Raw genomic sequence first — 62,651 nt, 5'->3', positions numbered from 1 at the left:
TCTCGGTCTGTTTCCACGCAGCCAGATCTCCCTAGCTCTCGGTCTGTTTCCACGCAGCCAGATCTCCCTAGCTCTCGGTCTGTTTCCACGCAGCCAGATCTCCCTAGCTCTCGGTCTGTTTCCACGCAGCCAGATCTCCCTAGCTCTCGGCCCGCTCTCTCTGGCTCCCGGCCTGCTTCCCGACGCCAGTCGTCTCCCGGCCTGCTTCCACGCAGCCAGTCGTCTCCCGGCCTGCTTCCACGCAGCCAGTCGTCTCCCGGCCTGCTTCCACGCAGCCAGTCGTCTCCCGGCCTGCTTCCACGCAGCCATCGTCGTCTCCGCCGCTTCCTGCTCCACGCAGCCAGTCGTCTCCCGGCCTGCTTCCACGCAGCCAGTCGTCTCCCGGCCTGCTTCCACGCAGCCAGTCGTCTCCCGGCCTGCTTCCACGCAGCCAGTCGTCTCCCGGCCTGCTTCCACGCAGCCAGTCGTCTCCCGGCCTGCTTCCCGCAGCCCCCCCGGCCTGCTTCCACGCAGCCAGTCGTCTCCCGGCCTGCTTCCACGCAGCCAGTCGTCTCCCGGCCTGCTTCCACGCAGCCAGTCGTCTCCCGGCCTGCCTTCCACGAGTCCCCTGCACCTCTGCTATCTCCTCGAGCAGCCCCTGCTGCTCAATAAAGCACAGTGTGCCCTGTTCCTCGGTCCCCAGCCCTACGCATCCGGTGGCCTCACTATGTAGGCCCCGTTCAGCCCATGGGCTCATCTCACTCCAAGCCGATGGGCTCCGCTCATTCCGAGCCGATGGGGGTCTCCGCTCAGGTCCGAGCACTTCCGCGCCAGAAGGGCCCCGCTCAGTCCGAGCCGATGGGTGTCCCGCCAGTCCGAGCGCTCCCGCCAGAGGGTCCCGCTCAGTCCGAGCGCTCCGCGCCAGAGGTCCCGCTCAGGTCCGACCGATGGGGGTCTCCGCTCCCTCAGTCCGAGCTCTCCGCGCCAAGGTCCCCCGCTCAGTCCCGAGCCGATGGGGGTCTCCCGCTCAGTCCGAGCCAGGGTCCGCTCAGTCCGATCCGATGGGGTCTCCGCTCAGATCCCGAAGCGCTCCGCGCCAGAGGGTCCCGCCAGTTCCGAGCCGATGGGGGTCTCCGCTCAGTCCGAGCGCTCCGCGCCAGAGGGTCCCGCGCAGCCGAGCCGATGGGGGTCTCCGCTCAGTCCGAGCCAGGGGGTCCCGCTCAGTCCGAGCACTCCGAGCCCAGGGGGTCCCGCTCAGGTCCGAGCGCTCCCACGTCTCCCGAGGGGTTCCCCACCAGAGCCCGGGGTCCCCCTTGCCTCCCGCCGCCCGTCTCCGCCGCCGCGCCCCGCGGTCGGCCTCCCAGTGTTCTGTGTCCTGCTCCCGTCGCCGCCGCCGGCCGCACGCACCCGCGGTCGCCTCCAGTGACCCTCCTCGTCGCCGCCACCCGCTTGGAGGCGCGGTCGGCCTCCAGTGACTCCTCCTCGTCGTCGCCGCGCCGCCGCCGCTGGGAGCGCGGTCGGCCTCCAGTGCCTCCTCCTCGTCGCCGCCGCCGCGGGGAGCGCGGGCGGCCTCCAGTGACTCCCCCTCGTCGCCGCCGCCGCTGGGAGCGCGGTCGCCTCCAGTGACTCCCCCTCGTCGCCGCCCCGCGCCGCTGGGAGCGCGGTCGGCCTCCAGTGACTCCCCCTCGTCGTCGCCGCCGCCGCTGGGGGCGCGGTCGGCCTCCAGTGACTCCCCCTCGTCGCCGCCGCCGCGGGCGCGGTCGGCCTCCAGTGACTCCCCCTCGTCGGCGCCGCCGCCGCTGGTAGCGCGGTCGGCCTCCAGTGATTCCTTCTCGTCCTCGTCGCCGCCGCCGCTGGGAGCGCGGTCGGCCTCCCTCGTTGGGATTTTGCTTTGTGGCCCCTTGGCCTCTGCGGCCTCCTGAACTGTGTGTTTTTTGTTTTTGGATTTCCCACTGACTCCCCTGAACTGTGGACTGTTTTTTTCCCCTGCTGTTTTTTGTTTTGTCATAGCTCCTGGACTGTTCCTTGTTTCGACCCCCTGTTTTGGACTGTCTCCGGCCTTGTGCCGTCGCCTTTTGTTCTGGTCCTGTGGTTTTGTTTTCTTCCTGTACGGGTTTGGTTTGTTTTGTTCGCGCCCTGTGATTTCTGTTTTGCTCCCTGTCTTTGTTTTTGTTTCGGGCCCTCCCTCCTGGTCCCCCGCCTCCCGCCCTTGTCTGGTTTTGTTTTCTGGTTTTGGCCGTCGGGAGCCGGCCTTTGAGGGGGGGGTACTGTCATGTCCTGGGCCGTTGGCCCAGCATTTTGTGTTAGTTTATTTCCTAGTGTTGTGATATGTCTGCGTCTCTGTCCTGAGTCTGTGCCTGTTCCCCGTGTTTAGTCAGTATGTTCCTTGGTTTGTCACTTCCTGTTTATTTTGACAGTCTGGTTTTCCTGTGCTTTGTGTTCAGCTTTGCTTCCCCTGTGTAATTAGTTTCATTTGCCTCACCTGTTGTTCCCTGCTGTTTCCTCTTGCCCTGATTACCCAGTGTGTACTTAAGCCCTCAGTTTTGTTTTGTTCTCTGTTGCGTCGTTGATGTTTTGTGCCCGCATGTTCCTGTGTTCCCTGTGCCTGCCCTTCGTCTCCCTGTGCCTCCCTTCCAAGGTTTTTGTATTTGTTTCCCCGTAGAAATAAATCCCCTTTTTAGTTATGTTTGCTTCTGGAGTCCTTCATGTGAGTCCTTCCTCGTCCGTTTTCCTTCCCGGCCATGACAAGGGGTGTGGTATAGCAAGAATGAAAATGTCATTTTCTAACACTGTTGGTCTGAAAGGAAGCGTAATGAAAGAAGAGAAAGAGATGGATGAAGAGCACTGAATTTTCAGCGAGCACCTATGGCCAGGATACACTAAGGATAGACTCAAAAATGTGAAATAATATATATCTAAGCAAATATATTTATGCAGTCAATTTATTGATCCTTGTGCTGTCAATAAGACGTGGGCAGATGACAGCGTTGATATGTTTAAATGTGATGTGCAGACATGTAAACACATAAGGGTGAAGTTTTTGATGTTTTGTCTTTTTAAAAAATGGTAATAACTCTACATTACGGTACTATAAACTGGGTCTGGGTCAAGATATAACAGTCAAGGCTGTAAGCTATAAAGACACTGTAACCAATGAGGTACTTTCAGAGAAACCAACAGATTAGTCAAATCATCTAAACTTTTATTTTGAGTTGCACACTTTGTTTTAATACATGTTTGCACAGGAAAACAGTGGAAACAAGGCGGCTGGTAGCTGGTAGCAAGGCAGCCTGTGCACAAGGCACACAACGAAATGATCGTTCTAGATCCAGAGACGAGCACCTGCGGTCATGCAGCCAGAGACGGGGGCTACCGTTAGGCAATGTGGTTTGAGTGTCTTGCCGCGGCGCAGGGACAGTGCAGGGACAGCGCAGGGACAGGGGCTCGAACCAGCAACCCTCTAGTTCCTCAAATTTTTGGTACTGCCCTTTAAACTTTATTGAGCTAAAACATATAGCTCTTTCTTGTAGATTTTTTTTCTTAAAGACACAGTGACTTTGTTCCAGGCTGTAATCCTGTCTCACCAAGTTATTTAACTCAAAGTAAGTAAAATTATCCACGATCCTTGTGGAGCTTTCGCCTTTGAGTCATCCAATCATATATTTGAATAACTTTTATTAAAACTCTTTTGCAGCTATAGCTATGCACATATATTAACCACAGCCTATACATCACATTGCAGAAGATAAAGATAAGAAGATAAGAAGGAATGATGGCACCAACTTTATATAAAACCAGTATAATCCTTTAATTCGGCCTGAATAACAGCATCAGCCAAATTTCTCCAAAAACACCAAATCACCTTGCAGTAATCGGCTAAACACTCGACTCAGTTGTTTCTGTATTTGCAGTTGTGTCACTCCTCTTCTCATGATGTCCTCTCTCATTTCCCTTTGTGCTTGTTGAACAGGGCGTAGAGGACCTTCAAGGTTGCAGTGATGTCCTGAGAGACGATATCTGTCACAATATTCAGAGGAGACATAATCCACATTTAGTGTCCTTAAGCCACTGAGGCAGTGAGAATATGAGGATGCTTTTACCAGCATTAGCTAATAGCTATTTGCACAATCCATCCTAACAGGTCATAGATCAGAGGACAAAAAAAACCATTAGATGGTAAAGTTAATCAATACGTCCTCGGTAAGATAAGATCCCTACAAAATTGCTCTCTGTTGTGAGATGCACTAACTGAATGAATGTGACATAAAGATCGACTTCACCACTGGCTAACCTAATTAATGCACGTAACACACTCTCATTTTAGGCCCTGAGAGCTGGGATTCCTCATTCAGTCCCTGCAATTATGCCGTTAATTAAAAAGACACTAAAAATGAATTAAATTACCCACTCGCTCCTGGCACAGATTAATTGTGCTAGTCCTTACATTAACAGTTATCGTGTTGAGGATTTATTTTACAATTACAGGCTCTGAGGCTGGGAGGCAATATTGTGGGAAAGCTTTAGTGATCGTGAGAGCCACATTCAAGCTCAGAGAGAAGTTTTCCTTGTCAATAGTGGATCTGCAGGGAAGTGGAGTTGATCCATTTGCCACTGATTGATTCACGCACTTAGAGGAGTCAGTAACCCACCCCAGTCACTCAGTCTATTTCACTCTCCTCCATATCGAGTGATGTTGTCTGCATGAGAGAGACCAATTACCCAAACACAGTTATTAAAACACAGCCGCCTTACCTACAACATGACAGTGGCCTACAATGTAGCCATAAAGTGTACACATGAAACCACCATAGAGACATGCTTTTAAACACCAAAGTAAACAAATCAATGGTATAGCAGAAAGTTTCTCTGGAATCTGAACCTAATGTGTATCCATGTGTTGGCTAGCAATCACATGCATGAATGAGAGTAGATATTTACAGGCTGAAAAAACAAAAAAACAATAGCAATGCGAAGGATGTTGTTGACATACATCTGTTTTGGGTGGGAAACATCAAACAGGGTTACCTACAAAACAAGAGTGTCACAAGCAACCAGCAGTTAGCTGTAAGTGCAATGGGCAACTGGCAAATCATTTTTATGTGGATGGGGCTTAAAGCAAGGAATCCAAACCTTTATAAACTGCCTACAAACACAAAAACATGCTATACACATGAAAAAGGATTTAAATTTAATCTATTTTTTAAAAAGTGACACCTCAACTGTCCAATAGAGACAAAAATGTCTACAAATACTGTATGAAGACCATCAGTTGATTACAAATGGTAAAATTCACTAAGCTGTCATCCATCCATCTTCTTCCACTTATTGGGGTCCAGGTTTCAGAGGGCAGCAGTCTAAGCAGCAGAAGCCCAGACCTCCCTCTCCCGGGCCACCTCCTCCAGCTCGTTCGGGGTTCACTGTTCCCAAGCTAGCTGAGAGCTATAATCCCTTCAGCTTGTCCTGGCTCTGATCTGGGGACTTCTTCCATATGCCTGAAACACTTCACTTATTAGGCCCAGGAGGGCATCCTGGTCAGATTTATCCCACCAGAGCCACTTACAACTGGTTCTTTTTCATGTGGAATATTACCAGAATCTGCTTTATAGCTGATATACAGCAGCAGTCTTCAGTAAGACAGATAGCATATCTTCCTTCAGACAAACACACAGAAAATGGCTATAGGCTGAAGAGTAAGGCTCAATCTCTGTGTCCAATCATCTACAGTGATACTCATCAAGGCACAAGTCACATGCATTCATATTCAGCAAGCTATTCCACCTTCTTTTCCAAACCCTCACTCCAGGGTGTAAAGCAGATTAACTCACACTACTGGAGCAATCCCCCTCCTCGCCTGACAAACAGATTTTTGCATTTTACTGTCATCCAGATGAATGCTCCTGATAAAGGGCTGTCATCAGTGAATTAGTTTGACATTGGTGTCTTGGTGCTCCAGTGGGTTTTATTTTTTTGGTTACAATGATTTTATCTACAGGCCTTTTGGGGGGGGGGGTTTTGGTTTGGTTTGGTTTTTTTTCTTTCATTGTCTGTGCCTGGCATTTTAATTTGAGTAAAACTGCTATAAACAAGTCAGTGTGTTTTGTGCAAAAAAACAAAAGTGGATTTGTCTCACCTTGTGGGTCAACACTGGAGAGCTGAAAGCCTGTATCCTTCAGCAGGTCCAAAGCCAGGGTCACATTATGAAGCTAGAAGTTACAATAAAACAAAACAAAAGTCACCACATTTAGCCAAATAGGAAAAATATATATGAAATTCAGTTATAAACTGCATTTCTAGTAAGACTTACATTTTTCCAACTAAGAAAATTACAGTTTTGAGGTTAACTTAACTGAATTGAGGATTTCCATTTTATAATACTTATATATTCTCTTCAACTACATTTATATATTGTTTGTATTTTATACTCCAGCGCATTTATCTCACAGCTTTAGCTACTAATTACTTTTGAAATCATCCATCTAGAATGCTTTTCCAACTAGCGCCACAGGAGGGCTGGAGCCTGGCCCAGCTAACATCTGTTAAACGCGTGATACACCCTGGAGTATTATGCAAACCTGGAAATGTCAGTAGCCCATCACAGGACTAGCACAGAGAAGCAGACAACCATTCTTATCTACTAAAGCTAATTTAGAATCACCAAATACGTATTTTTCATACAACATACAACTGTTGTACATTATTAATATTCATATTACATTTTTTTAATTTAAAAAAGAAGTTAGATTTTTGGTGTCACAGTGTCCTTGTTCAATAAGTTATTCATTAAGTCATATCTATGAAAAAAGAGTCATCACTTTTTCATAGACTTATTCTATTGCTTCGAGTTAAGACCCATGGCACAGTAGTGATCATGCATCCACTTTTGTGATGGGAAATGTAAAATATTAATTTGATCATATTATATCTTTTAATGGGCCCTGTTTTAGTACTGTATTCATGTGATCTTCTGCGAATTTGATTAGATTACTTCAAATTAGATATGAAAAAGTACACTTGTGGGCTGGAAAAAGCAATTTGTCTGAATGCTTACAGAATACCAAAAATGAAATAAATTTAAACAAAATTGTTTTGATAGCTTTTAACAAAATGAAGCTTTTAATGTGGCATGAAACCATATATGTGAATCTATACTTTACCATCTCAGAGTCACTGACAGGGGTCAGGTTGAAGTCAAAGAGTGGGATGAAGAAACCTTCCAGCTGTCCGATGAGCAGCAGCAGAATCACACCATCAGCAAACTGGACAGCAAACACACAGACTGGGACGTTGAGAGTGATAAGGGAAGTAATCACTGAGTCTGGATTTATTAAAAGGAAGCCTGTAACAGTTTCAACTGTTGCTGTATACCTGTTTGTCCATATCTGCCACCTGCAGACCCAGAGCTGCCGTGTGCTGGTTGACAAAATGTAAGAGGGCCTACAATAGAGAAATTATGAGACCATACAATCTGAAATGCAATTTGCCATTTAAAAAGGCATCATTTAAGGTATCTTCATCAAAACGTGATAAATTAGTTGGAATGATTAAAATATCAGATTCCTAACCACCAATTCAGTTCAATTCAATTCAATTCAATTCAATTCAATTCAGTTCAATTCAATTCACTTTTATTTACATAGCACCAAATTACAACAACAGTCACCTCAAGGGGCACTTTATATTGTATGCTAAAGACCCTACAATATAAGAAAGAAAACCACAACAATCAGACAAGCCCCTATGAGCAAGCACCTGGCAACAGTGAGAAGGAAAAACCCCCTTTTTATAGGAAGGAAGAAACCTCCGGCAGAGCCGAGCTCAGGGAGGGGCTGCCATCCCTGAGCCTGGTTTAAGGCATTCAGTTATGCAGACAAACATGGCCATCTTAGCCAAATATTTGAACATCAACCTCCAAAAAAGCCAAAATGCCAAAACTGAGCATTCACAGCAGGATTTCGTTAACCCATGAATGACGTCATGGTGGCTACTTCCGTCTTTGACATACAGCCTGTGGAAATTATTCATGTATATTGATAAATAAAGAAAATAATCACGTGCTGCAACAGTACGTGAAAATGATCTTTTGTAAGAGGGCCAAAAGGCGTTACATGCACATTGGATTAAGAATCCTATCCTACACTAGCCAGCTCTACATTCATCTGCCATGTATTGTAGATTCAGGTTAAGGCAACAAACACACAGGATGACATTTGTGTTAACACCACTAGATTCCCTCTCTCTCTGGAGATGAGAGAGTCAACACTTTTTAAAAAAATCTTCTTTACTTCTTTGGTGTCCTTGTTATACCTTTTTCACTGTGTTGACCTTGTGAGCCTCAAGCTTCAGCAGTTGCTCGATGGGATCTTCCCTGGGTGACCACACAGCCAAGAAAAAAAAAAAAAATGTGTAGTAGGCTGTAATTCTTTTGGATGACATTCAAGATGTCACATCAGCTCAACCTCTGACCACTCTCACTCACGCTCAGTACTGCTGAGGGAGTCTGTGTCGCTGCTGAAAAGGCAAAAAAAGAGTATATATATGAGGTGACTTTTTCTTCACATTCACAGAATCAAGCAAGGCAGAAATCACCTCACCTTTCCGCTGTTAGGATTTCCACTTTCACGTCTGATTTGATTCCACTTTTGCTGACCTGGGTGTACAACCAACCACAATGAGCAACAATTACACAAAATGTGTCTGAAACCACTGTGGAGCAAAGGAAACAAAAAAGGTGCTAAAGCCTTACAGGAATAACTTACTTCTACTTCTACAACTTCAATCTTCACATTAGGTGGCAAATCCAATTCAGGCTGGAAACATCTCACCATGGCAACCAGCAGATGAAGAGTGGCCAGAAGGTCTTTTCTGTGGATGACTGACAGGTAAACAGCAGAGGAGAAACACACACACACACACACACACAAACACACAAACCCATCAAATTATGTGACAAAACTCTCTGCTACCAAGTATGCGTACAAAGGAAGGGCATGAGTGTCTCTGATAAATGAGAAACTGACACTTGAACACCATCAAACAACAGCTTTTCTATTTATCTGTTTATGTTTTCACTCCGCAATTAAAACACCTCTCCACAGCTAATTAGAGCGAGAATATGAAGACCCTGCCATCAAGAACAACTTCATGACGACCCTGTTAGACACTATTACCATTTTAGGTCAACCTTATTGTTGTTAAATTCCTTACATAAATATTAAAGCTGCATTAAATTAGTCATGTTGCTTTAGATGAAAAGCATTCAACTGGTCATACATCACGTAGTATGACCTGTGATATGACATCAGAGGGCTGACTGTATTCATTCATGAATAATGCATTTAACATCCCTAATTTTAGATAAAAACAGAATGCAATGAGTTGCAAATCGCATAAACATATGTTTTATTCACAGTAGAACATAGAAAACATATCAGATGTTTAAATTGACACGTTTGACTATTTTATGGAAAATATGAGCTCATTTTGATTTTGATGGCAGCAACATGTCTCAAAAAAGTTTGGACATGTCAAAAAAAAGGGCTGGAAAAGTAAGTGGTACTAAAATGGCAGGTGGAACATTTTGAAACTAACTATGTTAACTGGCAACAGGTCAGTGACACTATTGGGTATTAAAATACGATCTTAGGGAACTGGAGTTTCTCAGAAGTAAAGATGGGCAGCGGTTCACCAATCTGCAGGAAACTGTGGAGTAGTTTCAGAATAACGTTCCTCAATGTAAAACTGCAAAGACTTTGAATATCTCATCATCTACAGTGCATTACATCATCATAAGATTCAGAGAATCTGGAGAAATCTCTGTGTGCAAGGGACAAGGCTGAAAAAATACTGGATGCCTGTGATCTTCAGGCCCTCAGGCAGTACTGCGTTAAAAATGGGCACACTTCTGTCACTGCATGGGCTCAGGACAACTTCCAGAAATCGCTGTTCAAATAGAATATAGTAAAACATATAGAAAAAGGCAGTTCACTGTGGCAGCCACAAATGCAGGTTAAAGCTCTATCATGCAAAAGAAGAAGCCATATGTGAGTATGATCCAGAAACGCTGCCATCTTCTCTGGGTCAAAGCTCATTTAAAACAGACTGAGGTAAAGTGGAAACTGTTTTGTGATCAGATGAATCAAAATTTGAAATTATTTTTGGAAAACATGGACATCAAACAAGGCACCATCAGTGTTGAAAGGCACATACAGGTTTTATAGCAACATATGCTCCCATCCAGAGGACGTGTCTTTGAGGGAAGGCCTTGCATATTTCAGCAAGACAATACTACACCGCTAAATCCTATGACAACAGCATGGCTTAGTTTTACAAGAGTCCAGGTGCTGAACTGGCCTTCCTGCAGTCCAGATCTAAACGGATTTGTCACCAAATCATATTTAATTTTTCCAGTCTTTTTCTATATGTTTTACTATATTCTATTTGAATTTCCCCTAAAAATATGCAAAAGAAAGGAATGAAAGAAATTGAAATAAGTGTAGTCAAGAATTTGACCTCTGCCCTACCAGGTTATGTTGTGTCAGCCCCACGCTCCAAGAAAAAATATTTAAAGTGAGCCAGGTGTTAAGTAGTCTATAAAGTGTCATGACCTTTCTCTGCATTCATAACCCACCACTATTTAAAAAAAAAAACTGATACGTGATTAAAACAAAACCCTATGATGTCAGGAAATTTTTATCTCCACTAAAATCCCGCACAGTTGGTCTAAGCTTACATGGTACCCTTGTGATAACATCAAATCCTGTTTAAATGAGAGACTGCCAGAAGAGAACATTTGTTGACTTGTTGCTTTGTTTGCGAAGCCCAGTCGGCAGCACAACTCACGTGTGACGTTCCATTTTATCTGACTGCTATCCTGCCTGCCCAGTCTCTTTTCCAGCTCCTCCATGATCATTTCCAGCTTGCGGATCTGAGCTGTGCTGGTCAGCGCCATCTCTTCCACAGGCAAATGCACATCGGCCAACCTGGCTGAAGAAATCAAGAAACAATTATGTAACAGGGTAGAGTCAGACTGATGGGAACCACATTTTTTAATATTACAACTTACAGCTTTTTAACTTAAAATCTCTTTGTTTTTTCATCTTCTGAGTCAAATAATTATCAAATAGAAGTATGACTAATGAAATATCAAATATTATCATTATTATATTATCATTATCTCACACAGCAGGTGATGAAGTACCAGTCCATCATACAGATCCTCCTCCAGACTCTGAACTACTATGTGCTCCGGTTTCAAAGTCTTATTGATCCAGTCAACCAATGTCTACAAGACATAATTCATCACACAGTCAGATAAATTATCCACTTTCACTTTTGCCAGTGTGGCAGATGAAGAAAAAAAAAAAAAACTGCATGAGACCTTTTTTTTTGTTTTTTTAAACTGTGTTAATCAGTTTTCAGAGATAAAATGACCCTGAAGGAGATAAAAAATAATGACAGATTCAACGTACTACTCTTAGCTAATCACTTGTTTTCCTCTCAAGTCTAAGTATACTGCAAGATGTCAGAATTATTTATCATTTCCATTTGTATGAAACATTAGAGCTGCCATCTTTATGGCAATATGTTTAAAATCCTGATCCAGCAGACTGTTGGTTCCTCGCCGTGATACTCTGATCTGTCTCCCATCATCTTCTATAATTATGCTCATCAAAATTTCACTGATCCTCACACCTTATTCCTGTATGTAGCCCACTAAAGACACAAAGGTAATCTTAGATCTGTGGTTGTCCAGGACTGGCTTTGATGTTATGGTAAATGTGAAATCGAAGAAAGAGAATCAGACATGTGGAAGGCAGGAATTCATTTCTTACCTCCTTTAGCTTTTTAAGTGTGGGGTCTTGTAAAGATGTTGGCTGAATGAGTTTCCTCTTCTCCCCTGTTATGAATATGAAAACAAACTGCGCTGGTCTTTTACATCATCCAAAGTGTATTTGATAACGCTCTTTATTATTTCTACTTTGAATATTTCATTTATAGATTTTGTACGTTTTGGCATTACCCCAATGTTTGTTACTTAATTACATATACTTGCATTCCCTTCATACATGTGCATCCAGTCCTCCTCAGGCAACACAGAAATCAGCAGAGCCCGTAAAGCTGTTTGGTTCATCTAATCTATTTCAGCAGAACTTCTGACTTGGCAATATAATTAAGCTGCTAGAATCATGATTTTATGTGGACTATAGATCAAAGAATTATGTGAAATGTATTGCAGTGCTTAGAATGACAAGCCCACTCTAACTCCGCTGTATGGAACGTCTTGCTATGCATATAGTTTTGAATTATGGTCAATTTGAGCTCTCAGTGGAGCTGCTTTCTTGTTGCAGTCGTTTTTTTATAAACCCATCATATGGTACAGAAAAAGTCTGATACTACTTGGATAACATAGTGGAAGATTCAGCAAATTAAGAGCCAGATATTCACCCCAGGAGGTGGTAGAGACCAGAGCACACCAGATTCCACATGAAAGTGAATACTGGACCTAAATTCATTTCCTCTATGTCTGCTAAATGTGTAAATGAGCAATTGTCGCCTTTCAAGTTAACAACAACATCACTGCCCCAAATGTTCTAAAGCTCATGTCCTGCAGGTTTAAATGATTACAGATAGACTTGGCACATCTACACTGCATTATCCTCATTATATAAAATTGGCAAACGTTTGATAAAAATCCACAGGGGAGATATGATGTTCAATATGAAGTCACTGGCATGAGCTTTTACGCGTGACACATGACTCAGTGATGACTGACTAAGATTAGTAAACGCACACATTACCCTGAAAAGACTCAAGATCCACAGTGTCTTCTTCTTTCTGGTATTCAAAGATGTCCGCCTCCATCACTCCTCTTCAAAGTGATATATTCACTTCAACTGGCCTGTCAACAAATTTGAGCAAAATTGGAACAAACTACAGGAATTTCTAATACGCTGAAACATGTTGTTGGCTTCAAATTCAAACTATAACACTTGATTTGATATATTGTCTTTGTACCCCAAGGTTCAAATGACAATGAACACAGTTTGTTCCAACTTTCTGGCGGGAACAGTGGGTTGTAAAGTGCAGCAGAATGAAGAAACACTTTCTCCACCCATATGTTTGGCAAGAAATCTCTCTCAGTAAGTGTCCGTGGCCATATTGCTGAATTTTCAGCTGGTACTTGAGACTGACACACTGACCAGCAGTGAAAAAAAACAGCCTTATGCTCAGCTCAACCACAGTGCACTTCTAATGCAGGTGATTTGCTCTGAATTAAGCTGTTTCTAAAAACCCAGAGAAACAGAATCTGATCTGGTCAGAAACATGTCAGACTGAAAAAAGGAAGCCATTTAATTCCCCCTCGTCTTTTTACTTTTTTAATGGCACACTCATCAGATCAGGAACTGCAGGTCCCTGCAGAGTTTGCAGGCCTGTACTTGTTTCTGTGAACATTTTGAATCATAGGGTCTGAGACAAAGCACAGCAAACACATAAAGCAACACATTCTGACAAAACAGACGTGACCTGGAGCTCGTCAAACTGTAGTTTCCTGGATCTGTGGAAGAGAAACGCCTCGGCGAGCAAGTTCTCCGGGTGTTTAAAGTGTGTGTGGCTTCCTTTTCCTGAGGTTGACAGTAACTTTCAAACAAGGTCATAAACAAAAACTCTTTTTTTGAATAAGCTTACCTTCAGCACTCTGGGAGCGACTCAACAGAATTGTGTGACTCCTGCTGAATTGAGTTCCTTAGCTGATGTCAACTCCACAAACTGTCAAAACAGCGATATATCAGAAGTAGAGGGCTGCACTCAATCTGAATAGAGACGCTTGTGATTTCTATCAATGCAAAAGGTCTGGCTGTACTCAATTTCAAACCGTTGGCTTAAAAGAAAATAACATGTCACAGGGTTGAAAAGGAAGATAAGCGCATGAGAGGATGTGGCAGAGAAGAAAATAGCACTTCCTCTTTTTTGATATTGGCCTCGCAGCAGAGCGTTTTCTGATAGGGGCGTTTATGCTCTGTGTCACGAACCCTGGATAAGACTTTAATAATAAGTACGTGTTGAGCGAACAAGAACAGGGAAGACTCTTGGGTATAAGTGTATTGTTTTGAAAACTACACTTCAGGAGGGCCGCGAGAAGCGTGACACTCAGAGGCCTGCACCACTCAGGCTCAACTCACACATCTCCATCTGTGACCGCCCGGATCAATTTGCCGTCATCTGGTCTCCAGCCTTCTCCATTACACAACAAACACATTTAAAAAAAAAAAAAAAAAGGGGGAAAGATAGACAACAAAACAACGACCTCTGTCTGTGCACCGGCCTTGTTGAAGAAAAGAAAAAGGACCACCCATCAGTCAGACGAGGGGCAATTTAGGGGATGTGGAAGGTTACCATAGCAACAAAGGAATGAGACAAGAAAATAAAGGCCTAAAATAAACCTATAATTCCTTTAGCTAAACCCAAATTGAAGGAATTGTCTGTTCAAAAGCCAATCTCACTCAAAAGCCAAAGCAAATTTAGCCTGTCTCACAAGCAATGGATAAAATAAAATTCTCATTCTGCTTGATTCCAGACATTTATTTTTTGATAGCCAAGATAAAACAGAAAAAAACACACACACGCACACACTGGTGAACCATGCACTGTTAACTCAGTCTAGATTGACTTATCTATTCTCTCAATAATTCAGACCGGCTCTAAAATGCACGAGCAGTCGTGCACTGTACATCTTAGCAGGTCTTGAGGTGGTACCGCAGGGCCAGCTCTGCTTCAGGAGAGCAGTAATAGGTCCAGGTCTCCTGTCTGAAAGGCTGGTCAATATAAAGATACTCTGACTGGGACTCCCCTGGGATGCACTGCACTTAAGGGCGAAAGCAACAGCATGAGCTTTTAAATATGGTTTGAAATATGGTGTGCTATGCATAGTTCAGAGAAAATCAGATTCATTCAGCTATTAAGGAGTATAGTATAGGAATAATATACAATTAATTTTTAAATAAACAATAGATTTTATACTGTAATTGTATAGTCATGGTAAAAAAGAAAGCTCACTCTCTTTTAATTTTAAGTTTTTAAGTATCAGGACAATTTTAAAAAATCATCTGGTCTTCTGTAGGTCTTACACTTATTTAGTTAGAGCCTCAGATGAACAACAGCATGACATACTACACCTTATCATTATCTATGTAACCAAAGCTAAGATAAAATGTGAAAGCAGTGTGTGAAAAATTAAGTACACCTTCACTGTTTCCATAGGAATTCAGATGCACTTGATTAATTAACAACAGAAAGTGTGAGCACCTCTATAAAAGCAGAAGCTTTGACAGTTTGCGGGTCATTCAGGTGTGTGTTAACACAATGCCACAGGGGGAAAGACATCAGCAGTGATCTCTGAGCTAATGTCGGTGCTCATCATTCTCAGAAGGATTATAAGGTCATTGCCAAACAATTTGCAGTCAATCATTGTACAGTGAGAAAGATTATTCACAAGTGAAAAACATTCAAAACAACTGCCGGCAAACAGCAAACAACCCAAGAGCTACATCTCAGACTCTACAGGCCTCAGTTAGCATGTTAAATGTTAAAGTACATGACAGGACAATTAGAAAAAGACTGAACCAGTATGATTTGTTTGGAAGGTTTGCCAGAAGAAAGCTTCTTCGCTCTAAAACAACAACAAGAACAACAACAAAAACAGCAGCACAGCTTAGTTTTTGCAAAGTCGCATCTGAACAAACCACAAGACTTCTGGTACAATGTCCTTTGGAGAGACAAGACCAAAGAGACCAGAGATGTTTGGCTGTAATCACATCACCACATTTGGAGAAAACCAAACACAGCACATCAGCACAAACACCTCATACCGACTGCCAAGCACGCTGGTGGAGGGGTGATGATTTTGCATTCACAAGACCTGGGCACTTTGCAGTCATTGAGTCAACCATGAGCTCCTCTATATACTAAAGTATTCTAAAGTCAAATATGAGGCCATCTGTCTGACAGCAAAAACTTGGCAGCAGGACAATGATCCCAAACACAGCAGCAAATCTACAGCAGATTGTTTGAAAAAGAAAAGAATCAAGGTGCTGCAATGAACCAAAGTCCAGACCTCAACCTGATTGAAATGCTGTGGCAGGATCTTAAGAGAGCTGTGCATAAATGAATGCCTGCAAACCTTGTTTCTAGTCTGAGTCTAGATCTTCTGACTCAATTCATGTCATTTTAAGAGGTTTTAACATGTTTTCAACTAACTCAAACACTGGAAGCATCATAATACGACTCCATCCAAAAGAAAAGGCAAAATTACTCAGTTCTTGGTTAAAACTGAGTTACAGTGTCACTTACTTGTAACTGATGAGTATAAGAGCATTCAGTGTCTCCTGGTTTTCAGGCAGATCCACCCCTGGTTTCAAATAACCAAGATACTGATGACCAACATGCCAAAGTCGAGGTTTTCCAAAGGGAGTTTCCATTTTCAGTCAGATCCAATCATCTTTTGTCACCAGCTTCAGCTTCATGTCTGAACACGGCCACTTCATGCTCCAAAAAGCCAAGAAGAAAACAACGGGAATGCCAAATTCAAGGTTTTAAAACACCAGGCCACAAATCAACTGGTGACATCAAAATCGCTACATCCACTTCTTGTCGTCAATGTCCTTCTGTGGCCTTTAAATCTATTTATCCATCCATCTATTTTCTTAATCGCAGTCAGGGTTGCAGAATGCATTCCAGTTGTCTTGAAGGGGAGAGGCAGGGTACACCCTGGATAGGTCGACAGTCTGTTCCAGGGCTAACACATAGAGACAGACAACCATTCACACTCACATTCACACCTATGCCCAATTTAGAATCACCAATTAACCTAGCCCCATGCATGTCTTTGGACTGTGAGAGGAAGCCTGGAGAGAACCGAGGCTGACAAAACGGAGAATATGCAAACTCCACACAGAAAGGCCCTGATGGACTCAAACAATTTGAGCTTTTCAAGTGATAAGATAGATAATAGATTATCCCTCATTATATAATGATTATCTATAAATATTTAGCCTTAAAAGAGAAAAAGCAAAGACAGCACAACCTTCTAAAACATTGTTTTTTGTGCAGGTTTAACAGGAAATATGTGACTCTTCTGGATCTTTCAAGTGTGACACTGGCCAATATTGTCATCTAATTCTTTGCAAGAAAATAGCTTATTTCCCAGATTATCTAATGATTACTTTAATATTTATAGAAAGCGTATTGAGACACTTGATTGATTGATTGCAGCACTTTTTACTTAGAGCAATGAATATAACACACAAACATCTTCCATTTTTAACATTTTCACATGCTGACTATGTATTCAAATGCAGGGCTAAAGGTTGCAGAGCTTCCTGGGTTGCAGTTAACATTCGAGGAAGGAAAAAATAAATACTGACATTTGGGGAAGATTAAATAGTAACATTCAGAGGCTTTTTCTGGCTAGACCCCCTGGGGCTTTTTAAGTCCCACATAATGATGACTTTCAGTCCCAGTTGGTCTCCTACAGTGTCCAGACAGTAATGAATAGTATCAGTGCAGGCACAGGGCAGTGTTCAGAGTAATACTGGGCGTTAAAAACTGGGAAAGTTCACGCAGAGGTTTTGTAGTTGGTGAATAGGTTGTAGAGGACTCTCAGGGTGGACTTCAGGTTCAGGTTGACAACATCTAGCAAAGAAAAAGCAGAGATTATTCTAGTTTGATTTCCTTGAACTGGTTTGAGGAAGAAAACGTAGAGCTTTGGCATGTTCAAAAATTATCTCAAGAGGAAAATTGGAATGCCGAAGATCAAAATAAATGCCTTTGCTACCATAAAATCATATTTAACATGAAAAGGAGCCAGTTCTATTATTGCTGTTAGACCGCTTGCCTCAAAAGGTTATTTGTAATTTTGGAAACTAAATCGTGCCTAAAATAACTCCCAAAAAAATTGTAAATTATCATCATATGATGTATTACATCTTACTAAGAGATTCAAAGGCACAAAAGGACTTTCTGTTCTCTCTGCAAGTACCACCACAATGTTCTGTTTAAGGGCTTATTTGATTATTTGAATTTATCATCATAACAAGGTCTATTTGAAGTGAGTCCAGCCAGACAACAGTATTTTTTTAATACAATTTAATTACCTGTTAAACTAGCCTGCCTTGAGAAACATAACATCTGCCTTTCCCTGTTTAGGGCTCCTTCTATTGTTCACAGAGAACTCACAGATGAATAAAAACCTTGCAATAAATGCTGTATAGAATCTTGTCTATTCAATCAAATCTAAATACTACTTCTACATCAATGGTTTTATGCTTGTGTCTTTGAATGGCCACTTTATTAGGTACACCTTGCTAGTACTGGGCCAGGCCCTCTTTTGCTTTCAGAAATATCTCAATGTTTTGTGGTGGTGTAATTTTGGTGACCCTGTGTGAGTTGCAGCCTCAGTTTCCTGTTCTCAGCTGACAGGAGGAGCACCTGGTGTGGTCTTCTGCTGCTGTAGCTGTTGAAGGTTCGATATGTTGTGCATTCAGAGAAGCTCTTCTGCCTACCTTGGTTGTAATAAATGCATATTTGAGTTACTGTTGCCTTCCTATCAGCTCAAAGCAATCTGTGAATTCTCCTCTGACCTCTGACACCAGCAAGGTACTTTTGCCCAGACAACTGTCACTCATTGGATAAAACCCTCAAGATGGTGGTGTAGGAAAATCCCAGTAGGCTTCTGAAATACTCGGATCAGCCCCTCTGGCATCAAAAACCATGTCGTGTTTAAAGTCACTTAAATCACCTTTCTTCCCCATTCTGATACTCGGTTTGAACTTCGGCAGGTCAGCTTAATCATGTCTACATGCCTAAATACACTGAGTTGCTGCCATTTGATTGGCTTTGTGTGTTAACAAGGAGTTGAACAGGTGTATCTAATGAAGTGGCAGATAAGCGCATTTGTGGATTTGTGGTCTCTCACAAGCTTATGCAGGCTGGGTATAGTTACATGCCTGACCAAACAACAAGAATTCATTAATCTGTTCACTGATTAATAACAGGACTAAGAACAACTTGAATAACCACTGAAGGGAAATTCTTCTGTAACAATTGCAAGGACTGCAGAAGGGGGTCCAACTCCATGAATAAACAAAACAAATCATTATGACTATGAAGTGCAACTTAGAGCCAAAGTAACTCAGCAGCGTCCATCCAGATTTAGAGTGTAAGACAAGGTTTCCACCTACTGGACAACCTTTAAAATTACTGCTGCTGGAGTACATCAACCATGCTGTTGTTGATCATGATTTTTAAATCATGTGATTGTGTAACATAGTAACAAATACCTTCTGGTCTGGCTTTGGGTTTCTTCAGGCCTCCTTCCTGCATCAGCTCAAAGGCAAATGCCACATTGTGGACCTGAGGGGGCAACAAAATTGACATGTAAAAGCCTCCTTCATTGCCCATAAAAAAAAAAAAAATCCTGTTTTAACTTTTTAATATAAAATCACCTTCTGCTCGAAACTCTCAGGGGTGAGGAAGAAGTTGTACAGTGGGACAAAGTAGTCTTCCAGCAGCCCCATCAGTAAAATTAGGTAAACTCCATCAGCAAACTGGGAACACACACACACACACATACACAGATACCACATATGCATCTATTGTAGACACATAAATAAACACGTTTGATAAAGTGCATGAATAATTCACATTGTCTTCTGCTTGAAAAAAAGTATTGAATTATATGAAAATCACAATCTGGACCATGCATGCAAATGGATAGAAAATTTCAAGATGAGTCCCTGTTACACAAGGTGCAAACAGCTGATGAAAATATTAATAACTTATTATATTATCTTATGACTTTTGATAATAAGAGCCTACAGACTCTGTAGAAATCACTTACCTGAGATTCCAGCTCAGTAACCTCCAGGTTCAACTTGTTCAAGTGTTTGTTCACAAAGGTGATAAGTGACTGGAAACATATTCAAAACGTTATGAATTATTACAACATAACTGTAAAGATGTGGAATTTCTAGACACCAAAGAAAGGGTATCTTTTTTTTTTTTTTTTTTACCGTTTTTACCACGTTAAGTTTGTCAGGTGCGTGATCCAACAAAGTGTCAAAAGCATCTCTCTCTGTTGTGAAGAAAAAAGAAATCAATCACAGTTAAAAATGCTTAAAAAGTTTGATATTTTAGGAGCTGTCAACCATGTCAAAAAGATGGACGATTGTTACCGCTGTCATCTCCCACTTCTGTGTACACAGACAGTAGCTGACTGGCTTAGATCAGGAGCTCTGATTTATATGTGGTGTCAAAAGGTCTTTTGCATGTCTCATTTAATTTTTTTTTTCTATTAATGGAGTTTTCTTTTGTGCCATTTTGATCTTGATGACTTATTAATGCCATGATATTTATTTTTGAGCTATTTTACTGTGATTAACCCAAGGCCTCAGCCCAAAACCATAATCCTAACCCTAAATTTTAGAGTTTACCTTATTGTATCTTATCTTCTAGATACAGTGTTGTGCAAAAGTCTTGAGCCACCCCTCATTTCTTTATAGTTTGCTAGGAAAATGGGAAATAGGTAATTTATTGAAGCATCTGCAAGCATACATGAAAATACCATATATCAGGCAAAAACTGAATCTCTACAATTCTAACAAGTTTAAAAGTCAATATTTGGTGTGATAACCTTTACTCTCCAGCCTGAACTCTCTAAAGCAGCTTTCTTCAATTTCTTTAAGTATTCTTCAGGAATAGTTCTCCAGGCTTCTTGAGGGACATTCAAAGCTCTTATTTGGATGTTGGCTGTTGCTCAGTTCTCTGTCGAAATGATCCCACACTGCTTCTGGGCTGTGGTGGCTGGCCAATCCATGACTGATAGTTGTTCCACTGCGTGTTTTTTTATCCAGGTGTGCTTTTAGTGCGTTAGCAGTGTGTTTGAGATCATTGTCATGATGACAAATGAAGCTCTTGCCAATTAGATGCTTTCCAGATGGTATTGCATGGTGTATCAAAATATGGTTTACTTTTCTGCATTTATAATTCCATAAATTCTGACAAGATCCCCAACACCACTGGCTGAAATGCAGCCCTGAACCATGGTAGACCCTCCACCATGTTTTATAGATGGCTGTAGACACTCACTGATCTACTTCTCATCTCCTCAATATATATTGATGATAATTTCCTCAAAGGGGTGGCTTGTTGACAGCGACCCATGCACTGAGACCATTTCTGATGAGGCTTCAATGAACAGAAGATGGATCAGCTGAAGGGGCAGATGCATCCCTGAGGTCCTGTGTCAGCTCTTTACTGGATTTCAGGTACTGTTTATCTGTTTTATTTATTTTTATTTATATATATATATATATATATTTTTTTTTATATATATATATTTTTATATATATATATATATATATATGTTTTTTTTGTTTTGTTTTTTTTTTCTTCTTTTAGGCTTGCAATTTCTTCTTTTGTCCCCCACTTGCCCAGTTTCCTCAGTTTTCTTAAGAGCACATTCACATCATGACAAGATGTGTCAATTCTCAGCAAATTTTTTGAGAATGACCTTGTTGATGAAAAAATACTATTTTAGGCCTGTCAAACTGTGTTATCTTTGGCGTTTCTCATAGATTCAACTAAAGAAATGGGAACAAATGACGTATTTTTGTGACAGGCTGCTAATTACAAAATGCCCTAAGATACAATTTAAAATCGGTTCTTTGCTAAGTTGTTATGTGTAGACATAACACGGGTTCATCCCTCAATTTAGGTGCCTTTTTTTTATGCTTTAATGATTCATAGGTTAGTGTTAAATGGCTTGACCAAAAAAAAAAACATCCTCAGGGACGCCTGGGTGGCTTAGTGGTGAAGCTGGCGACCACATACATATGCCGCGTTGCGGTGCAGGCGGCGCGGGTTCGCATCCTAGCCCGTTGCCAATTTGCTTGCGTATCTTCCCCCATTTCCTGTCTCTCTCCACTGATGATAAAAGCTGCTGTGGCCAAAAATGCAAAAAAAATTAAAAAAAAAAACACCCTCTGAAAATGGTCAGGTACACAGATTGGATTGAAAATTAGTGAAAAAGCAGCCAATGTCCAAAGGAACAGACCACTTTAAAAAATTACAGGGTCCTTGGAAGCAAAATATAAAGAAATAAGAGGTGGATCAGGCCTTTTGCACAGTATTGTATGAATTTACTGAATTGACATTCATGGCCAGTTGTTCCCTTGTTTATGACTCACATGCAGTAAGTCACATACAATATGATCCTTTAACCTTTCCCATTAGGTGAGAATGGAGCCAGGCTACCTACTTCCGCTCGTTTGCAGCACCGGGCTAAGCCTCTACTGAGATAAATATTACAAAAATAGTGCAAAATTTTTCCAAGATGATGAGCTATTTCTTTAAACAATTTAACAACAAAACAATAAATGCCAAGTCGCAGTATTTCTATAACATTAAACAAATGTGTTTAGAAACTTACCAAATCTTCCCATCATCATCCTGAAAAACAAAAAATGGAAAAAAAAAAATCAAAAACTATGATATAATTATGTGTGCCAAATTCTCTTGCTTGTTATTACTTTGTACTACATTAGATATTATTAATATGTTATTATATGGTGTTGAAAAGAAAAGAGAATAACTATTGAGGATCAGCTCTTACTCTGTGGTGCTCGTCAGCTCCTTGGTCAGGAGAGCAGTCTGCAGGATGCCTTCTCGTTTCTGTACAGACATGCAATACATTTTACTAATTAAGTTATTACATAAGAGAATAACTAAATTTGTTGCTACAATAATGAAAATCACATGGACAGTGAAAAAAATGAATGAGCGATGGAAACTGTTAGCTAAGATGTAACAATCATCAGAACAGGTATTCATCATTAAATCGTGTTTTGGATTGGTCTTGATGTAAGGTTCCATTAAAGCAATTTCTAACATGAAATAATTGCATTGTAATGATTTATTTGGGATCTTATGAATAAATCTCTGCTTCTTTCTCATTTTTTTATTATTTTGTCTGTAATTCATCTGACATACATATTAAAACTTCCACATGCCAGTATCCATCCCACTGATGTAGGGATATTGATGGGAGACTTTACCTTGACCACCACCACCTGCACAGAGACATGCTCAGGCAGCCTGATGGGGGCCTGGAAGTGCATAGCGAGAGCCACCAGAAGATAGACGATAGCCACCAGGTTCTTTGAATGGATAGCTGTAGAAGGAAATCAAGTGGCGATTATACACTCTTTCAAAGAGCAAGTTCACGTAAGGATGTGAGCGATTTTCTGATGCAGCTGGCTTCTGAAAAAGCACCAACTTTGAAAAAAAAAAATAGAAAACGTGCAGGTGACAAAATAATGACGCACAACTCTATACAATAAACTCACTGTTCATAATGTTAACTAAAAATTCTGATGGAGTGAGACAGCCCTTTAGCACATACTGCCACATGTGAGGAGGAGCTCTGACAGTCAGTCTGATGAAACATTGGCCCCAGTATTTCTGAGCATTGCTTGGGACCAAAATCCAAATAGCTCAACCTCTATTTCTTCAAATGTGGCCATTATTCGTTTTTCCTAATTTTATCAAAGTGCAATAGTTCATTGAGGAAGCACCATTTAGGGCAGCAAATCATTGAAATCAACAAGAAAACTCACAGTCCACACTCCACTCAACGGTCCAGCCATGAGGCCTCAGCACATCGTTGACAGCCTCTAACACCGTCTGAAGCTTCTGTTTCTGGCCAATTTCCGACTGGGTCACCTCCGCAACGTTCAGCTTCCTGCCTGACAGCTTTTCTGTCACAAAAACAAAAACAGTTGTGTTGTACCGCACAGGAAAAAGCAAGAAAGCATGAAAGCTAACAGATTTAAAAAAAATTTACATTAGAAAATACAATTTAGAAAAGCATTTCAAACTACAAGTGTACAACAATATGTTTCTTTATGCCTGCACTGGTGTGGGCTTCAGTTATGTGTAAAACAGACACAAAGATCCTGAGCAGACAACAATGCTGACCTACAAAGTCAGACTACTTCTGTGAGGCTAAGCTCAACCGCAGAGCTTCAAATGAATAAAGAAACTAAGATCGCACAAAGAGCAAAAGTGATAAAAGGGTGTGAAAATGACATGCAAGAAATCACACAAGAATTCACAGAAAATATTTGCTTGCTGTGCGTTTTTAACACTTGTTCTTGACACTTCAGGAACATATGCATATAATTGTGTATTTTGTATGAACTGTAATTTAAAGATGGACGCGCACATTGATGTTGATGTTTAGTTCTTGCACATGTTTGTCCACTGAACGCACATATAAAAAATAAAAAAAATACACGAATACATGATCAGCATAAGAGACGCAGTTATGGAGCAGAAAAAGTCGTGGATATTAAGAAATGCATTGTTTTGTTACCATCAGACAAGTATATATACTGACACTGGATTAGTTAAAAATGCTGATTTATTGGTGTTTAACAGTGTTATGTTGCAGTAACAAGAGGCAGTCACAAGGGGGAAACCCCAACAATCCAAAGACACCTTATTAGACAGCAGACACTGCAGCTCAAGAAGAAAAATCTCAGCCAACAAACCCAGTACATTAAACGCCTGACGTTAATGTTTGTGAAGTGCTCAGAAAATTGTTTTCCCGTGCATTCATGCTCAGAGTGTGTTTAATGCTAGATCAGAATAATATAACTGGGGCAGGTATTATAAGATACTACTGCAGTAATACGCCAAATCAATAATAATACTCCAAATTGATAAAATTCACCTGATAAACGGATGAGAAAACAAAATGATGCGAAGGGAAATTCTTGCATTCAGCCAATGCTTAGTTTATTGAAAATGCATCATTTAGCAACTTTACTAAAGTAACAGATTGTAACAACCAGTCAATTATACCATCAGCACTGCAAATCATATGGGTATGTGGCAAATAAAAAGCTATATGATATAACATTTTGAGTGTAACCACTTTCTCACCAAATAACTTCTGGAGTACTTGTCCATCATAACAGTCCTCCTCTAGGTCCTTGACTATGATCCTCTCTTCCTCCAACTCATTGTTAATCCAGTCAATCAGGACCTGGATACACAGCAGAATGCAATCAAACTTTCTACAGTTTTTAACTTAGTGTATTCTCTCCTGTCTTTTGTTGTTGTTCTGATCAGACAGAAGCAAAACCACATGCTTATGCACAGAAAGTTAACCCAAGTCTACCTTTAAAAGATCTTTAAATTTAGGATTATCCCTTGATGTTGGGTCCAACATGATCCTCTCAGCATTTTCCTCTGTGGAAGACAAAATAAATGTTTCTACTAGCATGTAACTTTTCTTCTTTCCAAATTTACATTTTTTTTAACAGCTTGTCAAATATAGGTACCATTTTGTCTCACATAAGTGCAAATTTAAAATCGCAAAAAAATGAACACACAATGTTTCCCTCACACTCCTGTCAACGGTGATTCACAACGAAGACAAAGGCGATCCACTCCACCCACTTTCATTTCCTGCCGCTTCACTTGTCAAAGTCCCCATTACTCAACATGTGTAAACAGATTCATATTATGATCTGTAACCCCAGTAACCTCTGACACCCAGCAGAAAAATCTGTCTTCGAGTGCTATTAGCAGTATATATATATATATATATATATATATATATATATATATGTGTGTGTGTGTATGTGTGTGTGTGTGTGTGTGTGTGTGCGCTTAAGGGTGGACATACCCAGCAGTGTATCCTCTGGATGGATGTCCGTGCCTGAGGGAAGCAGTGGGGCATTGATGGCATTCTTTCCATCCTCATGGAGATCACTCACTTATGGCAAAAGAACAACACACAAAAAACTGTAAAACGTTTTGGCAAACAGACAGTAGGTTTGCTGACAGAGAATGATAAACGCAAAGACTGTGGAAGAGAAAAGAAAAGAAGGAGAGAATGAGAAAGCAGAAAGCAAAGAGGCTGTGAGGGTTACTGGTAGCAGCAATAATGCACGATCACCACAAAAATTCATGGGGAACTTGTGTTGCCAGTTTGGCATCTACTTGTGGGGCCTGCTCCTCCCCCACTGTAATGCGTTCAGTATTCTAGGCACTAGTTTCACTTCCACGCAGTTCTGAGGTATCACTTCTAAACATTTGACTTTTTTTTTTTTTTTTTTTTTGACAGAGATCTGATCAAAGAACAACATAGTGAATTTCCAGACACACATAATCCTTCAGTTTTATCCTCATCATGTTGTGAGGAGTTGTTAAAGAAGCGCACTCTTGGGACATTTTGTTGGTATCAAATGTTGAAATTGATTTAATTTGAAACTGCTGCCAGAGGTCTCACATATCTGTCACTTCCTCATTTTTTTTTTCACCTTTTTACTTTAAGACTACATTGTGGGAATCAGTATCCATAGAAAGCGAGAAACTCCCCTTTTGGCATACATCTTTATTTTCAAGTAAAGATTTCAAACATACTGGGGGAATATGGTTAGGAATAATTAATCAGTATAGCTAACTAAAACAGGCTGGGACTCAAAAACTAATTAATAACACACACTTTGAGTCTAGCTTTTAATAAAATCAATTTCTGCTGAGATGCTTTCACTGCTGGACTACTGCGATACTCCAGGGATTTAAAGGCTTTCTAGCCCTAATGGCCACACTGCTTTTATCTTCCTGCAATTCCAGTTTGTAAGTCCCACAACAGGCTGGACCCCAATCAGTGGTCTCAAATCCATCACTTCACTGACTCTCTATTTATAAAGCAGGTCAAGATGGCTAAGGAAAAGATAGAAACAGGGGGGAAAAAGTCTGTTCTTTAAGTGTTTCATATTAAACGCATTCAAACTCATTTCTTAAATTGAGAATAAGATTAAACAATATCCACAGCAGCGTGCTACAATCTGAACAAAATGACAACTTCAAAGCATGAGTGAAGAGAGGATAAACACAATTAGGCCAGGAGGACGGGTCCCTGCAGATTTACTATCTGATTCAGCCTTCTCATAAGAGCAAATAACTGGATGAAGCCAAGAATCTCACTGCAGATCAGCAGTTTGCTTTGTAATTACAGAACAGGCGGGCTGCCTTTTAACATAATTGTGCTACTTCCTCTTCTCGTGTACATCTGGTTCCATTACTGCCACTCTGGACACAGCTTTGGTGCTTCACACAGTCACACGGAAAAATCTGTATTTAAGATGGTTGAATTACAAAAAATAATTACTGCAGCAGATCTATATGGAAAAGTAAAAATACATCTTGTAGGGCCTCTCACAACAACCAACACAACACACTGCTGCATTTAAACCAACACTGCACTAAGGTAACAGGTTCTGCTTCCCCATTTCCACTTCCAAGTTCCCTAAAGTCCTGCATGAAAATCACATTACCTTGTTGCTTCCTCTTAGTCCCACACAGCAGACCCGCCATGTCCTCACAAAATCAACAGAGTTTTCCGAATGGCAGTGAGGGAAGGTAGAAAAAGCAGGAGTGTATGTGTGCTCCGCGTTTGTGTATCGGCGTGTTTGTGTATCGATGTGTTTGTGTATCTGTGTGTTTGTGCATGTGTGTGAGGTTTGCAGTCGGTGCAGCTGAGTGGCAGGGACGTCATCACGTGTATTTCTGTCACAACCCTCCACCCCACCTATGCGGTCCAGTTACAGGAGAAGCTGAACGGGCTGTGTATGTGTGTGCGTGGGACAGGAAAAAAGATGCCACAGTGGACCTAAACGCATCACTTCATCCCGACACACCAGCTACAAGCAGTGGACAAAGGACAGATTTCATTGACTGATGACAGGTATTGCAATCACTAATTTACTGTGCAATCTGTATTATAACTGCAGCATGGTGCTTTAACTCTCAAAAGAGCATTTTTCTAATTTGTTTCATGTCTACCAGTCAGTTAATTAAAGGCTACAAGCTACAGTCTAATCTTTGCAGAACAATATAAGAAGAGTACACTGGTTTCAGGGCTCCATTCTTGTGCTGTAAATGAGCAGGAGAATGGAGCCTGTTGTAATGTAGGAGATAATCAGTCAGGCAATGACTGTCTGTTAACAGTGCACTAATTCAATACAAACAAAGCCTGCAGTCAAGAACACTTATCTCGTGCCGGCTTCACCGCACAAATTCAAGCAAAATTCAGCTTTATTACACTGCATGCACAAAAGGCACAGAGATTACTCAAAACAGCAGGACCATATGGTCGGATTTCTCTTGCTTTAAAGAAACAAACAAAAAAAAAGAAATAAACTGTTATATGGATAACCAGCCTGCATCAAAATAACAGCGCAAAGCAGACTGAAATCAACCTCGTCTTGTATAGTTCCACTACTCCTGAGGGGGGAGGAGTTTTACTGACTCACAGGGGGAAAGATATAAATAATGTGGCAGTATGGAGAGGACAGAGTGGGCCTTAAATATAGCTGTGGTTATTTACAACAACACTGGCACCAGTGAGTAACAGCAGCCAGGAGATGACACTGTCAATGAGTCTGCTACAGGGGGGGAGCTGTTCTGGTTATTAAGCATGACAGTTTTTCTCTATATTCTATTATTATTTAATCTGTCTACCCTTACATATACCACCTCATGCTCTTCCTGGGTTGCTCTATTCATTTTCTCTCCTGTTAAAGGGCTTTTAGTGTGTTGTTGTTGGGTCAAAGGGCAGAAAGAAGTCAAATGCTGTTTAACTTTACTGTACTTTCTAGTGAGGAAATTGTAACAGAATGAGTGCTTTGAATCTCCCCATTTTGATACTCATTGTGCATTGCCAAATGGCATATTTCAAAATCTCCTCTCAAGAAACTGACAAAGAAACATATTTTTCAAATCTTTTTATGGAAGAGGACACACCCCACTGTACTTGCACAACTACCTGAAATATTACATGTATTTCTGTTCAGGATTTATAGTAACATAAACATACTTATTTTTGCAAGAACATGCCTCCACAGCAAGCTAAACTTTTTAAAAAAAGATCGAGCATTTAAAAGCATTTCTTTAAAAAGAAGCAAATGACTGAAAAGAGCAAATTGACATTATGAAAAATACATACTGCATTTAGCAATTTTTTGCATATGCTGCACCTTTTTTTAAAAATATATACAGGTGCTGGTCATAAAATTAGAATATCGTGAAAAAGTTGAGTTATTTCAGTAATTCCATTCAAAAAGTGAAACTTATATAACTGACAACTAATGAAAACCCCAAATTCAGTATCTCAGAAAATTAGAATATTAAGACCAATACAAAAAAGGATTTTTAGAAATGTTGGCCAACTGAAAAGTATGAACATGAAAAGTATGAGCATGTACAGCACTCAATACTTAGTTGGGGCTCCTTTTGCCTGGATTACTGCAGCAATGTGGCGTGGCATGGAGTCGATCAGTCTGCAGCACTGCTCAGGTGTTATGGGAGCCCAGGTCGCTCTGATAGTGGCCTTCAGCTCTTCTGAATTGTTGGGTCTGGCGTATCGCATCTTCCTCTTCACAATAGCCCATAGATTTTCTATGGGGTTAAGGTCAGGCGAGTTTGCTGGCCAGTTAAGAACAGGGATACCATGGTCCTTAAACCAGGTACTGGTAGCTTTGGCACTGTGTGCAGGTGCCAAGTCCTGTTGGAAAATGAAATCTGCACCTCCATAAAGCTGGTCAGCAGCAGGAAGCATGAAGTGCTCTAAAACTTCCTGGTAGGCAGCTATGTTGACCTTGGACCTCAGAAAACACAGTGGACCAACACCAGCAGATGACATGGCACCCCAAACCATCACTGACTGTGGAAACTTTACACTGGACCTCAAGCAACGTGGATTCTGTGCCTCTCCTCTCTTCCTCCAGACTCCAAAGGAAATGCAAAATTGACTTTGATCAGAGAACATAACTTTGGAGCACTCAGCAGCAGTCCAGTCCTTTTTGTCTTTAGCCCAGGCGAGATGCTTCTGATGCTGTCTCTTGTTCAAGAGTGGCTTGACACAAGGACTGCGACAGCTGAAACCCACGTCTGCATACGTCTGTGCGTGGTGGTTCCTGAAGCACTGACTCCAGCTGCAGTCCACTCTTTGTGAATCTCCCCCACATTTTTGAATGGGTTTGTTTCACAATCCTCTCCAGGGTGCGGTTATCCCTGTTGCTTGGACACTTTTTTCTACCACATCTTTTCCTTCCCTTCGCCTCTCTATTAATGTGCTTGGACACAGAACTCTGTGAACAGCCAGCCTCTTTAGCAATGACCTTTTGCAAGGTGTCAAAAGTCGTCTTTTGGACAACTGTCAAGTCAGCAGTCTTCCCCATGATTGTGTAGCCTACAGAACTAGACTGAGAGAACATTTAAAGGCCTTTGCAGGTGTTTTGAGTTAATTAGCTGATTAGAATGAGGCACCAGGTGTCTTCAGTATTGAACCTTTTCACAATATTCTAATTTTCTGAGATACTGAATTTGGGGTTTTCATTAGTTGTCAGTTAAAATCATCAAAATTAAAAGAAATAAACATTTGACATATATCAGTCTGTGTGTAATGAATGAATATAATATACAAGTTTCACTTTTGAATGGAATTATTGAAATAAATCAACTTTTACATGATATTCTAATTTTTATGACCAGCACCTTTACATAATTAAAAAAAAAATATTTATGCAGACTGCAATGATAGTAATTTAGGTAAAACTGATTTAGAAAAAGGGAAGAAAATTGAAGCAATATACCTTGGTAAGAAAAACTGGTAACTTACTGTTATCCGCATCCATCCTGCAGAAACGTGCAATTCGATTATGCTGCCTATGTTCGGTTTAAACACACTCTTGAATATTTAGGATGTGACAACACACAATCGTCTCTTTCCCTGTTCACTAAGCTATCATTATTACAACATGCCTTGTCAGAGAAATGCAGACTTCCTGTCAGTTTATCAGAGTATGAAGAAAAAGCCACACATATTTCTGTGAGACCAGCTCTAAAACTGCAGGATATGAACTAATGTTAGAAATGCAGATGAACTCTGCTGAAGGGAAAGACTTCCATGATTCCAATGGATATTCCCTAATTTGGTGTTTTGATGATGGTGGTGGTGCAAAGGATTGTATTAAATGCTTAAAATCCACAGTGACCAGTTTGAGGTTAGGGTTTGATTCACATCTACCACTTTGATAGAATCTTTATCTATTTACAGTTCTTCTTAAAAAATGAAAATCTTTTAAAATAAGAACTGTAAAACCAAAATGAGTCTATCCTTGAAGAGACCACTCCCATCTGGATAAAAAAAAAAGTCTTATACAATAAAGGAACTTATAGTTGTAGAGACACTTTTTTTGTTTGTTTTTCACACACGTTGCATTATGTGCTTTAAAGCACCTTGAGATGACTGGGTTGTAAACTAAGTCTATATGAAAATAAATCACCATACAGCCTTAAGCAACATATTTTAATTCAGTAAAGGGAGGAGGAGGACTAGGTGCTGAGGAATGTAAACTCCCATCACTGATGGTAATTATTCATCAAAAGTGAGGTGTTTTCTTTCCAGTGGAAACTCATCTCTTGGGCGTTTCCTTTAAGGAAGATCAAGTGCCACACCCACAAGTAACAGAAACTACAACAACATGCTGTGCTCATTTGGCAACACTAACTTCACATGCCTTTTTTTTTTTTTTTTTATGCCGACTGCCCATTCTAACATCACTATTTAGATTTTCTCCCTGTTTTATGTGAGCTTTAATACCCACTGACCACACAGAAGTACTGCTCTTTCACAAGCAGGAAAGTGCTGGTTCTGTGGCTTTAACTGGACTGGCTGTCCACTCTGAAATATTCATCACATGCTTACAGCACTGAGAGGTGTATGTTGGCTAAATTGGGAAGTTCGGATGTTTATAGGTAAACAGATGCACTGTTATGCAGTTGTTAACATAACCCCCAGCTTTCTCTTTCCACACTCTCCTATTGAGTATTAAAAATTTGATGGGCACAGTTTAAAATCTGGGCTGTAAGACTCTGAAAAATCTAAATGAATGATTTGTGAGAAATGCTTGTTGCCCAAGTTGATTCTTCAGGTTATATGGATGGGCAGCAAATCTAGGAAATCTAAAATTGTATGAGTGTGATTAAAACAACAAATGTGCATAAGTTTAGACATTTTTACTTAATCAGATTTCTTACAATTAATAAATAGGCCAACATGAGGCTCCTAACCCATTAAAATACCTCTGTGCGCCTTCTGGTGACCGTCCTTGAATGGAGATTACAAACACATGGCTGAGAGCACACATACAAAACACACACACACACACACACACACTCACACACACATACAAAACACACACACGCTGTAACACACAGTTTGGGGTTAAACTTTGCAGCTGTCCCTGTGACTGTCGTGGGAGAGCAAAAAATAATTGTGAAGAAGCCTACAAGAATAGTAGCCGTTATTTTCATAAACTTGTATTCCGGTCACAGGACTCTCGGTTTATGATCTATTTATGTTTACTTGCCTCATGAGCCAAGCCCGTGCACTTGATGTTAAGCATTGTGTCACTCTTCATCAGAAATGAAGCCGTCTTTGTTTCTTTTACTCTTATTATAGACGCGTTTAACTGCATCTAAACTACAAATAAATATAACTTAAAAATCAGTGAATTTGTGAATTGGCGACATTAAAATGCATTAAAACCCTTTAACAATCCTGGATTCTTTTGGCAAATTCTTTTGGGTCCGGATACGGACCCTAGTATTGTTAAAGGTTTCAATTAAATAGATAGAAAAGCCCACAAGCCAGGATAAAGAAACACTTAAAACCCGTTTGTAGTGAATCGGCTGCCGTTGATGGAGAACATTTTCATAGCGCAGATTGCAGCACCATGGACAGAAACACAACAAGGATATATAAGGAAATAGGAGCCTTTCATCATGTAGAATAACAATAACAACAAATAAATAAAACTTCAAATGGCTCACCTTCTTTGGACTTTTTCTTCCGGACCAGGGTTCCTCCTAATTTCCCGAGAAAGGACTCGTCCTTCTTCATTTTTGCGGTCTGCGGGTTCGCAGATGCGGTCGGACTCCCGGACATGTTTCTGTACCGATCCTCTCTCTCCCGGTGGTCCGTTAAGCTCACTCCTCCCTGTGCTGCATTCAGGCACAGGAGGAAGGTCCAACCACAGTGACAACAGACACGCACAATAGGGGTATCCACACAGTCCTGACTCACGTGTGTGTGAAATCTTCATGAGCTTCGCCGGTCACCAACAGCGCCACGCACAGGCCCGATGGGAAACAATGTGTGCGTGATGTCAAACATGTGGCCCCGAGGCCAGAACAGGTACGCCAACAGGCTCGATCCGACTCACCAGATGGCTCAGCAAAGGCTGAAAATTGCAGTTGACTCACTAATTATTCTTTCTTTCAATAAAATTGTTATTGCTTTTGTGGCAACGGTAGCGTTTCACAGGAGTGAAAATTAGTGGGAAATTAAAAGTCATTCTAGTTGTTTGAATCACCAAAATATAAAATGCCATTGTTCACTGTGACTTTCTACTGTGATCTGTAAACTGCAATGCTCAATGTAATGACAGCCTCAACAAATGTGGAAACAAACAAATGTGGAAACAAATATATTTTTGGAAACTGGAAATAGATCATACACTCTTAACCCAAATTAGTTGAGTTTACTAGAAAATCGCGTGGAAACTCGTTGCCTTAAACCATTCTAGTTTTTACACAAAGATGAAACTAAACATGTTTAGTAGTCTTTACTAAAATTGATTAGCTCATATAAATTTCTTCCTATTTATGAGAGCTAATCCATTTTAGTAAATACTACTAAACATGTTTGATACATTGTACTAAGGTTCTAAGTTAACACAACTAAACATGTTTAGTTTCATCTTTGTGTAAAAACTAGAATGGTTTAAGGCAACGAGTTTCCACGCGATTTTCTAGTAAACTCAACTAATTTGGATTAAGAGTGAAAATTACTTTTAAGCTAAACTGTAAAGCAAATAAGCAATTTAACATTTAAAGCTATTTATATTTTGTTAATATGATTAATAACATTTCCTCTTACCCTCTTCCTATTACCCTTTTTATGTTCAAGTTGTATTGAATGTAACACTAAATTGTAAAGAGAATAAATCAAATACATTTCAATATTCCAATATTTTATTTTTTGCAGAATACTTACGCAAAAAGACAATTTTAACTATAGTTTGTCATCATGCTTTTCACAAGTATAAAAAAGTATCAAAACAGTAGCCATTCAAAAAAAAGTTTGCCATCCAAAAGGCAAGTAAAAATAGGCATATGTGCTTGAACTCAATTCTAACATGTTTAGAGGAGGAATACAAATGCAGCAGCATTCAACAAAAATATTTGCATCCTTTTGGAAAAACTGGACACCTTAAAATAGGACACAATCTCCAACTTGGAAAATGCACAGATCAACTATGTTTAAGGGAAAATTTTGCATGTTTTATGTAAATGTACAGTCTGTGTTGTTAGTAAATGTAATCAACTGAAGCAATAAATTCCTGTGCTGCTATTGACTGAAAAAACCTGTAAAATAAGCGGTAATGTTGCTGTTGAGGAGGAATTACATTATTTTGAATTTACTGCTTCAAATGACTACATTTACCATCAACACAAACTGGACATTTATATGAAAAGTGCTGAATTTTCCTTTAACTGTATCAACTAAATATTACTATGGAGCCCTGAGCATACACGTCTAAATCCTGTTTTGTAGAGTACAAGTGGCCTGACATTGATGTGTCTTATAACACTGTAAACTGAACATTACAAACTTTCTTAAGAAATAAAAGTTGAGGCAGTACTGCTGCACTGAACTGCATTAGATAATGCAGATGGAGTTGATAAAGTTGCTCAAGTATATTTTCAACCCCCTGACTGTTCACTGACAACAACACACAAGACATTTCTTTACATCGCAAGCTGGTTTTTCAATGTTTGTAACTTTGGTTTTAGTTCAACGTGGCCCAGCTCAAGAAATATCTGTTGGATGAACTGGAACGTGAACTTCATAGAAATGGGGTAACTGAGATGCATTGCATATGCAAGTCCAAAGAGAAGACACATAGCTTTTGGCAGGTCTTGAATGTTGTCCATCACCACTTCTCCCTCAATGACAATTTTTAGTGAGGCTGGACTGAGATGCAGGGAGGATGAGGGCACAGCACCTTCAGGTTGAACGAGGAGGATCCCAATGTCAATGTTGCAGAAAGAGTCATCGTCATCTGAGTCCTTTATAAATGACAAGAGCACAACAATGATATTTCAGTGACATCAATAATTGATAAAAAGAAATAACTTCCACAATCAAATTGAAATTTCTGTCATATCATCTGTTTTATCATACTATGCAGCCCTAGTTTCCTAGTGTAAATGTTGAATGAGTTGGAGCTCCACAAAAGAACATCTATCTAGCATCTTCATGTGCTAGTGCTAAGTGGAACAATACCTTATCCTTTGAATTATTTAAAACTATGCTCACAAGTTTTCTTTAATCACTGGAACTGCCATCTGTTTTCCCACGTCTGTCTGTCTATGCCCAAATCCTGACATGAACCCAACACAGCATAGCATAAGATATAAATTAAGATAAAAAAAAAACTATCCCTTTAAAGTGGGTTGCATGAGGTGCTTACAGATGCATCAGCATATTTACCTACAGTAGATGGTGGTCAGCCTTTCCCCACTTTGGAGAAGCAGCAGGTGGATCAATGTAGGTAGATAAGCAATTACTGCTGCAGCTTGTATTTTTAGATAAGTCAAAAAATTTATATCAGTTTTAGTGGACGCATACTATTTTCAGCATCTCAAACTGCTGTCCAACGGACCTATCTGACTAGAAAATTAAGTTACAGCACTCTCTTCATGCCAACCAAATGCCATAGGAAAAATTAGTAATTTTACCTCATAGAACACAAGAGTTGTTAGTCTAGCATGTCCTTGATCCTTAAATGTGTACTACTGTGTGAGTTTAGTGAACTCAAACCAACCAAATAATAACACAATCGAACAGACTGAGGCAGCAGTAGAAGAGCCGTTCCTCTGTTCAGCAAAGTAAACAGATTTTGTCTATGAAGTTTGGCAGGAGAAATCTTTATACAACTTATATAAAAGTAATTTTATGTCAGAGGTCTGACTGACAGTAATGCAGTGAAAATATTCTATGTATAGTGTACATTTCACTGATCTAGATTTTTTAGGTGGCTAAAATAATGTTGTTAGAAACACTGATCACAGCAGTATATTGCTTAGTTTCCTACACCAGTACCTCTGCTGCTTTTCCAAACAGGGGCCATGTCAAATGGCACTTAATGCAAGTAATACACTGACTTTGGATAAATAGGTCATACAACACAGCTGCAAAACATTATTGCAAAGTAAATATTAAAGAATTTAAAGTATTTCAAAGACCCATGAGAACCATGTATAAGAGTGAAAATTCAAGATTGAGTTGTTATTGTTCCTTTAGGTAGTCTTTAAGTAAAATTACTTACAAAGGCTGGTTTGTAGAAGTCTGTGGGGTTGTCACCAAGGATAACAGGAAGTCCTCTGAGCACCAGTGTTCGAATATCAGTTGGCTCTGCAGTCTTTTGGGCAGTAAAATGACAAAAATAAGCAAGTAACTAAGCACAATTGATTGTATTAAACAATATAAAGTCCCCACACCTTCTTAAGCATCGTTATTACGAATGTACAATATATCGGCATTAACATCGGTATCAGCCAATATTAGTCATTTGTTAACATGTGAGTATTGGTCCGATAAATAAAACTGGGTCAATATTAACAACCCATATCTATTTCCATCTTCTTGACGGGCAGGGGAGGAGGTTGGTCATGTGGTATTTGTTTGGTCATGTGACAGCGATGCAGCGCAAGATTGTGAGGAGTTCATCTGAAGCAGAGAATCAATGTCAGCGGTGGGATTGTTTTGTTTTTTCCAAGGTGTCGAAAGGGTAGTGAAATATATATATTGTATACATTATCAGTTATCTGCCATAACAGCAATATTAATATCGGGTATCGATATCATCCCACATTTTAATATCAGTGCATCCCTAATGGTAATCAAGGACTTTTGAAGGCACATTCCCTAAAATTTAAGAAATACATGGCTCATGGTTAATTAACCCACTGTTACAACACTGAGAAGAACTAGCAGGTTTTACTGAAGTTCTCTGAAGGTTTTAGTGAAGTTCAGAAACTCAGCCTTGTTTTTCCATCCCTAAATTCAAAATCTTTTAATCATTTCAACAATCTATGGGAAGCATGAAAATGAACACAGTTGGACTTAAAGCCAAGTCATTACATGAGCTGTTGCACACAATGCAAGTGCATAATAGGACCAACCTTTGTTTGTTGGGAAAGCTGTGTCAACATTTGGCCAATGTTCCCTCTCTTGGATCGAAAAATCTCGATAAGACGAGGACTGTGCCGATCAATGCTCTCATAGAATTCCTGTTTGAGATTCTTGCCAACAATCCTGTTGAACTCCATGCATACCTGCAAAATACAGAAAATGCTCCAATATTACATCTTTACAGCTAATAACTGAAGGTGGAAGCACCAGAGTGAGGCCAGCAATAAAAATTGCACAGGTGTGGACATGGTCAGCTGTAAAACACAAAGCCCCCTTCAACTCACTCACTTTACACTTTAAATTTGGGGATATTTCAGTTATTCTAGTCAAACGTCTTTGACAAAAACTTTGTACCGCGCACAACACAGGAGTTGCTTTTCTACTGCCCTGATTGTTTGTGGTATTGTGTTACTTTTGTGTAGCAGACCATTGCTACATATAAACAGACTATTAATATTTTGCGTCAAATTATATATTTTTGTTGGCAAGTAACCTTTTAATAAGCAGGATAGCGTACTGTGAACAGGGAATTAATAGATGATAAACCTCTTCAGAATAATCTGAAATCAGAGTTCTGCATCAGGGTGTTGGGATTGATTTCACAATAATGACTAACTCAATATACAATATTCCTTACCAAAAAAGATAAAGGCAGCTGTAGATAGCAACTCCCATGTCCTGCATGGTAAAATTACTTTTTTTGCTGACAGTGGGAATGGCTAACAGATAAATATTTTTAGGTTTTATAAAGGCAGTTTCCTAAGAGAAACACAGACACATATTTAAAAAAAAGTTCTCATTATCTTAATCATGAATGAACTAACCTGATCTTCTGTGAAAAGAGCAGGCCAATGTTCCACCATCTCACATACAGCAGGTTCTGACTCCACCACCTCTTTTCTTCTCAATGCAAATGTCAGATCCATCTTCTCTTTCACAAGCTGTCCATTTGGTGTTCTCTTCTGCATTTCATTAACCAAGTCTTTGTGGGCACCCTCAAGGGCTACCTGATTAAATCCCTCTGGAAAGTTGGGTAAGAAGTTGATCTCGCCTTTCTTGATGTTCTTGTTGGCTGGTTCTCCTTCAGTTGAATGCCCTCCTCATTTCCCTGCATTTACTGCTACATCAAGGCACCCTGATCTTCTGCGCTTTGTTCTGTAATTAGCCATTTTAAATTTTAGACTATTTTTCCAGCCACTACAGCGACTGGTTGAGCCTCGCTCCTGGAGAGAGGGGTGCTTGCTTATGAGGGCTTGTGCAACACTTTCAAACTGAGCATTATTTGGGTATGCTGTGCAACTATACATGCTCTCTGCCAATCTTTCAAGAATCTCATGTTTCAGCTCTTTTGTTACTTTCAGGTGCGTACCATCACGAAGAAACTGATGATCTGCTTGCCTAAGTCTATATGCTACATCAACAGAAAAATCTGGGATATCAAAACAATCTGGCCACTGTTTCTGTCGCTCCTGCGAGGATGTAGAGAGGATCTCTGTATCTGCTACACTGGGTGTGCCACTCAAGATTTCTTCAGATGTTGAGACAGATACCAACTCAAGTAGAGGGATGACCTTGACTGTTGGTTTTTCAGGAAGATCTTCGATATCTGTCAGATTGCACACTTCATAATTGAATTCAGGATCTTGGTACTGGAGACTGAAGTTAAAATTAAGTCCCAGTGATCTTTAAGCTTGCCTATCAAATCCTCCACTGTAGTGGGTCTCGTATTCAGAACAACCTTTCTTATATCCGTCTCTGTGAAAATTACTCTCAAGGTCATCTTCTGGTGTGCTGCCATCTTGGAAATAAAAAAAATAGCTTATTAGAAATATATACACAAAGACATAGATATTCAGTTTAACATAAGGCTTATCAAAAAAGATACAAAATTACCAATTAGGCTTACATTTAGACTCTATCTAGAGCAATGCTAGGACTGACAACACTTGTGGTTTCTCAACACAGAATATAACGAGTGAGTGTCACTACTGAATTTTCTCCAAATCTGTATGCTGACAGAGGGAAAACATCATTCAGCTCTTTTAGTTCCACCACACATAAAGAGGGATTTGTGCTGCCACAGAGTTCAAATGATCTGACATGTTCATGGTACCATGCCATCATTGTATTGCAGACAAACAAGATCTCTGTGTTTATTGCCACAATCTGCTTGATCTGTTTGAAATTTGGGGAGGCCTGAACATGAACCAACAGAGTATCATATCAGCATAATATCTAATTCCATCTACAGAGACTGATGATGCAACCATAACCTTTGTAAGTTGGGGTACTCTATTGCAGAAAACTTGTTGGACATTCTCGGGGAAAGATGTGATCAGTGCTGTGGTAACCTTGTCCAGCTCAACTGAGGGCTTGAAAAACGAACTTGTGTCCAAACAGTAAGCCATCATTTTCTGATGCTTTACAGCCAGTGTAAGTGCCACATGTCTGAAGTTGTGTGCATTACGAATGACCCGCTTGAAGAATTTATGTTTTCCCTCGAAACGCATTGTCCAGACATCTGACAGTGGGCCAAATGCCTTAATCATCTCAGGATAATGCATAATGAAGTGGTGTTTTGGACGCAATTTGAAATTTGGGAATGTAGTTTGCAACAGTTCTCTGTGTTCTGACACTTTGCATTCAAAGAAATGTATAGACTCTTCAGTGTGCCTTGTTGCTACAGCCAATTCAACAATATCTTTAAGGAGCATCAGAACGTTCCAGGCATCGTCCCCCTTCAGGCACTTTATGGCCAATGAGAAGTGGGAGCAACCTGATTAGAGCCCAGTTCTCATGGCCATTTCCACCTATGGTCCCTTTGGTAGAGAAGCCTTGGGCAATAGGCTGAGGCTGGTCAGTTTTGTCATGAAAAGCATATGCAAAAGATGTGATAGCATGGTTCAGTGTTTCTAATGTGAAATATTTCTTAGAAATCAGTTCTGAAATGCAGAGTGATAACTCAACAGGAACAACCCCTTCAAAAAGTCGTGTAGGATGTCAGGGGGATAGCCATGAACAACATGAAAGTGCTCCAGACTGTCAGTTAGTACACATCGTCCCTTTACACCATACTGTTTTGCCAAAGTGGGATCCTGCTGTACCTCCTGTACCTGTTTGTTGTGAATGTCTGCAGTTCGGGGTTCAAAAGAGCCTGAGCTTACCTCCTTGTCTTGGATCTCACTCATCGTTGCCATGCAGAACCTGCAGAACTTGTCCACTCCAAAGCTCTCAAAGAATCCTGCAAAAGAATGAGCAGCCAAGTTATCAGCAGCCACATACAACACTGTGCCTTTGACACATGCTCCCAACTTCTCAACATTTAGGCCATCTTGCTCCAAAGAAACCAGATCCTGATCAGAGGATGAAGAGTTTTAGCATAGCCATATTCTTTTACATCAGAGGCTTTACATAAAAGAGCCAAGTTGAATGGACTGGAGTGTGGACCTATATTTTGATGGCACATTGGCAAGCACCCAATACACTGCACTCATTTTATGTTTTTTCTTAGATGTCCCGAATGGATTAGACACTTCAAAATCATCTGTGTAAAGTCCAACAGCGATTCTGAATTCCTCGCTGTTAAGGGGCCATTTTCTTTACAGTACAAACCATCTCTGTATGTACTGTACTCATGTGGCACATGTTTTTGTACTGGAAGAGCTTTATCTAAAATGTCTGCCCTGTTCAACATTTTCTGTAACATGGCATTTATAGGAACATATACAGCACTGGATTTATTTTCCCTGGCAATAAAGTACTCAACTGGCATAACCACATCAAAGTTTTTGTTTACATATGCTGCTCTCCTTTTAGAGGTTGATAAGGAGCCACCCTTGCCACAATACTTTAGTATGATATTGCTCTCTGAGGCAGCCCTGACTACTTGTTTCACAGTTGAATCATCTACATCTGTGTGTAGCTTCAAAATGTCCTTGACTGAATTGTGCAGCAGTGGTTGGGACAGTTCACGTAAATGTAGGAGCTGTTGTATAACTTCATCGATAGAACTTTGTGGAATGTGGAGGATGGTTTGCATCTTTAAAAAAAGAGCAGCTAGGTTGTGCTCCAACTGTTTCCCAAGATCATGATGCTCTTCATCGCTGGACTCTTCGCTGCCTTCTAAATCAACAGTGTTGTTTGGGGGCCCAGGTTCCTCTTCTGCCACTTCATTGGTTTCACTACCAGACACTATTTCTGGTTTGAACATCTTCCAATTGCCTGTTCTGTGCTGTTTACTTCTGTGTGCATTGAATGTGGAGTACACAGTAGTATTAAAGTTACACCCATTATATGGACAGTGGACTCTGTGATTAACTTTTAAATGTGTACTCCGCAAGTGAGTGATAAAAACTACCTCTGTGCAAGCAGCAGAAAAATCACAGGACTGACAGTGAAAGGTCAGTGTTTCACACAGTTGTGCATCTTGGTCTTTCTGGTGAATTTTGGATAAGTGGACCCTAAGTGCACTGATGGACTTAAATGTGCATAAACACTCTTGGTGTAAGCAAGGAAATGAATGGTACAGTTCTGGTGTAGCTTCCATGTTTTAGCCTGTAATGTTTTAAGAGGTAACCCCTTTTCTCTGATGTAAACTCACAGTATTTGCACTTCCACTGCATCTTCACACGGACCTGTAAGAACAAAAAATAATAAAGATTTTAGCACACTTGTCCACAACCATGTCATCAGCGATCAAGGAAATATGGTACTTTTAAATACTGTCTCCCTTTGAAATTTCTGTTCTCAGCCTGAAAATTTTGTTTTCCCGTTTCACATTAGAGTTAAAATATTGCCGAATGAGTTAGGCTTACCCTTCTGTCTGCAGACAACTGACAGGTTTAATAACGTTTCTAACTTGTTGTCAGTTCTGTATTTTAAGAGTCTGCAGAGGTGAAGAAGAACAACTGGCGATAACCTTAGCCTCAGCTCTTTAGTCATACAAGATTTCAACCTTTGTGTCTAGGGCTGCATAAAACGATTATTTTAGTAATCGAGTATTCTATCGATTATTCCAGCGATTAATCGAGTAATCGGATAAGAAATACTTTTTTTTATTAACAGTTTATCTGCATATTTTAACTTCCGTACTGCAGTTTTTCGCCTGTGAACAAACAGCGGTGGATGGAGCAGCTACAAAGTTCTCTTTTCTTCACCTTAACACTTGCTGATCAGGTGCTTGATGAAGGACCTCCAGCTGTTTCACAGATTTAATGGTGGTTACTAAAAGAAAAAGCTGCTGTTTTGGACGCTGGAAAAACGTTTCCTTTTTCACTACTTGAGCTCACCGTCACAGCTTCGCCTCTTTGCGCTTGCGCAGTTAAAACCGCTGCCTGCTATGAGTGTTTTGAAAAACTAGTGGCTGCGGGAGCCATGGCGCATGTGTGAGTAATGGTGTAATGCTTTGTATTCACAAGCATTCTCGAAAATACGTTTCTACTGCAGGTCTATATTTAGTCACTAATAAGGGATTAAAGTATAAAAAATATTTTGAAGGAGCCCCTCGGTCCTGGGGGGCGGGCCTTCCGGTACCGAACCATCGCTAGTGCTAATAGCCCGCGCTCGCTAGCAAACCAGTTCTGGTAGCTACAGCTGAAGTAAAGACAAAAATAGCAGCTGAAATTCTCAGCGAGCAGAACACACACAGACACACAGAGAGCAGTGGAGGCGTGGAAATGCATGTCAGCGACAGTTGCCACCCGTCCCGTAAAGTACGGAACACGGCATGTTACGGAGCCGTATTCCACGGAGTCCCGTAACATACGGGGTTCTGTATTTTACGAGACAGGTGGCAACTCTAGTGATGATCCACTCTGTGTTAAATGAAATCCATCGCAGCGACGGAGAGCTTTTTAGAATGTGTGCTTGTGTATACGTGAGTGATTCACACTCCAGTCCAGTAGGTGGCGGTAATGCAGTTCTATGTTGGTTTGCCAGCCCCCAATAAACCCACAAAAAAACGTCAGCACTAATGCTGCTAATGCTAGTGAGGAGCGCCGCTTACACCGAGACAGCTGAGCGCTGCAGAGTTTAAACGAAGCATCGACACAGTAAATTTGTGTCGATAAATTTTTAGAATCGATTTAATCGAGTTAATCGATGAATCGTTGCAGCCCTATTTGTGTCCGACCATTACATTTCAGTACATACGAAACCGTATAGAAAAAAACGTGTACTATGTTAACACAAGCACATGCTGTTACGAACGATGTGAAACACTAAGCTAACGATAGCATTTAGCTGTCTTGACACTACTGGAGCGGCTTTTTCAATTAAAAAAAATTACTCTCAGAGACAGGATACACTCGGCTTAAACTTGGTGTAGTAAAGGTTTATTTCAGCAAACTACATCTCTCCTAAAGTAACTGTCCGTTATAAACTGAGACTCGTCAGTACGCTAACACTAAGCCAATGCTAACATTCGCGCTCGCCACTCCACTCGCGATATTTAACTTCGATTCCAAAACCCCTCACTTTACCTTTACAAAGTGTTGATAATGGTGGCAGTAGGCTGTAACTATAATTTTCAGTTATAGCTGCACATGGAACTCAGCTATCTTTTAAGCAAAGAAATAGCTAGTATTATTTAAAATAGTTATTCTTCACACTTAGCAGTCAGGAGCCGTTGAACTTGCCACGGTGCATGTTGCAGCAGTTTGAATATGCCCCGCCCCTTCACTTCAAAAACATAATATCTTTAGTAATCTCTGCTTAACAAGTTCATTACACTCTATATTTGTGTAGAAAGGTACAGTTAACTAATTTGATTTAGTAATGGGACAACATTTTTACCAAAGACGAAAGAATAAGTAATGATTACTAAAACGTTTAATTACAATTAATATCTGGGTTAAGAGTGTACAGCACGGTGGTTAGCACTGCTGCCTCACAGTTAAAATACCATCTGGAAGGCCTGGGTTCGATTCCACCTTGGCCCAGGCCTCTCCCTCTCTCTGTGTGGAGTTTGCATGTTCTCCCCGTGCTTGCGTGGGTTTCCTCCGGGTACTCTGGTTTCCTCCCACAATTCCAAAGACATGCACTTACTGGGGTTAGGTTAATTGGCTACTCTAAATTGCCCATAGGTGTGAATGAGCGCATGAATGTGAGTGTGAAAGGTTGTTTGTCTCTCTGTGTTGGCCCTGCGACAGGCTGGCGACCTGTACAGGGTGTACCCTGCCTCTCGCCCTATGACAGCTGGGATAGGCTCCAGCCCCCCCCGCGACACTGAACAGGATAAGCGGAAGTGAATGGATGAATGGAAATGGATCACCTGCAGTAATGTATTTGTATTTCTTAATCCTTTCATGCATGAATTATGAGAACCTCAAGATTTTATTTTTTCCCCTGAGTGTTTTTAATTCCTCTTTAGGCTTGAAAAAACAATGCAATTTAAATTTTGTTAATGAACCTATTTTTCATGGAGTTACAAACATGTTCACTCAGCTGGATACCATGCCTTTGGCTTTTGAACCACAGAAATATGTATTTAAAAAGCCAATAACAGAAAATGAAATTGCATCCTCAGATCCAATGTCACTACTGCTAGCACTGACTAATCCTGTTAATTACATTCAAATAACAAATATGACTGGCCAATGGGTAGCAGCTTATGGGATGATGCACAAGCATGCATATACAAGAGTACAACTTTTGAATAGCTGCCCACTGGTGTGACCACTATGAATAAAAGAGTTAAAAGTACAGAAATGTTCTTTGCTTTTTCTTTTAAATGTATGTTTTTATTGGTGTCAGGACGTGGAGAAGGAGGGGACACAGACAACGCTTAAAAAGGTGACAATGATTTATTGATAGTGCGTAGTGAGTGAGAGTTTCCTGAAAGGGGCTGGGTGGTGACTGGTGGCGTGAGGTTTGCCGAGGGAAATCCAGAGAGCGTGAGCGATGGCTGGGGTGATGTGAGGGAAGGCAGGCAAGACTCCGGCAGGGTTGAAGCGAGGCAGCGTGGCAGGCGGCGTCTGGAAACGAGCTGGCGGTGGGGGCAAAACATGCAGGAACTTCCACACCGGATCTAGGGCAAGGAGCGAAAAGCAGGTAAGTCAAGGAACAACGAGTAGAGAATCAATATACAAGCGGCCAACACTGACTGTGACTTAGTCAATGATCCAGCGAAGACTGAAGGTCTGCCGGCAGCTTAAGAAGTCTGCGTGATTACCCAACGCGGCACAGGTGTGGAGCAGTGCCGCGCCCAAGAAGAAGGAGTCTCAGGTGGTAGCCGCCCCGACGCCCGTAAGCCAGTCTCCAAACACGCCCACATCACGGAGGAGAGAGAGGAAAAAACAAACACATACACAGCAACACACACCAAAACCCCCGACGCATGACAATTGGTCTGGCCCACTTGAGATCAAACTGGGATATATGTGACCCATGGACTAAATTGTGTTAGATGCCCCTGCTTTAAATCTCCACTTTGTGTTCTTTAAGGCAACCAGATTTCCCAAGCATTTTTATCCCTTGTTCCTGCCCCACATAGAGCTAGAATCTAGATCTATGCATGTAAGAAGTTGTTAAAAAAAAAAAAAAATTAACTAAATTAAATTACATTAAATTCCAATGTATGACATCTGCCTTTATTGACTGATGCCAAACCTGTAACCTGTATAGTTATTTTGCTTTATCAAGTTACCCATCCATCCATTTTCTTATCTAATTCAGGGTCATGAGGAGGATGAGACCTGTCACTGGTCTATTAGCCAGTAATCCAAAAAAAAAAAAAAAAAAAAAACAAAGCATAAAGCTCAAAGTGAAAATAAACTACTAAGAAACTCACCAGGATTACTAGAAAAACACACTAAGGCTGAGACCTCTAGGGCAAGAGGAACAGGAACAGATGCTCTGACAAAGGCCAACAACTATATATACACACATAAGGGTGATTAAGGGAAATGGAGACAGCTGGTGAAAATGAGATTCAGCAGAACTGAATCACAGCGAATGAGACAAGGAAGCAAAACTTAAGGCAAAACACAAAGAACAACTAACTCACAAAACAAAGCAGGAAGTGCAAAACTAAATGGGGAAAACAGACACATGAATGAACTTATTACAGAAGGCTTGACACAAGCGGATGGGACACTGAGGAAAGAACTAAAGCAACTGGAACTAGAAACAAAACCAAATACACTAAGAGTAAAAAAAACAAACAAAAAACAAACAAACACATGAACCAATATATGGTAAAAAATAATAAATAAACCCAGAATCAAAGAGAATTGTTAAATAAACATTAGAAAGTCCAAAAACTCTGAACCACTGAGCCAAATGACCCAGTATCATGACAATCTGTCTGCAGCCAGCGGATTCAAACCCAGGACCCTCCAGTTTGTTGGGATCTGGTCATCCTATTTCCAGTTTTATTTATATAGCACCAAATCACAATGTAAGTCATTTCACCGCACTTTTTAAAGAGTTAAGGTCAGAAGTTTCTCTCAGTATTAGAGAGAGAATCCCAACAAATCTCTTTGAGCAAGTTTGGAATGAGAAACGAGCAAAGAGAAATGCCAACATAATGTATAAATGACCAACATGTCTACATAAAAGTAAGTAGCAAGACTTGCCACAAAATAAATATTAAAAGCAACTTCTCAATACAAACAAATATTCAAGAATAAAATAAGTGTAAGAGAATGAAGGCTGAATTGTGACTAAAAAGCTGAGAATGAACATCCAAACCTGCTTAAAGCTTCCCTGGTGGTCAAAGAAACCTCTGCAGGGATGTTCGAACCATATATAAAAGCATTAGTGACACCTTGAAAACTAACTATTTGGCAGCCATTTATTTTAAAAATTTAACATTTATTATAGAGAATATCAAATGCTATACATCGAAATTTTCATAAACGTACAAGATTTCAATTTACAGCTGAAATCAGTCAAATAGTCAATCAGCTTGTCAACGTACGAAGACACACAAAAAAAAAACTGCTCAGTGATTCTTTAAATAATCATTTAAGCAGCTGTGAAATTCATTAGGTGGTGGCTCTTCATCACACTGTTGTCAAATATGTGACTTTGTATGGCTGCTACTTTGGCCAGGTCTCCTGCGAAATACTATCAACGGAACTTCCTGTTAAAATGAAAACTTTAAAAATTAAAAATGTAACCACCATTAAACTGTTGTAACAACAGGGACAAATATCAGCTGGAGATCAGTAAATGTCACCTTATTTGCTTTGTCAACAAGGTTGAGAGGATGTTCAAGTGATACAGCAGCTCAGCTTCTCAAATAACTTAAACAGAGTTTTATGTTACAGATGGAAATTTGTTTGAGGTGATACAAGCTTGCATTGATAATGGTTTTGCTTTCATTCCCGTGAACATGTATAATTTATAAGCAGTAGGACATTAAAAACAGTCAAAAGTTACCCCAAAAAAAAAAAAAAGTATCAAAAAGTCAATTTGACATCCTCCATCTTCAGTGTTTATCACTTCTTCCAGTTTCTGGTGCTGTTTTGAGAAGACAAAGTTCAGTTAACCTAGTGCAGGTAATAATGTAGACATTTATTTATGTTTAAGGTTGAAATGTGATGCTGCTGCACTCACCTGTCGTCTGAAGGAGTTTCCAGTCTGCCTGCAGCCTGTGTCTCAGCCTCTCTATGGCCTCCACATCCTCTGTTAGCGGGGACTGAAGTTGCTCCAGGGAAGAGACTGGGTGACCAAGGAGGGAGGAGGCTGTGAGTCCAACACATGGCTTGTCCTCCTCCTGAAATTAAAAATGAATCAATACTAAAGAACACAAACATGCTACCAACTCATCTCAAAATACATTTAAAGAAAAAGGTTTTACAATATGGCAAAATAGAAGACATCTAGTGTCTTCTTCTTTCAGCTGCTCCCTTTAGGGGTCGCCACAGCAGATCGTCTGCCTCCATCTCACCCTGTCCCTGCATCCTGCTCTGTTCACACCAACTCTCTGCATGTCCTCCTTCACTACATCCATGAATAACAGTTTTCCTCCTTTCCTCCTGCCTGGCAGCTTCACATTACTGATGACATCTAGTGTACCCTTGTGAAAGCTGCCCCAGCACTCTTACCTGCATTAGTACCAGTGTATGTCCAAGTGCAAAGCTCTGCAGTAGGCCAATTAGGTGTTGCCACATACTGTCACACACTCCACTATCTGGCATCCGAACCAACACAACAAGACTGGGATCATATTCATATCCAAGAGGCAGGAGGAAGCCAAACACGGCCTGCATGAACCCTGATGAGTCACTGCAGCCCTGTGGGAGATCAGACAAACACATTTGAATTAAAAAAAATTTTTTTTTTTAAACTACCATGTTTCCAGCATGTATAACAAGCAAGTACACAAACATATTAGGAAGCATGGACATTACGGTCTGCACAAATGTTTCTGTAAAATCAGAACTTTGGCAGTAAACAGTGATACACCTACTTAGATGTACACTGCCCAGCCAACTATTACTAAGACTTTTTTAACTGCTTCGACAGAAGCTCAGTGCATTTAGACCTGTAGATATGGTAACGGGGATTTTGTGGTGTTCAACCAACTGGTTAACCAAGGTGATTTAAGTGACTTTGAACATGGCATGGCAGCCATACTGTTCTCATGAGTCCCTTTCCTGCAATGACATTCAGCCAGTAGGGTAGGTGTAATAACATGTAATCAATACATCTCAGTCACTGGATCAATAAGGTGCTGCCCAGAAACTGTAATATGTTTGTATCAATAATGATGCAGTTTCAAAAGAAAAGGAAGACCTAATCCTTACTACCGAGGTGCGTGAGTGCGCGTTTGGCAATCATTTAATGTGATTACAAAGGAAACAACAGTACTTCACATGCATTATTATTATCATGATCTCCTCTATAATAAATCACATCACCTTCTTCAGACACACAGGAATGTAATATTTGCAGCTCTGTTCCTCTGCCTCTACGCTGCCGATCTGCACCACGAGCGTTTCCCTAAAAACAAAGATATTCATTAGTATGTTGCCCTTGCTGTTATGAACAAATAGTGACTTTTATCGGATCCATGTTGCTCGTTTGGTGGTTTTTACAAAGACTAAAACACAGAGCATAAATGATGATCACCTGTCTTTTGCAATGTGACTCGGGACGTTTCCTTCACCAACGCACACAACCAAAATCCTGCATACATAAAGACAAGTTGTAACAAATCACACCACACTCTAACTAGTAAACTATGCTTTAATACACATACACACTCCAGCAAATATATACACACACACACACACACACACACTGATAGTTGTACCGCTTGCTGGGAAAAGCTGTAACATGTTGGACAACACTTGTCATCGCCATGGTGACATCACAGACCAGCGCAAGGCCACTGCAGATCTGAGAGGTTTTGATTAAAAATGATATCACGTAGGCAGGTCAGTGAAGGATAAACTGTATTTACAAGATACAAGAACATCACGGCACTCCCACATAAGAAGCAAACAACATCATGGCGTTACCTCGTTCTTCTCCATTTTCTCTGTCAGGGCAATAAGATTGGAGAGGGTTGTGAGAGCAGCAGAGTCATTTCCATCTTTGAAGAAGCTCTCTCTTGTTTTAGAAAAAAAGATTATTTTAAAAACCCAGTTACAATGAATACCATGAACTAAAAGGAGCCATATCAAACCACTCCTTTATACCGTAGCTTGCTGGCTGAGAGTGGGTCGAGATCCTCTGAGGAGCTGAAGCGTTCGCATCCGTCCGGGCATGCCACGTCATCGGGGAGCACTAAAGCGCAACGTACAGGAGGAGTGACACGTTTTGGAGGCTCGGGCCACACCTTTTCCTCTGCACCTTTTTCTTCTTCTCCCTTCCCTGTTTTTTCTTCTTCTGTTGCTAATTTAATGCATTTGGTGCTGATGGAGGTGGGCAGATCAGCTAAAAAAAAAAGAGAGTAACTTTGTGAGACTGTATATTTTATAGTATTAAGAAGTTCAGTAGTTTAACAGAAGTAACCATGAAGTACAGCTAGCAAGTCAGTTTTGACTGAGGATGGAAACAAGTTAGAAAGAAGTGAGGTTACGAGACCCCAGGAGCCTGATCCTCATCTCTTCTAAAGGCTGAGTTAGCCAATATAAAACATCTAAGTCTTTCTGAGCAAGCTTACTGCACTCCGGTTCCACTGTAGGTAAGGTGGCACTATAAAAATATGTCTGGTTTTACTGCATCTTGAGCTCAACAATACTATGTCAGTGAAATGCTAATCATATACTCTGTTATGTTTACCTGCATGTTTTAGGCAGGACCAGTATGCCTTATGAGCTGATCGGACACACTGAAGGGATTCAAGTGCACTGAAAGAGAAGAATTAAAGCTGCTGCAGCTATAAAACACAAAGTTAAAGTCACACATTTCACTGATGGTGGCACACACCTTATACAGGGACTGTTGAGGTTTGTAGGTCTAGGCACAGGATCTCCAAGCAAAGTCTGGACTGTCTGACACACAGACTGGGCGAGGGAAGTCAAGTTGTATCCCCCCTGGAAAACATTCGCAATATAATCTTTAAACCAGAGTTCCCAGACTGCCCAGAGCAACATGTACAACTTTAAAAGGTACAGTAAACATGGCACATGTGCCATAAGTATTAACTGATTAGACACTTCATCATCGCTGTGGTTATTTTTTTTTTTTTTTAATAAAACGATGATGCAAAGCAGAGAAAACAGCAGCTGATAGTGTTTCATTTGAAAAAGTGAGTGTTTTTAAGTTGGTTCCATGTGTTAACTGTACAGGTTCGGTGGCCTGACCTCCAGCACAGCACACAGTTTGCCTCCTGCTAGGTTCATTAGCAGGTGAGTCAGGTGAGCAAAGACATCTGGAGTGGCGCACATTTCACCCTAAAAAATAAATATAATGTTCCAGTTACATGTAGTAAACTAGACGTTTATATAGTACATGCATGCAATTATTAATGTCTCATACTGTACCTCTGGGTCACCGATGGCCGAGTCAAATCCTGCACATACCAAGACTAAGTCTGGGCGAAACTGTCAAAAAGAGTTGCATGCTTAAACAAATTATGTCTTATAGACAGCATACCTTTAGGTAGCAAAAAGTGAATTTTGCAGAATGGCTCACCTCATATGCAACTGGCAGAAGGATGTGACAGAAGACTGAGAGGTAGTCTCCATTTTCCATGCCCACCTGAAATACCAGAACAAGGTCTTTTCAATAAATGGATTAAAGCACACATACAGCTTGTACCCATAATCATAAAAGCAAATTTTAGGTTTAGTCAGCATTCAGAATTCAGTAGATTTTCTATTATATATTCTTTGATTTATTACATAAGTAGAGTTGAGGGCTACACATGGTGAAACATAATTTTAAGTATTTTTAGAACAGTTTCAGAAATAACATCTTTCTAAGAAAAAAAACATTAAAACAAATAAAACATGCATAAGAACTAACACGTCCAACATTTTTTGGTAGCTGCATCTATGGTATCAATTTGAACATCCTAGCTGACATCATTCTGAAGTTATTGCATTCACAAGATTTTCAGCAAACCTGACCTTGAGGGTCACCGAGATTTGAATTCATCTGAGATTTTTAGTGGATGGATCTATGGTGTGAATTTGAACTTACTAGGTGAGATCGTTATCGAGTTATCGTGTTCACAAAGTTTAAAGTTGGCCGTCCGCCCGGTGGGGCGACAACAACAACCCAACGGCCTTTTTAGGCTGAGGGGTTAAAAAAGGAAGCACTGCAACAACACTTCATTATGTTGAGGACAATTTTCAGTAAGCACAAAGCATATACAAAGCTGTATTAAAAAACAAATGTGAACAAGGCTTAAGATAAAGCAAACAACAAAGAAAAAAGCAGAATGAGACCGTAAGCATGCAGTATTTCTTACCTTGTTCCACGGTACATTTATATTGAATCCTATCCCTTTCTCTTTGCCAACACTGTCGTAGTCTGATTCTCTAAGCTGAGGCCAGAATTTCTGATGCTCATAGCGGTGCCAAGAGAAGTAGAGCACACTGTGCAAAGGAAAACCAAACATTGTACACAGAATTTTAAATGCAAGCAAGACAGCATCTACTTTTCCTTCATCCAAGACTCACCTGGGATCATCCTCAAAGCAATACTGCACCCCTTGACCATGATGTATGTCCCAGTCAACTATCAACACCCTGAAAACAGAATCTGATGTGAATATATGTGGCTGTTTTTAACGTCTCTAATGAGTGCCAGAATAAGCATAAAAACTGTAAGTCACATTACCTCTGAACTCCATATTTTTGTTTAGCATATCGAGCTGCTATGGCCACATTGTTGAACACACAGAAACCATTAGCAGCACTGCGCATACTGTGGTGTCCTGGTGGTCTATAAACAATAAAAAAATAATAATAAATAAGCAGTTCATGTGTCATGATTTTAATTCAGGGGTGGTTTTATGATTTAGTTCATACAGAACAAAATTATGTCTTACAACCTCTGCTCTTTCATTAATTTTTTTGCCAATTTTAACACTACTTAAGGGTTAGTTGCTGACAAACTAATAAAATATGAATTCAAATGTAAGAATTTTGACCAGATATTTACATTCTTATTAACTCGTAATAATGAACAAAACAACCCAGCGCTAACACTCCTCACAAAACAGATGTTTGATGCATAATCAGCACATCAGGTCTGCTGTATCTCAGTGGTTAACGGCCTCACCTGACTAAAGCCATGCCATTCCTCACCTTCCCAGTCATAACACCGTCTACCAGTTGCAGCGCAGCCCCTGCAGCCAGCTTGGCACAGTGATAGATGTTCTAAGACAGTAAATAAGATACAGAAAGGAAGGTGACTACCACAGCCTGAGAGGCAGACCTGAAGAGATGTGAGATACAGATTTTTCTTTTTTCTTTGCACAACTGCAAAGTGCAAAACTTACTGGGTGGAAGTAGACGTCACCATACTGGAGCGTAAACTCCTTCAAGTCCTCCAGAGTCATGTAAGGAGTCTTCTTCACTGCCTCCAGGTATTCCTCGCTGTTGAGAGCATAAAAGAGTGAACTGGCATGAATATCTTAAATATCCCATCTTCATGACCAGAGTTAAACAAATTCACATTATGTGTGACCTGTGAACCAGCAGAATATCTGCGTCCGTGGCCTCACGGACAGGTATGGAGACGCAGCGATCAGCCAGGCCATTCTTGACCAAAGCTTCATGACTCACAGTCAGACGCTCGGGCACCTCAATCTTACAAGCTGGACTGCAAAAAAAAAAAAAAAAAAAAAACACTTCATGAATATTAATTATATTATAATTAGCAAATACTTTGATCCATATTTCTATTCTGCATTTTTAAGTGTCTGGTTAATTTTTTTCCCCTAAACAACCAACATTAAAAAAGCAAAAGACATGGTGAGAGACATAGTGAGAGACAGCAAGTCAAAGTTAGGTATGGAAAACAACAATTTGCAAAATACAAATTTGTAAAGTAAATATAAAAAGCCTCAGAAAGTGCACGAGAGGTGAAGAAGAGAGTGGAGGCAGGGTGGAGTGGGTGGAGACAAGTGTCAGGGGCGATTTGTGAATGAAGGAAAGCAGCAAGAGTGAAAGGGGAGGTTTGCAAGATGGTAGTGAGACCTGCTGTGATGCATGGTTTTGGAGAGGGTGACATTAACAAAGAGACAGGAGGCCAAGCTGGAGGTGACAGAGCTGAAGGTGTTAAAGATTTTCACTGGGAGTGACTAGGATGGAAAAGATTACAAATGAGGACATCACAGGGACAGCTCAGGTTGATTGGTTAGAGAGACGAGGCTGAGATGATTTGGACGTGTGCTGAGGAGGGATAGTGGATATACTGGACAAAGGATGTTGAATATGGAGCTGCCAGGCTGGAACTAGAGACGGACAAAAAGTTTATGATGTTCACAAATCTTTCTTTCCAAAATAAAACCACGGGTCTGAATCTTCAGAATAGAAAACGCAAGTGTAGTTTAATTTCCCTCATCTTTGGAGTCAATCACATGGCACAAACAGAAATATCACAATTGCACTGCTTTTTTTTTTTTTTTTTTTTTTTTAACGGCCAAATTTAAAGTACAAATTTAACCTCCATCAAAAACTTTTGTGAAAAAAAAATATAAATACACGATCGCATTGACAGGCGATGCGGCAGCCACAGCTGGCCAGATGGGTCTAACACTGAAAGCTGAGACCTCAAAGTGCCCATAAACGTGACTGAATCAAGTGCAGAGCAACAAAGAAATGGGCGTTGAAGGACACCTACTATGCTCATAGCTAACCTGCTAACACCGACCGGTGCTCCTCTCTAACTGACCGTATCAGCAACAAGGAACGACTTCGGTTCCCTCAACACTGACAGATTATGAATTTCAGTCAGTGTGTTAAATACTGATTAGACTAATCACTAATCTGAGGAAGTAATTGAGTAACCCGTGCGGTAAAATTATAGTATATATGTTTACTCACTGATATACGTTAGACGACCTACACCTAGCTGAGATTGTACGTTTACAGCACTACTAGCCGTATGCCCCCTCCCAATGTGCAGTCACGGTATCCTAAATTCTATTCATTAAAACTTCTCATTATTAGCCACGTCAGCTGTGTGCACCCAAACGTGCATTTGCTACTTACTCAACCCAGAGCAGTTTGTACTTGGTCATCTCTTCATCATAAATCAGCGCTGTTCCCGTCATCGTCATTCCTAGAGTTAAAAAAGATGTGCCGCCCGCGACGTTTCTGCAGACTGGTTCCAAAAGGGCGCAAAGTAAATTAAAAATTAACCAGTGAGTAATTTATTAACAGCTTGGCAGACTTTTATCGAAATGTGCAACATATAAACAAATACTAGTGAGCAAAACTCTGAAAATCCACAGTTTGTATCAAACTGTTCAGAGTTACTGACCGACTTAATTTTCTGTGTTTTATATTGCTGTTCAAACAGTTCAGTAGCGCACCAGCGCCATCTGCTGGACGGGGTCCGCTAATTATCATTCGTTCAACAATCCCAGTGATTTCTAGTGTGGTGCCACGGTCCACCTGGTATAGTACTGCAGGTGGGATACCACAAGTCATTTACAATAAATAACATAAAATTAGCTTCCTCTGAAGGGTGGCTGGCCTCTTCTGTAGAGATAGGGTGAGGAGTGCAGTCATCCAAGAGGGACTCAGACTAGAGCCACTGCTCCTCCACTTCAGAATGAGCCAGTTGAGGTGGTTTGGGCATCTGACTAGGATGCTTCCTGGACACTCTTGGTGGAAGTGTTCTGGTCATGTCCTACCGGGAGGAGGCCCCGAGGCAGATCCAGGACATGGTGGAGAGATTATATTTCTCGGCCAGCCTTGGAACACCTCGGTGTTCCCCCAGATGAGCTGGAGCAGGTGGCTGGGGAGACAGAGTTCTGGGCTTCTCTGCTGCCCCCACAACCCAGCTCCGGATAAATGGAAGAAATTTGATGGATGAACCTTTTTTTTTTCCAGTAATCATACTTTCAGTACTATTAGTTACTGTACACACACACCAACGATTAACCTGACTGCACCTACACTTTAGATCTTTGTGCTGATGGTTTAAAGTTGCAAGAAGGTTCAAACTTCCTGCTCAACCCTTCTATATAGAGTTTGCATGTTCTCCCTGTGTGAGTTGTGTGGGTTCTCTCCAGATATTCCAGCGTCCTCCAGTCCAAAGACATAATACTGTATGTATGTTTAAAGGGTGATTCTAAACTGATGAAACCTTTGATGCTGTTTTATATTAGTGAATTTTTAAATTCAGTCTTACTAGTAATTTTCTTCTATATTCTATTTACCAGTTAGTAAGCAACAGCTTTCCTTGTGTCTTTTTTTTTTATGTCTTTTTGTTACTTTTTGACATGTGTAACTACATACAGTTACTGCTCAATGAGTCTATTACAGTAGAGCTGCAAAGAAATATTACTTCTGGAAAGCTGTAATGATCCATTTTTATTAAATCAGTTATTTCTGAGAGGTATGAATATTTTGGAGGCTGCACTTTGGAGGTGCTGTTAAATGATGTCACATTGTACTGTTATTGATACAAATGAAGGGGACAAAATATTAGAAACACTTTAGTAAAGCAAATGCAACAAGAGCACTTAAGAGATAAGCCCTAATATTTGAAACAGCTTCAACAAAAAGTGAACATTATACCTTGGTAACAGTGTAACTCATTTTAGGACAGTTGGATTTACAAAGAAAAAAACAACTCATAGATATTTGTGCAAAAAATAGAAACAGTTCATATTACATGAGAAGATTTGGTTTGACCAGAGATCATTTTTGCACAGTCTTAATGGAATGGGTGGAATTTTTCTGTGGGATACAAGACAACAGGAACCAGGATATATATATATCATATGGCCTTTTTTGATGGCAATGTTTATTTTAAAAATACTGACATACTTTTACACAGTGTCATCCAAAGTCACATTGGATTTCAGTCCATTTTCATTTGTCCTCAAAAACACACACACACAAAAAAAAATGCTGGAGGATATTGATTTTGAGTTCATGTGCAATCTTACTCTTCAGTCACGGCAACACCCACCTCCCCAAACCTCTCCTCCTCCTCCTCTTCCTCCTCTATCCTCTCTGCTGTTTCTTCCTGTGTCCTCATGGGCAAAACTGAGCTCTGTTCCCTTTTCTGTTCACCTCTTTCATCCTTGTTTCCCTCCTTTCTTTTTGCTCCTCTTCTGTTCATCCTGCACAACACGAGGAGGGCTCCTCTGCATCTCTTCCTAAATGATGGATCACATGCAGCATAGAGGAGAGGGTTCAGGCAGGAGTTGAGGTAAGCTAAACAGGTGACATATGGATGAGCAGCCAGTAATATCTGATCTAAAGAGCAGGAGTATGGGACGAATCCAAACTCGAGCAGCAGGGACACCGTTTTATTGACATGCAGAGGAAGCCAGCACAGGAAGAATGCCATCACTAAAGTGACAATGACCCTGAGGAGTCTGCGCTGGCGTCTGCGGTCAGGATGAGGACCCTGTCCAAAATGTCTGCTGAGAAGTTGGGCCAGTGAGCAGTAACAGACCAGTAAGATGATAAGAGGAAGCAGAAAGCCAATCAGAGTTGATTTTAAACTTAAAGCAGCAGTCCACCACATCTCTGTCCTTTCTTTTTCTTCCTCCTCCAGCTCTGCTCTGATCAGCATGGAGTAATCCATCTGGCATGAAAGGAAGATAGACTCACCAGGTTCATCCTCATATTTGGGGCCAACCTCCACCTCCTGGACAGATCGCAGCAGCAAACCAGGAAGTGCCAGGACTCCCGCCAGCACCCACACCCCTCCAAGTATCCACAAAGACTTGCTGGGGCAACTCCTTGGTGCGTGGCGGCTGGAGTGCCGGCGTCCAGTCAGAACCCAGTAGCGCTCCACGCTGAGCATGCTCAGGCTGAACACGCTGGCATACATGTTCAGAGCTGTGAGGAAGCTACTGATTTGGCAGAGAGGTTGCCCAAAAGGCCAGTGGTAGCCCATCGCTGTGTAGATGGCCCAAAGGGGAAGTGTCACAAGGAAACAAAGGTCAGCTAAAGCTAAACTGGCTATCAGAGAGTCAGTCAGTGAGCGAGAGGGACGGGGGATGGAGGGAGAATAAGAGGAATGGGAGGTGGAAGAATGGGAGGATGTTCTGTAGCTTTGTCTAGAGGAATATCCACAGTTTGAACTTTGAACTCTGCCAGCATCGTTAATGTGCTGCTGAGTGGTTCTAAAAATCTTCCTGCAGCAGAACCGACCAACTTCTGCTGCCTTTTGGCCCCTACTCTTCCTCCCATCTGCTCGGTCCAGGTATGCCCAAAGCACCAGGCTGTTGCCGAGACAACCAACCAGGAATGCCAGCAGGTAGACAGACGGGATGATGAAGAATGAGGGAGACCAGTCGCTGTAGTCACAGAGAGGTGGGGTAGTAGGAGTAGGGGAGGTGAGGTAATCTGTTTCTGGCATCACTCTATATATGTTTTTCCTTGGTGTTTATTTAAACAAGTTTTCCATTAAAATTCACAGGAGTTTTTAATACTTTAACCAAAACAACACAATGCCTAGATGCAGAGAGACTAAACTCCTGCACTGGAAGAACTTTTTTTTGGTTAAGCAGTCCAAATTCCAGGAGTGGATAAGTCTCCAGTTCACATTAATTTCCCCAGTCCGTTGACTGAAATGGTCTGAAACACACAAAGAGGTTTTAAAACATTGGCAACTGCTCATGACAAGTCAAGGTTTAGCTACAGACATATAATTATATAATTGTATACATTTTTCCCATGCTCATGCTTCTCCCGCTGATCACTACTTGAATAAATTAAAGATCATGAGAACCTCACTTTTTTCTATAGAGCTATTAAAACACTTGCAGGGAACCAACAATTTTAGGCCATTTTAACATCATTTAAAAATCATACAAGAAAACCAGAATCAAGAGTGTGCACAAAATTAAAAAACTGCAGAATCAAGATTGCAAAAATACACACTAACAGCACAGTACTTCACTAACAAACTAAGGAATTTCATGGAGCAATGACTTTTTCACAGTGATCTTACAGTAAGTCATGCAATATGATTTAAGTCAATCTTTTATATCTTTATACCTTCATGTTCAATTTTATAAGTGAACTCTGTAAATCTGCATTAAAATCTTCTCCAGCAGGCGTGTTTTGCAAAATAAGAGCTAGTCCACAGAGGGATTCTGATGAAGGCACTTACCTTACAGCCGCTTCATTAGCTCACAGGTGCTTCTAATCATCGCACAATCAATGTGATACAGAAATTAGCCTCATCCCATCCTCTCCTGCTAAGCATGCTCTCTGGGATTTCTTCTGCTTTTCTCAGTCTCACCATCTGTAATGTGCTGACCGAAGAAGGTGAGTGTTTCTCTTCATCCTGAATATATATGTGTCCCCTAAACACACACAACTAAACTAAAACCCAGAACCCTCCTTTTTCCCATTCTCAAACTAGACCACCCCAGCAGAGAGTAACAAGACCTGCAAGCATCATCCCCCCAACACAAACATACACACCTCCCAAGAGACACAATAATGCCACTCATCCTTCCCCCACAAACTCGAGATACACAAACAGAGTCCTCCATCTCCTATACTGCTCGTATTCTCTATGCAAAGACACAAACAGATCCAAATGCACCTACAGTACACAAATATGTGCAAACACAAGCACCCTCTTTGTTGTCGGGGTCTCGGATATTCAAACACACTGTGTATATAATAGTCAAGTGTAACTACTCACACAGAGGACAAATAACAGCCCTCACATTCACAGTCAGGCTAGAATATAGGATAGAGAGAGCCTTCATGAATACATTGAAAAGGCTTTTAAACCATTGATCCCTACCCCGTGTAAACTGGGACAGAGGGAAGAATTTCCATGTGAAAGTGCATCCTAACCCACAGCTGTGTTGTCTCTCATCTTATAGAGGCTGCAAAAAAGTTCATTAAAATCATACTCAGTTGTTTCTGAGGCCTTTTCTCCATCCCAGCATTACAAGCAAGATTATTAAAGTAGTAACACACTTTGATTAAAAATCAATTTATAATTTTTTTAATTTATAACTTATTTTTTCTTTATTCTGCTGGTCCTTAAAGTGCATTTGTTCTGTTTTGAAATTTCTTTCTAATAATGAATAAGGTAAACAACGTCCCACACTGACAGCTGTTATGATTACAAAACAGAATAATAAATTATTAGGACTTAATAACTTAGAAAATCATAATTTATAAAATGATCAAACCTTCAGACGTGGTTGTAAATGCCCTGTTCGAATCTATATATTGTATGGATGGATTGATGGATGGAAGAATGGGCACTTTAGCTCAGTGTGGAACTGCCGTGTAAATAATGAAGACGTTCACATAGTAAACAGGAAGTGCTTGTTTCCACAGAGGTCATGCTGCCACTAACCTGTAGTTATGGGAACAAATGTTTCTAAAAAAAAAAAAAAACATTCCACAGTCTCTCTTACGACACACACACACACACACACACACACACTCTTTACTTTACTTTACTGCTGGGAAGGAAAGAAACGCAGAGTAAATACAAGCAAAAAAGAAAAGGAAACATTAAAAAAACAGTTTTTCAGTGGCTTACAAAAAGATGTTTAAACTTATGTGCAATGCTACTTTTCTCATACCATCCATATTAAAGCACAGACCTGCATATGAGCCTGAAAATCATACCATCATCATCAAATTCTAGGCTTTATTTCTCCCCCTGTGCACCCAAAGCTGAAAAATCCTGGAAACACCCCTGCTACAGAGAGGAGAGCTGCTAGAAGGACTTCACTTTCCTGTTGTCGGTCTTGTCACAGTTAAGTTTTTTATTTAAGGGTTACTCATTTCAAAATCTGCCTACAATTCTTTCACCTGAAAACTGGTCTTCTAGTTTTTCTGTGCCTGTTAATGGATAGCTTTTCATACATGGCAGTGCCTACTTAAAAAACTGAAACAGGATAAGGATTTGCATAATATGTCTGATATGAAATGAGCCACAGGACAGGCAGAGAGCACAAAGTAGGAGAGCCTTTCACAGGGATTAAATGCACTGTGGAGAAATCCATGTTTCATCATGTCTGTCTATACAACAGATCAAACTTTCATCTGTCTTCTTATGGTCATGATGGCAGGCGCCGAAGTGCAAGAAAGCCTTTCATCTGAGTGTAAGCAGTTCTTGTATATGGGGACGCTGCTTCGTGGGCTTAAGGAGCAGCCGCTTAAAAAGATCTGCCAGTTCTATGCGGGTAAACCACGATTTTTCACCCTCTACGACACCTTCAGCCACATCCCTGTTTATTCAGCGTATACCTTTAAGCGCTCAGACGGCTCCAAGAAAGTGGATGTGCCTTGGATGTATGAGCCACAGGTAGGCATGGTTGCTGGCTTTGCTGTCTGATCCTTCAAACGTGTGCCCTGATCATCTGCCAAAAAGAGAATGCTGATGTTTCTATTTGTTTTTTTTATGTCTAATATCTTTTCTTATTTTGAGAAATAGGCTGTAGTCAACAGGATTTATGAAGGGGTTATGATATCATTCATGATTAATGAGTCATTTACAACAGTTTAAATACCAACAATCATTTCTTGGCAGATGATGACTTTTGGGCCCTGGTTACCTCTTACGAAGTGTGAAAATTGTTGACACTTTGTGTCATAAAGAAGTAAAATGCTATTGTTACCATTATAAAAATATACCACCTGAATTTTTGTGCTTTTGCAGACTCACTCTGCTCCATAAATTTGTACAGGTTGAATGTGTGAAAAAAAGACAATGCCACTAAAAAGAGATGTCTCAGGTTTGTAATGGTCTGTTTTGTAAACAAACAGTCAATTGCATACTTTCAGAAATAAATTTGGAGGTGTTGTTGGTGATAAACAGTAATGCTGGATATATTTATTTTACAGTCTTAACATGACCATGTTAACAGCTCTCCACAGCATCTGGCGCCAGAGACATGCAGCAGTTCCCTCCAGAAAATGTCCATGGGAGTTTTGAGGATGCTCAGGCTGTGCTTGATGACTACTCCAACACTGTGATCTACGAACGTGGCCAGCTGAATCCGGATGAGCACCAAGCCGACCCGGCCGACAAAGCAGCTACCTACACACTGACGAATGTGGTTCCTCAGGCTCGAGAGTTCAACATTGGTCCTTGGAAGGACCACGAGAACACCATCCGCAGGCGCCTCAACAACTACTGCCGCGGCACCGCCTTTGTGGTCACTGGGGTCACCACATCGGGGCTCACAATCCGCCGCCAGAACATCGATCGTGTGGGAATCCCAACCTACCTATGGTCGGCCTACTGTTGCCCCGATTATGACCACAATGCCCCATACTCTGAGCGCTCGAAGTTCCCTGCGTTTGCAGCTCATGGGCTCAACGACAGGGAAAATAATAAAGTTATAGAGATGACAGTGCAGCAGCTGGAGGATTTCCTGAAGAGAGTAACTTATGTTGACAGCACTTTCCAGATCTTCTATGACAACTGCGTGCCTCCTAATGGGGCACCGCATTTGTCTTAAAAATGTCATTGTATTCCACCAATGCGCAAAACAAACCACATTTTTATTCATCTTCTCTTTATCTCCTGCAAATTGCTCCTCCATGTAATTGAAAACTACACCTGCCTCTGTAGGCCTTTTGTTCAGGACAGAGATTAGGCCGACTGTTTTACATTTTCTCAAATGCCTTAACTGCAGCAGGGCTCCGCACCTCAGTTTGCACAATTCTGACATACAAAATTAGCACAG

At 40.8% G+C, this 62,651-nt stretch overlaps 7 protein-coding genes across 16 annotated transcripts in view; 1 reads left to right on the top strand and 6 right to left on the bottom strand.

Moving 5' to 3' along the window:
• Nucleotides 1–2,744: 2,744 nt before the first annotated feature.
• parvg (parvin, gamma) lies at nucleotides 2,745–13,923 on the bottom strand. 3 transcript variants are annotated; one of them, XM_030731774.1, is made up of 13 exons: nucleotides 13,666–13,923; nucleotides 12,777–12,877; nucleotides 11,811–11,875; nucleotides 11,158–11,260; nucleotides 10,819–10,962; nucleotides 8,736–8,851; nucleotides 8,571–8,626; nucleotides 8,456–8,484; nucleotides 8,284–8,345; nucleotides 7,345–7,413; nucleotides 7,134–7,235; nucleotides 6,110–6,182; nucleotides 2,745–3,996 (listed from the first exon to the last, which is right to left on the bottom strand). In XM_030731774.1, exons 2-13 carry the CDS (start codon nucleotides 12,838–12,840, stop codon nucleotides 3,923–3,925), a joined length of 957 nt encoding a protein of 318 aa, XP_030587634.1. In that variant the 5' UTR covers nucleotides 12,841–12,877; nucleotides 13,666–13,923; the 3' UTR covers nucleotides 2,745–3,922. The 3 variants fall into 3 exon arrangements, with proteins under 3 accessions (XP_030587634.1, XP_030587635.1, XP_030587633.1); XM_030731773.1 differs by having other exon boundaries at nucleotides 2,746–3,996; nucleotides 8,456–8,487; XM_030731775.1 differs by lacking the exon at nucleotides 13,666–13,923 and having other exon boundaries at nucleotides 8,456–8,487; nucleotides 12,777–12,849.
• Nucleotides 13,924–17,098: 3,175 nt separating this feature from the next.
• parvb (parvin, beta) lies at nucleotides 17,099–33,188 on the bottom strand. 3 transcript variants are annotated; one of them, XM_030731679.1, is made up of 13 exons: nucleotides 32,944–33,188; nucleotides 25,727–25,816; nucleotides 25,217–25,287; nucleotides 24,979–25,081; nucleotides 23,649–23,789; nucleotides 23,088–23,203; nucleotides 22,646–22,704; nucleotides 22,463–22,482; nucleotides 20,046–20,107; nucleotides 19,874–19,942; nucleotides 19,479–19,580; nucleotides 19,314–19,386; nucleotides 17,099–17,667 (listed from the first exon to the last, which is right to left on the bottom strand). In XM_030731679.1, the coding sequence occupies exons 1-13, from the start codon at nucleotides 33,056–33,058 to the stop codon at nucleotides 17,591–17,593; spliced, it is 1,098 nt and encodes a 365-aa protein (XP_030587539.1). In that variant the 5' UTR covers nucleotides 33,059–33,188; the 3' UTR covers nucleotides 17,099–17,590. The 3 variants fall into 3 exon arrangements, with proteins under 3 accessions (XP_030587539.1, XP_030587541.1, XP_030587540.1); XM_030731681.1 differs by lacking the exon at nucleotides 32,944–33,188 and adding an exon at nucleotides 30,728–30,776; XM_030731680.1 differs by lacking the exon at nucleotides 32,944–33,188 and adding an exon at nucleotides 27,384–27,547.
• Nucleotides 33,189–34,150: 962 nt separating this feature from the next.
• LOC115781403 (uncharacterized) lies at nucleotides 34,151–38,298 on the bottom strand. Its single transcript, XM_030731044.1, has 4 exons — nucleotides 38,197–38,298; nucleotides 37,363–37,515; nucleotides 36,507–36,599; nucleotides 34,151–35,244 (listed from the first exon to the last, which is right to left on the bottom strand). Exons 1-4 carry the CDS (start codon nucleotides 38,296–38,298, stop codon nucleotides 34,924–34,926), a joined length of 669 nt encoding a protein of 222 aa, XP_030586904.1. The 3' UTR covers nucleotides 34,151–34,923.
• LOC115781167 (uncharacterized) lies at nucleotides 38,234–40,738 on the bottom strand. Its single transcript, XM_030730656.1, has 3 exons — nucleotides 40,537–40,738; nucleotides 39,068–39,170; nucleotides 38,234–38,993 (listed from the first exon to the last, which is right to left on the bottom strand). Exons 1-3 carry the CDS (start codon nucleotides 40,567–40,569, stop codon nucleotides 38,473–38,475), a joined length of 657 nt encoding a protein of 218 aa, XP_030586516.1. The 5' UTR covers nucleotides 40,570–40,738; the 3' UTR covers nucleotides 38,234–38,472.
• Nucleotides 40,739–46,390: 5,652 nt separating this feature from the next.
• hdac10 (histone deacetylase 10) lies at nucleotides 46,391–55,286 on the bottom strand. Of its 2 annotated transcripts, XM_030731802.1 has the most exons (21): nucleotides 55,268–55,286; nucleotides 54,997–55,108; nucleotides 53,468–53,602; nucleotides 53,280–53,376; nucleotides 53,060–53,157; nucleotides 52,616–52,720; nucleotides 52,456–52,524; nucleotides 52,245–52,371; nucleotides 51,464–51,529; nucleotides 51,313–51,372; nucleotides 51,133–51,222; nucleotides 50,756–50,862; nucleotides 50,609–50,676; nucleotides 50,023–50,260; nucleotides 49,843–49,933; nucleotides 49,635–49,720; nucleotides 49,451–49,507; nucleotides 49,240–49,321; nucleotides 48,424–48,612; nucleotides 47,933–48,092; nucleotides 46,391–47,836 (listed from the first exon to the last, which is right to left on the bottom strand). In XM_030731802.1, the coding sequence occupies exons 2-21, from the start codon at nucleotides 55,062–55,064 to the stop codon at nucleotides 47,805–47,807; spliced, it is 2,025 nt and encodes a 674-aa protein (XP_030587662.1). In that variant the 5' UTR covers nucleotides 55,065–55,108; nucleotides 55,268–55,286; the 3' UTR covers nucleotides 46,391–47,804. The 2 variants fall into 2 exon arrangements, with proteins under 2 accessions (XP_030587662.1, XP_030587661.1); XM_030731801.1 differs by having other exon boundaries at nucleotides 54,997–55,275.
• A 1,369-nt stretch (nucleotides 55,287–56,655) lies between these two features.
• Nucleotides 56,656–62,651, bottom strand: part of aplnr2 (apelin receptor 2) — a 14,369-nt gene continuing 8,373 nt past the window's right edge. For 4 of the 5 annotated variants that reach the window (XM_030731803.1, XM_030731806.1, XM_030731807.1 and 1 more), the window contains 2 exons: nucleotides 59,090–59,234; nucleotides 56,656–58,551 (listed from right to left, as the gene is read on the bottom strand). In XM_030731803.1, the coding sequence (XP_030587663.1) occupies nucleotides 56,903–58,333 (1,431 nt within the window). In that variant the 5' untranslated portion in view covers nucleotides 58,334–58,551; nucleotides 59,090–59,234 and the 3' untranslated portion in view covers nucleotides 56,656–56,902. The remainder of the gene's footprint in view (nucleotides 58,552–59,089; nucleotides 59,235–62,651) is intronic. The other variant, XM_030731804.1, reaches the window with a different exon arrangement.
• LOC115781888 (endonuclease domain-containing 1 protein-like) lies at nucleotides 60,743–62,646 on the top strand. Its single transcript, XM_030731808.1, has 2 exons — nucleotides 60,743–61,264; nucleotides 61,827–62,646. Exons 1-2 carry the CDS (start codon nucleotides 60,971–60,973, stop codon nucleotides 62,421–62,423), a joined length of 891 nt encoding a protein of 296 aa, XP_030587668.1. The 5' UTR covers nucleotides 60,743–60,970; the 3' UTR covers nucleotides 62,424–62,646.

This window comes from Archocentrus centrarchus, chromosome 6, assembly GCF_007364275.1.
Source record: "Archocentrus centrarchus isolate MPI-CPG fArcCen1 chromosome 6, fArcCen1, whole genome shotgun sequence".
Lineage (NCBI taxonomy): Eukaryota > Metazoa > Chordata > Actinopteri > Cichliformes > Cichlidae > Archocentrus > Archocentrus centrarchus.
This window is presented reverse-complemented; position numbering and strand designations above follow the sequence as displayed.

Excerpts from the sequence above, each read along its gene's own strand:
- LOC115781403 (XM_030731044.1), bottom strand. The coding sequence starts at position 38,298 with ATGGATCTGACATTTGCATTGAGAAGAAAAGAGGTGGTGGAGTCAGAA. Across the intron at positions 37,516-38,196 it reads CTCTTTTCACAGAAGATCAG|GTATGCATGGAGTTCAACAG; the intron begins GTTAGTTCATTC and ends TGTATTTTGCAG. Across the intron at positions 36,600-37,362 it reads AGCTTTCCCAACAAACAAAG|ACTGCAGAGCCAACTGATAT; the intron begins GTTGGTCCTATT and ends ACTGCCCAAAAG.
- LOC115781888 (XM_030731808.1), top strand. The coding sequence starts at position 60,971 with ATGTCTGTCTATACAACAGATCAAACTTTCATCTGTCTTCTTATGGTC. Across the intron at positions 61,265-61,826 it reads CTTGGATGTATGAGCCACAG|CTCTCCACAGCATCTGGCGC; the intron begins GTAGGCATGGTT and ends CCATGTTAACAG.
- LOC115781167 (XM_030730656.1), bottom strand. The coding sequence starts at position 40,569 with ATGGCAACGATGAGTGAGATCCAAGACAAGGAG. Across the intron at positions 39,171-40,536 it reads GTGAGATCCAAGACAAGGAG|ATGGCAGCACACCAGAAGAT; the intron begins GTAAGCTCAGGC and ends TTTATTTCCAAG. Across the intron at positions 38,994-39,067 it reads TACAGTGGAGGATTTGATAG|TGTGCAATCTGACAGATATC; the intron begins GCAAGCTTAAAG and ends TCAATTATGAAG.
- parvg (XM_030731773.1), bottom strand. The coding sequence starts at position 12,840 with ATGGAGGCGGACATCTTTGAATACCAGAAAGAAGAAGACACTGTGGAT. Across the intron at positions 8,488-8,570 it reads GAAATCCTAACAGCGGAAAG|CAGCGACACAGACTCCCTCA; the intron begins GTGAGGTGATTT and ends TTGCCTTTTCAG. Across the intron at positions 7,414-8,283 it reads AGGTCAACACAGTGAAAAAG|GCCCTCTTACATTTTGTCAA; the intron begins GTATAACAAGGA and ends TCTCTATTGTAG.
- parvb (XM_030731679.1), bottom strand. The coding sequence starts at position 33,058 with ATGTCCGGGAGTCCGACCGCATCTGCGAACCCGCAGACCGCAAAAATG. Across the intron at positions 23,790-24,978 it reads AGTACTCCAGAAGTTATTTG|AAAAGCTGTCAGGCAGGAAG; the intron begins GTGAGAAAGTGG and ends TTTTTGTGACAG. Across the intron at positions 19,581-19,873 it reads TTACTGAGCTGGAATCTCAG|TTTGCTGATGGAGTTTACCT; the intron begins GTAAGTGATTTC and ends GTGTGTTCCCAG.
- hdac10 (XM_030731802.1), bottom strand. The coding sequence starts at position 55,064 with ATGACGATGACGGGAACAGCGCTGATTTATGATGAAGAGATGACCAAG. Across the intron at positions 52,372-52,455 it reads TGCTTTGAGGATGATCCCAG|TGTGCTCTACTTCTCTTGGC; the intron begins GTGAGTCTTGGA and ends TCCTTTGCACAG. Across the intron at positions 51,223-51,312 it reads CGGCCATCGGTGACCCAGAG|GGTGAAATGTGCGCCACTCC; the intron begins GTACAGTATGAG and ends TTTATTTTTTAG.